The sequence below is a fragment of the Vigna umbellata genome, chromosome 1 (assembly GCF_029865625.1).
Source record: "Vigna umbellata cultivar VRB3 chromosome 1, Vumbellata_1.0, whole genome shotgun sequence".
Taxonomy (NCBI): domain Eukaryota; kingdom Viridiplantae; phylum Streptophyta; class Magnoliopsida; order Fabales; family Fabaceae; genus Vigna; species Vigna umbellata.
The window spans coordinates 3,212,295-3,284,383 of NC_142165.1; the positions used below are offsets into that span (position 1 = coordinate 3,212,295).

The window sequence follows — 72,089 nt, forward strand, 5'->3', positions numbered from 1 at the left end:
CAAGAAATTGGGTGGAATGTATAAGAAATTGATTAGGTTGGGTGGTGTGAACTGTGAAGAGGGGAATGATGGTCACAGTTGGACACATGATGGAAATGATATGGGAGATCTGAACTGAGATGGGGATTTCAGATGTTAAATTCAAAATGAAAACCAAGAAAAGGTTAAGCTAAGCAAAATACAATTAGCTCATTAGATGATCATATAATCAGACCATTGATTAAGTGTGCAAATCAGACTAAATTTCATAAATTAATTCTTTTAAAACATGCCAAGAGAGACCTTGCACTACCAAGTACAATCTTTCAAAATCTTATTCACTTTTTACTTTTCTTTTTTTTCAAGCTCAAAATCTTATCCACTTTAAAATTATTTTTAAATAATGATTAGATAAAATTTAATTATTAAAACTTAAAATACCAATAGTTGATGTTTTAGTAAAAATATTAAAAACAAGAAGTTAAGAGAAACATGGTCTGCAGATAGAATAATCCAATTCTTTAAAATATTTTCTAAGGATTTATTAGTTGGATTACCTAGACTGATTGAATAAAATGTTGTTTTTGGTGAAGTTTATGTAAGTATAAACATAATTATATGTGAAGCTCTGTAGAGAGAAAAAATGTAGGATCTCTTTGTGAACTTTTGGAGTTTGTAATTGAGGATAATGTATTTTTAAGGATGCCCTCTACATGTCCAAGAACTTTTCTTCTAAATTCAATGAGCTATATCAGATTTTGTCAATGCTTGGTCCAATGACTTATAAGATTGATTTACCTCTTCATTTAGTCAAGATAGGGTGTTTTACGTCTCTCTCAGCTTAGAAATATATGTTTGATTATACAATGTGTTTCTCTTATTATTGAGCTAGGTCAATTATGATAAATGACTACCAAATCAAGCAACTCATAGGAAAAACATTTAGTCTTATGAGAGTGTTGTGGGATGTTAGTACATGTGATGTGCTGTGGGATGTTAGAACATGTGATTCTACGTGGAAGTTAGAAGAAAATATGAAGAAATCATATATTTATTACTTTTCTGATAAGTAAATTTTTGACGACAAAGTTTGTTTTATGTTAGAAAGAATACAAGAACCTTGAAAATAGTTAAAAGTAATGGTGATTTTTTTAAAGATGACACTTAATTATTTTATTATTTAAACATTGGACTATAAAAAAAATTGTAAAAAATCTACAAGGGTTAAAATTATTTTATTTTATTTGTGGATGATATGTATGGATATGGTCATTTATAAGGAGATTTGTCATAACTTATGTTTTAGTATAGGTTTAATACCCTATTTTGTCTTCACTTTTTCTCGATTATGTCAATTAGGTGCCTGGTTTAAAAAAGTGTCTAGTTGCTCTTCACTTTTTATTATTATTATTATTTTCCACTATTTTTCTTCTTCTTCTTCTTCCTCGTGTCTTAGTGTCAAAGGATCTAAACTGAAACTACTAAGAACATACGATCCTACGTGTCACTTTTTCCTTCTTCCCAATCTTCCCAGATATTCGTGGACCCATTCACAAGCCAAATGGCAAGGTTATACAATTCTAGTACCTACTTCAAACCCCTTCGAAAATAATCTATGAATCCATGTTTGAATTGAATCCCTAGTTTCCCTTTCAAATTGTTTCGGTCGGATCTGGTTTGACCCTGTTAAAACACTCAAGAGTTTGCCGAAGACCGGGCGGACGTTGCTGAATCCCACGAACTAAAGCAGACCGAGCGGCTCTGTCTCTAGGGAGCACTAGAAGCTGGCGAAAACCGGACGGTTACCTCTTTGTTGAGGGCTGGACACGCTGGGAAGGGCCGAACGGGCTCTCTCGTCTTCAAGTCCTGGTTGTAGTATTTGTTCTCTCTCCTCGTTCTCCAAGCCGGGCGATTGGATACCTGTTAAAGGCACTCCGACGCTTAAGTCAGTAATATGACCGAGCGGTCTGTAATGCATGTATATATTGCATCGTAAGCAATCTATCCCGAAATCATACCTGGGACCTCTATTTATACTGGTTGTTATGGGCTTTTACCTGTTTTGGGCTTGATGATGGCCCAATCATATGTTAATCTCCATTAGTGGCTTTAATGAGTCATTAGTGCTTAACCATACCGTCGACCTAATGATGGTCAGTAGGGTGGTCGGCCAAGGTTGTTGGCTGGATGGGCAGCCTTGGGAAGACTGTTCGGTTTATGAATGGTCGATTCTAGGACGACCTTAAAGGAGTCTGCCGTGAGGAACCGGTCTTGGGGGAGCCACCCGGTCAACCTTGGAAGAGTCGGCCTTATTGAACCGCTCGGTCGACCTTGGGAGAGTCGCTTTTGGGAGCCGTTCATCGTTCAGTCGGTCTCTGGGAGTGACGCTCGGTTTATGGGTCGGGAGGACCGTACGATACAATAAATTTTTCTCTCTTAGAGGTATTAACCATTAAACCACTTGTAATGAAACCCCTCAACAAATTGTCATTGTTGAGCGAAACCATCAAGATTTGTTAAATGTCACTCGCTCCCTCCTATTTCAAGCTAATTTACTTACTATTTTCTGGTGCTTTGCTGCTGAATATGCTACCCTATTAATAAACTGCATGCCTACTCCTTTACTTCACAATGATACTCCATATGAAAAATTGAATGGTAAACTTTATCATATATCTGTTTTACGTGTGTTTGGTTGTCTTTGCTATGCTTCCACCTTAACTGCTCACAAGAAGAAACCGGATGCAAGGGTTGTTCCTGGTGTTTTTCTTAGCTTCAAACAACACACAAAAGGTTATCAGTTTCTTAATTTACAAAATCATAAGATAGATATCTCTCGTAATGTGATGTTTCATGAAGATTGTTTTCCATATACTTCCTCTTACAATAATACTCATGATTTTAACTCTCTTTCACTACCTATTCCTCATAATTATCATCATGATTATGATAATGATGATTTACCTAATAATCGTATTCCTATACCAACTCCTAATGATCCCATCACCAACACTGATGAGGACACCACATACATCCAACATACTGCTGATCCCGACCTTACTAATGCCTTCAGTGATGATATATCCAATGTCCATGAACACAATGACATCATCCGACATTCAACTCGGTCCAAATGTCCTCCTGCATACCTCACGGATTTCCAAACTAACAACATTACTAAATATCTTATTACTGATTTTATTTCTTACAACAAACTCTCTTCTGATTTCAGGCACACCATTCTATCTATTTCCTCCACAACTGAACCTCGCACCTACAAGGAAACGTCTAAAATACCTAAGTGGACCCAAGCCATGCATGATGAACTCAAAGCTTTAGAAGACAATAAAACGTGGATCATTACTGACCTTCCTCCAGGAGAAACCGCTATTGGATGCTGCTGGATATACAAAATAAAACATAAGTCTGATGGGACAATTGATAGATTCAAAGCCCGCCTTGTTGCTAAAGGCTACACTCAGCTTGAAGGTCTTGACTACTTTGAAACTTTTGCACCGGTTGCCAAATTAACTACCTTACGTCTTCTCCTTGCCATTGTTGCCTCTAACCAATGGATCTTAAAACAACTTGATGTCAACAATGCGTTTTTTCATGGAGACTTACATGAAGAAGTTTACATGCAACCTCCTCTTAGCCTTCCTACTCACAAGCCAAATCAAGTTTCCAAACTTCAAAGATCTTTGTACGGGATGAAACAAGCTGGTCGACAATGGTATGACAAACTTTCTAGTTTTCTCTTATCAAATAATTACATACGTTCTAATGTTGATCACTCTCTTTTTCTGAAACATGATACCTGTTATACTACTGCCATCTTAATCTACGTGGATAACATTGTTCTTTTGGGAAACAACCCTACCGAGATACAACACATCACCACTTCTCTTGATAATCTCTTCCACATCAAAAACTTGGGTGATCTCACTTACTTTCTCAGTTTGAAAGTTGCCCGGAATAGTTCAGGCATTCATCTCTGTTAAAGGAAGAAATCTCAACTAGATCTAGTGGTATTGTCCCACTTATAATATGCATCGTATCAAAGATATATATATATATATATATATATATATATATATATATATATATATATATATATATATATATATATATATATATATATATATATGAAGATGTGGGAACAGTGGAAGGGCATAGAGGTACTCAAGGCCTTCTTTTTTATCATGTTTATGGTAAAGCCTTTCTTAATTTGTCAGAATATACAAAGAAATCACAAAAATATATTGTTTTGTATCAGGAACTCTGTATCAAAGAGCCAAGGGATATAATTTTAAGTTAGTTATAGTTAAGAAGACTTCAAAAACATTAAAAAAAAGTATGTTATTTTTCTAACTTGTGATAAAGTAAGGATGATGTGAGTGAAAATGCCTTGTAGCTTTTAAACTTTTGCAGAGTATTCAGAAAGTTATGGTTTCATGTTAAGAATATTTCCTCATTTCTTTTATTAATTACATTTAATAGTTGACTAATTGAACAATCACATTTGGCAAATTCTTTTAATGTTACAAATTTTGGAACTACTTATTTGTATCATGTAACTTAAAAGTCAAAATTTAGATTATTTTGCAGTTAGTCATTTAATTGAGTTTTTTCACCAGGAATGATATTGCCTTTTGTTACATTAAATTATATACTCTATAAAAAAATGGTATTATTGTTTAAGCTTAATTCTTGCTTTACACTTATGGTCAGCCATTCATAATATATTTATTAAGTGTTATTTTTGTGTGTAATTTTAATCAGGCTCTTTATATTTTAGGAAGGAGACATTGAATTGATGTTTAAAGAATTAATCAGTAAAGAAAGTGTAGATGAACATAATTCTTTACTGATTCAATTTCACATTAGATTCAATTTCATTCGTCTTGCCTTTGGTACTCCCTTCAACTCAACATTCAAAGATGGAGAACGGGAAAATCTTGTCATCAAGTATTTTATTAATTATATTTTTTATTTTTTTTCTTTTGTGATTTCCAATTTTTCATTTTTTGCATGTTGCAATGTCTGCTCTAGGATTTAAATTAGGTTCGATCCGTTCTTCCACTTGGTATAGTATCACTCTTCCATTTTGTTTGTAAGACTAGTCACAAATTTAGAAATTGACATTTTATCAGCATGTACTTCTGAACTAGTGGAAGAAGATTTTTAAGAAGAAGCTGAAGTCATTTTTAAAGAAACCAGTTGTCTTGTCTTTGCTACTCCCTTCAACTTTAGTATATAGAAGAAGAAAGGTAGGAGACAAAACCTCTATGCAATTTCTAGGGTTTTTTTATTGCCAACGGTATTCAGCTTTTCAATATATATACCATCTTTTCTTTCATTGAAAACTGTATGTTTTCTGAACCAGTGAAAGAACAACCAATTTACTGCTGTGTTTGTACGTTTATAATAAAAAATTGAATGTGCAGATTCATATTACTTCCTTCTATAAAGTAACATGATTCTCGTAAATGTAAAATTGGAAGAAGATCAACAATTTATTATCATCTCATCAATGAGCGAAAAAGAAAATGATGAACAAGTAAGGTAAATGACTAACGTACCTTTAATCTATTATGCCATAAATAAGAAATATTTTTCACCAAAGTTTTATGGTGATAAATTATTATAAAATTAATATGAAAATTAAATATTATACATATAAATATTTTTTCTGTTTTTCATATTCATGTATTATAGTATTAAACTATTAAAGAATTATTATATAATTAATAAAATAAAATCATCGACAAAACAAAGAAAATAAAAGTTTTTATCATGGTTATACAAAAATAATTATAAATAAAATAAGTTTGTGGTTTCATTATAAAACGCTGATAGAAAAATTCATTTTTCTACTTGCTAACTTAATTTAATTTTTGTATTGATACTATTTCTTTATTACACGCATAATAGCTTAATTAAATTAATATACTAGAGTTTAATTTAAAATAATTTTATTCAATTTTATATGCGTATATGTATTCACTTTTAAACAATTGATGTAAGCACATATGTCTAACCAATTAATACGTGAAGGATATAATAATATTTTTGAGTCACTTTATAGAAAATCATTATTTGGTAGGATACATATTGCATATACGTATGAACTGTGTGTAAATCTCATAAAAAGAGCCTTTGAACAGAAGAAGAAACAGTGCCTTGATCACTACAAAAAAGAAGGGCATTACCGAAGGCTAGAAGCCCTCGGAAACAACTCGAAACCGTCGGTAAAAACTAATTACAGACGACTTATCGACGGCCAAAGAGCCCTTGGTAAATCTCTTGTCGCTAACATTTACCGAGGGCTTCCGCCCTTCGGTAATTACCGAGGACCAAAAGCCTTCGATAATTACCGAGGGCCAAAAGCCTTCGGTAATTACCAAAAGGCGTTCTGAACCTTGTCCTGTCATGCACCACTAGACTTTGCATTTGGAAACATAAACCTGCACATGCCAACCTAGAATCGAAAATTTGAGCATCAAACAATTTTTTATCATCATTTTAAAGATATTTAAACACTGAAACAGTTTGAAAACAGATTGCAATGTGAATTCACTGGTTCACTTCCATTTTAAAGCCAATTTTGATGGTTTAAGACATGATTCTACATATAGGCATAAAAATGATCATTTCAACAGTGCACACAACTTTAAAATGGCAAAATAAACTTGTTCAAAGGTTGTATATGCACAAACACAACAAGATTCAATAAATCATACTTACTATAGCCAAATATGTATGAAAATGTCACCAAAACTGCATCAAAATTTTGTTGTCTTAGGCCATTTAACATCTCCTAGCTAAGATTTTGTACCTAGATATGGTGAATTAGGACTTTTTTTAGCTTTGTTTATGCTGTACAGTTTGATTCCAGTGTGTGTTTTCAATTCTAGTGCTAATTTTGGTTTAAAAATGCTGCATAATTGGCTATAGCAGGTGTGATTTGAAGCATCTGGTTGTTTCTATCCATTGTGAATGTTTGAACAAGTTTATTTTACCATTTCAAACCTGTGTGCACTGTTCATTTCGTCAAATTTGAGCCTACATGCAAAATCACTTCCTAAACCATCAATTTTGCTTAAATTTGAAAGTGAGTTAGTGATTTTTGAGTGTAGTGTGATTCCTTGTTGTTTCAGTGTTTAAACACCTTTAAATTGATGATATAAAGTTTCTTGAATTATCACTTGAGCTTTAGAAACACTGCCACTCATTTTTGGGTTTGAAAGCACACTTTTAAAGCCATTTTTCTGGTGCAGTTTTCATTTTTAGTGTTGTTTGATTTTGTACATTCTTTAAATTTCAATTCTGGGTTGGCAAGAGCTGGTTACATGTTTGAAAATGGAATTATATAATCAAAAAACTATAATCCAATCATAAAAATCATTTGAAAACCAAGCAATCCAGTTTTGAACCCCAAAAATTGAAAATCACAAAATCTGCACTTCTTTGGAGACTTTCATCAAACAGTTGCATTTTTATCAAACACCTTACTTCACTACTTTTGGCTCTTCGTTTTTTATTTTTCTTGCGTGCTTAATCTGATCTAGTGCCTCTCCTAGGTTCCTTTTGTGTCCCTCTATTGATTGAAGGCTTAAAATCATTTGAAATCCACTTGTTTGGCCTCTAAATTGTGCTACAAAGTCTATTACCTGAAATTAAAATCTGGTGCAGTGCAAATTTTTACTGTGACTGGTTTAGTGTGTGGTAGGGTGTTGTGACGTTTTGGTGAGGCTTCCAAGGTCCAAAATTCTTGCTCCAAGGGGGTAGCATACTAGGTAATGGAAGGGTTGCTGAATTGGACAGAGAAGTAGCTCTAAAAGTAGCAATTTGGCTTGATTATCAGTAGCATTTCACCAACTTGGAACCACTTTTTTAGGTTCTAACAACTCAAACTTTGAGTTTTACCTAATTCTTTGCTTTTGACTAGTTTCCTAGGTTCATTTCACTACTTTAGACTTGTTAGGAAGTTGACATTACTTAAAATGAGTCTATATTAGGTGAATTGACAATTTCTCACCTTATAAGTACACTTTTTATAATCTAAATATTCAAACTTTGAGTTTTAGGTTATTCTTTGTTTTTCACCACTTCAAAAACTTTGTTTGGTGAATTGAAACTTGTTAAAACTCAAATTGAACTCAAAACCAAACTGCTACTCAAAATCACCTTTCTACTTCCCAAAATTGACTCAAAATTGGTGGTTTTGGAAGTGATTTTGTGCCTAAGCCATTCTGACACTTTGCTAATCTTTTTAACAGTTTTAAGTCATCAAAATACACTTATTTGAACTCTAATTAGGCATAAAACAGAACTGCAACTCAGATTCACTTTGCAAGTTCCAAAAATGGCTCAAATATGATGGTTTGACATACTAAATTGCATATAGGTCCTTCTAACTCCATATCAATGGTTCTAACAGCTTTAATACATCAATTTGTACTTTTTTAAACTTCCAAACATCACAGAATCAAAGCAGAACGAAATTTGACCTGTAATGACTCAATTAGGTACTTTTTACTACATTTTTTAAGATTTTAAGTAGTGTCATTTTGAGTTTTAGGGAATTTTTTGCTTATGACCACTTTCCTACCATCATTTCACTACTTTAGACTTGTTAGGATGTTAACATTACTTAAAATTACTCTACTTTAGGTGAATTGGCAATTTGTCACCTTTTAAGTGAACTTTTTAGGTTGAAACTACTCAAACTTTGAGTTTTAGGTACTTGTTTGCTTTTGAGTAGTTTCCTACCTTCACTTGACTAATTTAGACTTATTAGGATATTAACATTAGTTAAAATTAGTCTACTTTAGGTGAATTGCAAATTTCTCACCTTTTTAGTAGACTTTTTTAGGTTCTAACTAATCAAAATTTCAGTTTTAGGTACTTGTTTGCTTTTGAGTAGTTTCCTAGTGTCATTTCATTACTTTAGACTTGTTAGAATATTAACATTAGTTATTCTTAGTCTACTTTAGGTGAATTGCCACTTTCTCACCCTTTTAGTACACTTTTTTAGGTTCTAACTACTCAAACTTTGAGTTTTAGGTAGTTTATTGCTTTTGAGTAGTTTCCTAGCTTCATTTCATAACTTTAGACTTGTTAGGATGTGTAGAATACACATTCTTAGGTTACTATAGGTGAATTCCTAATTTCTCACCTATTTAGTACACTTTTTTAGGTTTTAAGTACCCAAATTTTGATATTTAGCTACTTCATACAATTTGACATCTTTCTTAGCTTCATTTAAGTTCTTTAAACTTGTTAGGCTAAGAACATTACACATTGTTAGGTTAGTTTAGGTCAATTTCGAAATTGTCACCTATTTACAACACTTTTTAGGTTTTAAGTACTTTAATTTTGAGATTTGTGTACTACTTTGAAATTGACATGTTTCTTAGTTTCATTTAAGTACTTTAAAGTTGTTAGGATATGAAGATTGTACATTCTTAGGTTACTTTAGGTGAATTCCCATTTTCTCACCTATTTAGTACACTTTTTAGGTTTTAAGTAGCCAAATTTTGGTATTTAGCTACTTGATACAATTTGACATCTTTCTTAGCTTCATTTAACTACTTTACTCTTGTTAGGATAAGAACATTTTACATTCTTAGGTTACTTTAGTGCAATTTGCAACTTTTGACCTTTCTAGTGCATCTTTCCGGTTTTCATAAGCAGATTTTTATTTCTTTCCTATTTTCATTAGTTACCATAGTTTTCAATAGTCTTGTACCATTTAAAACATGTTTAGATAGTTACATTACAGTTTCATCCGTTAGTTTAGAGAATTTTTCATGATTTGAGAGTTCTAGCATAGTTTTAGGTTCTCAATAGTCAATTTTTGAGTTTTTGTAGAGAGGTAGGTTTTAGGTTGTTTCTTAACTTGCTTTTAACATTTAAAACTTGTTTACAAAGCTGCAGTGCATTTTACTACACTGCAATTAGTGTAGTCCTCATTTCTATACTAGTTTGAGCTTACTTTTAGGCTTTCATTAGTGAGTTTTAGAATCTCTTAGAATTAGTGACTTTTGAAGTGTTCTTAGTTTTCTTTAGACATTTAAGACTTTATTAGGAAGTTTCTTTATAAGTTTCTTTCTGTTTTAGTTTAGTTCTTACTTTTACCTTGTTTAGCCTAGTTTTAGAGTGCTTTGGTAGGTTTTGAGTGTTGAAATTTTGAGTTTCTTAAAGATTTTAATTTTTAAGTTGATTTATAGCTTTCTTTAGTCATTCAAAATTTGTTTAAATGGATTTTACCTCTGTTTTTGAATGATTTTTATAGATTTGTTTTTGAATTGATCTTAATAGCAATTAAGTATCTCAAAATAAACTTTCATTCTCTTATTAAATAGTCCAAACAAATTAACAAATAGCTTTAACCCCATTACCCAAATATGATACATTCATGCATCAGTATTTAACATTCCTACATATTAACTTAGTCCCCAAAACCACATGCTCATGACCATATTACAAAAACTTCTCTGCATCTTTATTTCCTAAATATCCCTTGGAACTACAACATTTGCACTACTTGGTTACATTCAATCTTATCAGCACAATAACTAAGAGTATAACTAAATTCAATAATCACCAGCCATCATACAATATTCTAAACTCAAAAGATACAAATTTTATTTTTAGTTTCGTCCAACTCAAACCAGATTTCATCCATTACGTTTAATCCAAACAAGGAATTAATAGCTCCCCATACCTGGAAAATGTGTTCGCCCTCTCCGCAAAATGTTTCCTCCAAACTCCGTAACCTCACCCGTCTCGCACTCAACCCGAAATGCTTCCTAGCTTGCACTCGCTCCTTTCTTTACTCTTTAGTTTCTACAATCACTTGCATTAGTCTATTTCTAACCCTCTCTTCATGATTGAACTCCAATAGAGCCTCCCAACCCACCACGTTGCGATATACAGCCCAAAACCACACTAGCAGCTGGGACAAGGATGACTGCAAATCACGCCTCAAAGGTTTCGTGCTTAGGATTGATGCAAAGGACAAGGGTTTTGTGGGCGAAGGGTTTCGAGCAAAGGGGGAAGGGGGTTTTCATGGCCAACTTCGAGAGGAGACGAAGATTACTACTTTGGTGCGAAATGAATTCGAGAACGGGAATATCCTATTTTTGGTCCTAATTAATCGAACACATTACCGGCGGCTCACAAGCTTTCGGAAAACGTTATTTACCGACGACATAAAGGCCTTCGGTAATAATCCTTTAGTAATTAACGCATTTCTTGTAGTGAATATATTTCGCACCCAATTGCATTTGGTGAAAAGGAGTGTTGCTCCCTCCACCACCACAACAGTTATCCTTTCACCTTCCCATTTCTCTTTTTATCCTTCTGTAAATTTTTAAATTTTATTTTTACTTTCACCAACATTCAACCATTTTATTAAATTTGCATCCCTCACACCACCACTTACGGAAATCAAATTGCTTTTCATTTTCTTCTCCCCAACATGATTCTTCTTTGTTGTGATGTATGTACGTTCCACGAGCCTCCTTGACTCTCTCTCTCTCCCTCTCTTTCACTTTAGTATTCTCTCACTCACCGTCCATGGCTCCTGCTATTGCATACTGGTCTGTATAGTCTAACCCCTTATCACTCTCTTTTACTACATGGAAATGAAAAGCTTGAGCCAGTAATCACTATTCTTCTATCGTTTCAATTACTGGGTATCTTTCAAACCTCACTTTAGTCCTCAATCTTACAGGGCCGCCAATGTCACTTCTGAAATTTCCCTTCCACACCTTGAGTTTTCGCTTGGTTTTTCAGCTCCTGTGAAAATTTTGATTTTCGAATAGGTGGATGGTTGTGCGTGAAGAAAATAAAGTAAGTAAGATGAAAAGAAGAATGAGGGGCAGTGGAAGAACATATGGGAGCCAAAGGATGAGGAACTGTTAGCGTACATATGTGTGTGGTCAGCGAAACAAAGAGTTAGAATGAGAGGAGTACTGGAAGAGTGGATTTTTCTTCTAGTTGGTAGTGAAAAAACGGATGTGGAGAGAAAGAGAGAAAGTGAGAGTGGGGAATGGGGTGGGGCTGCGGTTGTTCTGTGAATGAAAATGAAGTGCAGGGGTTTTGACATAAAAGTAAAAAAAAATGTTAAAAGTTAAAAGGATAATTTTGAAATTAAAAAAAAGTGAGGAAATAAAAAAAAAAAGTGAAGAAGTAAATATTACCTGGTGGTGGAGGGAGCACGTGGAAAGATATACAATTTCTTATGTTATTGTTTCTTTTCTTTCATACGATTTATAAATTTATGAATGGCTGACTAATGTTTTTCAACAGATAGATGAATTAGAAAGTACTATAAATATATTTTAATAAATTATGAAATAGTTAGATTCTAAAGTAATTAAAAGAATATAATCTATCAGACAATTTTTTCTTAATTTTTTAAAACACTTGAGAAAATACGAAACTTATCACTTGAAGGAAATGTAACTTTGTTTTTAATCATAATATATTTAAATACAAGGTGAAATAAATAACACTAGACAGAATTTGTTTTAAAACAAAATAATTTATTTTGTATCTATTTTTTTTGTTCCCTTCAACTAAACATATTGATATTATCTATTTATTATATCCTTGGAAACTTAAAACGAAATAAAGACCTGTATTCAAGAAGATAAATTTTATTTAAGGAAAAAAACAAAACACAGAAGAAGAAAAATCAGCTAACGTTACTGCAATATTTATGCTATGTTCACATCAGCTGAAAATACTGTTAAGGAAAAATTGTGAGATTTACGAAATTTTTTTGTTCGTTTGTGTGGATTTGCGAAGATGAAAATGCGGTGATTTGCGATGATTTGTGAGAGATAAGGTTAATTTACTTATCTCACTATGTTGTGAAGATCTGCGAAGATATATATACAAATGTCATATCTATCCTCAATTATATCTAAAATACCAGACACCACTATTATTTTGTTGCTGATCAAACTCCAATTGTTGAGAAGCGAACATGAAGATTCCGGTGACGGCTTTGTTCGTGGAACTTAGCGAGAGAGAGTTCTTGAAGCTTCCGCAGATTTTCACAAGTTCGTTCCGGGTTTCGATCAAAACTTGTGAGGAAGAGGAGGAGGGATCAGCGGAGGAAGAAGAAGAAGCAGAAGAAGAGGACGGTGGCGAAACAAGGAAGTTGGTCACACGTAGAAAATATGCGATATGTCTTCCTTGACGCCGTGGCGATCGGCGACGGGAAACGATGGAGAAGAGGATTAGATAAAGGTGCAGTCATTGAGCTGAGAAGATTCCGGATGAGGGTGGTTGGACTTGAAGAACCAAGACACTTTTTTTAACTTTTGGATTTGGTAGGATGCATTCTTTCTAGATAATTTGTTTTGGATTCAAAAGAAATAATTGAGTTCAAAATATTTATCTATAAAAAAGCATTAGAGTAGAAATGCTTAAATATATAAATTATATTATTAAAAATCACAATAAATTAATTAATTACTAATATTTAAGTTATCTAATATCCTAGATAAATATTTTAATGTGTAAATATTTTAATGTGTAAATTATATTTTTATTTATCATCAGTAGTTAATATTGTCATCTAATTCTTTTAAATTTTTACATGTAAAAATAATATATTTTAAAATATTATTGTTGAAAAAATAACACTGAAAATATTTAAAAAATCTTTAAAGAATAACCTGTGCAATTTTTAAAAAATTTTGAAATAACTTTTTTACATTTAAAAATTTTAATAATTAATTTTAGGGTTAAATATGTTTTTAGTCCCTAAACTATTGGTCGTTTCTGGTTTTCGTCCCTTTTTCAAAGTAAGGTACAATTTGGTCCTCATTCTTTTCGAAAACCGTTTTAGTCCTCGAAAACTAACACCGTTTAAAAATTTGGTCCTCATTTAGCAACAAAATGAGGACTAAAACCAAAATTCCGAGGACTAAAACGAACGTTTAGAAAAGAATAAGGACCAAATTGTACCTTACTTTGAAAGAGGGACGAAAACCAGAAATGGCCAATAGTTTAGGGACTAAAAACATATTTAACCCTTAATTTTAATTTTTTATTTTTTATAAATATTTTTACAATTAAATATAAAGTTAACAATTATCATTTTATATTACTTTAATAACTAGGGGTATTTTGGTAATCTTTACTTTATACCAATTAAATAATTTTTTTAAATCTATCACATTAATCCAATCATATACTAATTTTCATAAACTTTACTTCCAAATCCAGTCTCACTTTCCTCCAAATTCACTCAAATAAACAACAAAAAAATTTACCTTGAAATCTCCTCAAATCCATTTAATCACTATCCCCAAATCATCTCCTCTAAATACCTTCAAGTAAACAGAGCCTTAAGGTGGGCTTATCCGACGCAGCAGTTTTAGCTTTTTAATCAATCTTGTTTTTATTGAAAACTGTGTTTTTTTACTTTTATGATACAATGAGCTGAATTGGGACCATAGATTTTTTCTTGCTTTTACATATTTGGATAGAAATTTTTTCAATGACTGAACTAGAACCATGAAAACTTTCACGTTTTATAGTTGTATATTTTTTCATTTAACAAGTTAGATATAGACATGGTTGAAAACTCTTCGCTATTATCATCTATAATTTGACTTAATTATCTAAAATACTAATAAGATACGTTTATAGAATATTTTGTAACCATACAACTAATAAGGAGATCATCAAATACTCTACAATGATGGACTATCTACCGATACCAAAAACTTTAACCTAAGCGTCGCTGCACACACATTGATATGTCTATGTGAAACTGTTGTGTAATTCATTGGATGATGTGGTCTCTACAAATAGTTGCAAAAAGTAATAAATTACATAAGAATAAAAACAACTGATGTGAGGAAAAACTAGAAGAAACCAAAAATATCTAGACCATGCTCTACAAAATAAAAACCAACCACTAGCTGCGAGGTTTGTAAATTTGTGAATATATCAACTATTTGTTGTTTGTTTCTTACGAGTTCCACTTCCATGCTTTCTTCCTTAACCTTTTCTTATATAAAATGAAAACAAACATCAATATACTTGATTCTCTTATGATTTAGTGTACTCTTTGTCAACTTAATTGTTGATGTATTGTCTACTCGGATCTGTCGCAACCGGAATCGCGACGGGACGACGATCCAAAAAGAAACGGGTTTCGAAAAGAGATTTGGAGTCGCCACCATAGTTTATTCTGGAAAACTACGGAAAAACCATAAAATGATAAGGCATGGTCTAGGAAAAACCAGATTTTGGGTTCGGGAGTCGGTTACGTGTAGGGAAGGTATTAGCACCCTACAACGCCTGCCCTAAGGCAGTACCTTTAACTAAATACGCGAATATGATGTGGTTTTCAAAATGTTTAACTATCCCCTAAAATAAAACTCTAAAGAAACAAAATATATTTTTTAGTTTTTTGGGCCCGACAAGGATTGACCTTGCTCCTACGTATTCTCATTCAGAATGAGAAATCATGGTTACATAGTTCTTTTGGAAACTGTGTTAAAAATTTCGTTTAGGAAATTGTTTGAGAATTTTGTTTGGAAATGATTTTGGATTTTTGGGAAGTGAACCTGACAAGGACTAGCCTTGCTCCTACGTATCTCCACTTTTGATGGAGAATCAAGGATCACGTAGTTCTGGCTGAGAAATTGTTTGTTTGAAGATGTGAATGTTTTATATTTTGGTATTTTTATGTGAGAAGGAGAAAAGTTTTTAGCACAAGAACGATGCGAACGATCACACATGTGTCTAAACCTTAAAAATATATTTTTGTATTTTTTTATAAAAGAAAGAGAAAAGGTCTTTTAGCACAAGAACGATGCGAGCGATCACACATGTGCTTGACCTTTAAAATGTATTTTTGTATTTTTATAAAAGAAAGAGAAAAGGTTTCTAGCACAAGGACGATGCGAGCGATCAACATGTTCTTGACCTTTAAAACGTATTTTTTGTAATTTTTTAGAACAGAAGAAAAAAATGTTTTAGCACAAGGACAATGCGTGCGATCACACATGTGCCTGAACCTTTAAAACATTTTATTATTATTTTTTTTAGAAAAGAAGAAGAAAAGGTTTTTAGCACAAGGACGATGCGAGCGATCACACATGTGCTTAACCCTTTAAGACATATTTTTATAATTTATTTGAGAAAGAGAAAAGGTTTTTAGCACAAGGACGATACGAGCGATCACACATGTGCTTAACCTTAAAAATATATTTTTATAATTTATTTGAGAAAGAGAAAAGGTTTTTAGCACAAGGACGATGCGAGCGATCACACATGTGCTTAACCTTAAAAATATTTTTTTTGGGATAATTTTTGATGTAATATTTAGATTTTTGCGTAACGAGCACTAGGCTGATGCGTACGATCGCACGAGCGCTCACAATATTAAAATAATATTTTCCTGCATATTTAAAATAAAATCTAAAAATAATAATTACTTAATTATTTACGTAACACAAAATGATACTTAGCTATTTAAAATAAAAAAACATTAAAATTATTTACACAAGTGTTTTTAAGAATGTCGAAATAAATAAAAATAAAAATAAACCATATTTACTAAATGTTAAAAACACACTAAAACTATTTCTTAATTTTAATCTTATATATTTTAGAAAACAATTGCTTAAAGAAATAACGTTACTATTAAAAGCTCTAAAACCATTTTATAATGTTGCAATTTTATATATTTATTTCTTTTGTACCTTTTTTCATTTTTTTGTCATTTAGGTTGTTTTTTTTTTATGGTTGCGTCGTTTTCTATTAACAAATAAAATTGAAGTTTAAAATAAACAAATCCAATTAATAAACAGACAAATGTTAAAAGAGTAAAGAAAATAAAATAAAAAAACGGAGGGTTAAATATGTTTTTAGTCCCTAAACTATTGGCCGTTTCTGGTTTTCGTCCCTCTTTCAAAGTAAGGTACAATTTGGTCCTCATTCTTTTCGAAACGTTCGTTTTAGTCCTCAAAAACTAAACACTGTTTAAAATTTTGGTCCTCATTTAGCAACAAATGAGGACTAAAACCAAAATTTCGAGGACTAAAACGAACGTTTCGAAAAAAATAGGACCAAATTGTACCTTACTTTGAAAGAGGGACGAAAACCAGAAACGGCCAATAGTTTAGGGACTAAAAACATATTTAACCCAAAAACGAAACAACCAATACGGAACCAAACAAATACTAAGAGCATAAAAAACACAATTAAATAAGGATAGGGGTGTAGATGTAAAAAAACCTTCCCTGGTAGCCGCTGGCCCAAGCCCCAAACCCTTTTAGGGTTTACTTTTTCTTCTAAGCACATGTAAGAGAAAGGAGGCAGCCTTCCTTTCCTCTAAACCGACAAGCTGCAACTGGCCGGCGCTTCCATCATTTCCTCTGACCATATTTGCAATCAGTTCAAAACCTTTAATATGATCTTCTGCAAAATACCATTCACTCCAAGAACAATCATCATCCCACTGCATCCTATCGGACATTTCAACAGTAACATTTTCTTCAAATTTTCTAACTCTGGAAGCTTTCATATTGTCGTCATCATAAGAAATGCTTGCCGTTGAGAGAGGTGCTGACGGACTTCATAAGCGAGTCGCGGTCTGAGAGCTCCACAGGGACAGCCATGGCGGAGACCCTAGCGTTGCAGCTTCTTCTGGTGAGAACGACACCAGTGGATTGATGGCAAGAACCAGGGAAAGGGAAGGAGGAGAACTTTTGTGAGTTTTTTAGGAGGTCTCTGAGGGTGAGAGTGGGTTAAGGTGGTGGTTGGTCGGTAAAGTGGAACCGGATGTTGACTCGGGCTTCTCTGTTCTTTTTTGAATGCAGGGGAAACAGGAGAGAAGTATGATAAGAAGGATGAGAACGAATATTTGATTGAGATGAAGATGGTGGAAGGGTGTTGGTAGTAGCTATAAATGTCAAGATGGCTATGGCGATGTGTGAATATGGATGATGGTTGATGATTGAGTGAGGGGAGTCAAGGTTTAGTGGAGAATCCAAGCGGTTGATGATGGTTTGCGAGTAAAGCCAGGGTTGGAGTGGACAGAGGCTAGAAAAATGAGTAAATGAGGATGAAGGTTGGGGGAATGGTGGATTCTTGTGATGTGCTTCATGGATCAAAATTGGTTTCTCCAAAGGTCTCTATGTTGAGTGAGTAGAGAGTGAATCCCCTGGTGTCTGCGTGAGGGGAGTCAAGGTCATGGGTTCTCTCTAGGGCGTAGTCAGTGAGCCCCTCTCATGACCCTCTTGCTGGATTCCAATGAAGCCCTCTCCTTTTTTGACTTTTTTCCTTTTCCGTGTATCTTCCCTGATTAAAGCCATCCTTGATTAAAGTCATCATGTTCAGACATCCTTTCACCTATAGGAGCGTTTTAGCTTGTACACTATGAGCGTTACTATGCATGTCCTTCCAGGAAGGACGAGGCCCTATGTTAAGTCTGTTGTGATAGCTTGCAGGTGAAAAGCTCAATTCGTGCTTGTGACTGAGAATGGGAAGAAAGCAAAGCACCAGTCTCCCAGACTACTACCTTTTTCTTCTTATTATTTTTTCTTATTTTTTATTTTTTCTAAATAAAGACTAAATCAAATAAAGTGAAATAACTAATATATAAAAAAGTAAAATTAAAACATAACCTAAAAATAAAAATGAAAGAAAATAACATAAAATAAAATAAGACAAAAATAAAATAAAATAAACCTATTACAGTCAATCCGGACGAAATTGGGTGTTGACAGGATCCAAACATTTTCTTCTTGCATCATCTCCAAATTTTGTAGTAGGTTTCAAAGCTAGATTGCATGTTAGACACTCTATGATACTGCCACAAATTCAGCTTCACACGTTGATAGTGTCACAATAAGTTATTTCTTTGAGAGTCAAGTAAATGTTGTATCTCTGATGAAGAAAACATAACTAGTTGTGATCTTTTGATCATCCACATCTCCATACCAGTCAATGTCCGAGTGCCCACTAAGTCGATATATGTCCAACTTAGTATACATTAATCCAAAAGATAAAGTTCTCTTCACATACCTAAGTATTCGCTTTAGTGTTTTCCAATGAGAATATTTTGGCTTCTCCATAAAACGACTTGTAACTCTCATGCTCAACATAAGGTTAGGCCTTGCGTTTGTCAAGTACTCGAGACTCCCAATTAAGCTTCGATATCTACTTACATCAACACGATCCTTTGTTTTGATAACTTTGTTCCAAGTTCCATTGGAGTGGAAATTGGTTTGCACTTCATCATTTTTGCCTATGCGGTATATCCTCAGCATACATTCTTTGAGACACAAAGATCCCTACCAAACTTTGGTCTACCTTCAAACCTAAGTATCTCATAACGTCCAAATCAGTCATTTCAAACTTCTTCAACTATCTTGGCTTTGCTTCCCATAAAAGTCAAATCATCTATATACAAGGGAACAAATAACATACTTGTCACATGCTTATTTAGATATAGAGTGTGTTCATATGTACGTCGCTCATAAGCATTTTTCTTGAAATAAGTGTTTATTCGTTCATTCCAAGCTCACAAAGCTTGCTTTAAACCTTACAACACTTTCTTTGTAAATACTATTATATTTGTAATAAGAAGTGTTAAATTTATATTATAAATACAAAACTTTAGTCTTATTTTATTGTATTATATATATAAAGATTATTTTTCTTTAAGAAGTGTATGAACATTATATATAACATCTTGACCTAAAAACTGAAAACACAGTAGTGCAAAAAGGACTTTAGACGTCTGTTATTTTGGACTTTTAACGTCTGATCTCTGTCCGACGTCTATATGGGTGACGTTAATGAGACGTCAGACCCTTTAGGTCGGACGTCTCTATAGACGTCCGACCTATGTAGGTCCGACGTCTATATAGACGTCCGATCCATACAGGTTAGACGTCTCTGAGGTTGCTCCTAACTCATGGTGATTCGAGTTTACGACTTTATATTTTAGTTGAAGAGAATGTATTGTACATTTTTTTATTGGATGGTTTTAGAAACGTAGTGGAGGGAATTGGAAGAGTACAAAACACAAGAAATCGCCGCCATATAACACCGCCTAAAGACACGAGAATAACTGCACCAAAACCCAACGAAAACGCATTTTAATCGGTTCAAATGAAAGATAATGCATCAAAGGGTGATGTAATCGGAGTAAAATTAATTTAAAACGGTGCAAAAGTGAGAAAACGAACCTGAAAAGCGTAACCTGTAGAGAGAAAACGCGACGAAGATGATGAACAATGAGTGCACGTAACGGCTGTCTCGCGTTCATGGTATTTTAATGCCAAAATTTAGACGTCGGTTCCCCCAATTAACAGACGTCTAAAGTGCTTCAGAAGTCGGAGTGTCAGAATCAGACGTCTAAATGGAGTCAAAAAGTGACTTTTTAAATTTCTGGATTTAGGGTTTAGACGTCGGTTCCCCAATTAACAGACGTCTAAAGTGCTTTAGAAGTCGGAGTGGCGGGATCAGACATCTAAATGGAGTCAAAAAGTGACTTTTTAAATTTCTGGGTTTAGGGTTTAGACGTCGGTTGCCCCAATTAACAGACGTCTAAAGAGCTTCAGAAGTCGGAGTGGCGGGATCAGACGTCTAAATGGAGTCAAAAAGTGACTTTTTAAATTTCTGGGTACAAACGTCTAAAGTGCTTCAGAAGTCGGTTCCCTCCATAACAGACGTCTAAATAGAATAACAAATTATTTTTTTTAACTTTTTCGTTTAGTTTTGGCGTCTATTCGGTGAAGCCGACATATATGAGTATTTAGACGTTGGACCCTTCCGTAACCGACGTCTAAATAGTTGTTTTATTTACGAAAAATGCCACCGGTCATTTTTTAGTTGGATATTCGAGGGTCAGACGTCTAAAGGATGACGTTAAAGGTCTTCTTTTGCACCAGTGACAACTTATTTTTCACATTGTTAATAAAGACTCTCGCACATCTCAACATCAAATAGAAGATAAGTTAGGTGTTTCAATTTTTTTTCTTCTTGTAACTATCTCTTTTCCTTTTTTTTTTATTCAATTTAGCTACTCCTTATAATTACTACCAGTAACATAATCTACATTGAGGTGGGATTTCACGTTTCTATTATATGTCATCATAACTTTCAGAATTATATTGAACTGTAATTAAAAATAATATATTTTTCTACAACGTTTTTTTTTTATGAATTCTTATAAAATTTCTAACCTTATATAGTTTATATGTTCTCTTCACGTTTCTCATATAGTTTGTCCTTAACCCACAAGAGACACGAGAAAAATTCACATAATCAAAAAATTTTCAATAAACATGGTTATTTGGTTATATAAAAAAATTACATAGTAAGGTAGGATGCTGAGATTCTTGACTTGTTTGTTTACACAGCAACATGGGACATTAAAATCTTTACTAATTTAACATAAATAAAACATTAATATGTTAAATATTCCATTGATATTTGTATTGAAGGTATTCTTTATATATAGTAATAACAACATACACTAGTAAAACAACCGCTTTCTAACGCGCCCTATAGACATCGGTTTTACGAAAACCGAAACAGATGAAAACGCGGTGGCATTTTTGTAATTTCAGCGACCTTATATACCTCGGTTCAAGAGGAGCCAAGGCATAAAGTGTATATTGGCATCGGTTGCCCTTGGACCCCAGGCAGTAGGGCCTTTGTAAGTTTGAACGAAGCTTTTATGCTTCGGTTTTGTGTGCACCCGAGGCGTATAATTCATGTTTAGGCATCGGGTCAGTGAATAACGGAGCAATATTGTTTCATTACTTCGGTTAAAATGAGAACCGAAACAATTGCTTTTATATTTTTCCCAATTAACCCTAAGCGCTCTTCGTTCTTCTTTTATCTCCGCAGCATCCAAACGTCCAACTTTCTTCTTCCTTTGCACCTCCACCATTGTTGCCACTGCTTGCCGCTCCTCCCCGCCGCTGCTGGTCGCGCCTCCCCTGCCGCTACTCGCCGCGCCTCCGTGGCGGCGCTCCCCCTGCCTCTGTCGCGTTCTCCACCACTGCTCGCGTTCTCCACCACTGCTCCCCTCCCTTGCTGCGCTTCCACCACCACTCATTCATTCATTTCTCGCCACACCTCCACTACCCTTGCTGTCGTGCCACCATCGCCCACCGCCCTTTGCCTACCCTTCCTTTCGGCCCCCTTCTTTTCGACCCCCTTCTCTTAAAGCTCTAGGGTTTTCTGAATTTGATTCGGAGTTTGTATTTGGGCGGGTTTGGCTTGAATTTGAGTTGGATCTGGTTGGGTTCTATGATCTGGTTGGCTTGAACATGGCTTCTCTCCCATTCCTTTCTCAAATTTCCCACTCGCTTTCCTTTCCGCAACATGGCCACTGCTTCCATCGGCACTTCCCCACCGCTCTCGCTGCTTCCTACCAATCTAGAGCCTCTTCTGGTGCATTTTCTGGACACTCTATTTCTCGGTGCTCCTCTTGACGAGTTCATGCCGCTGCAGACCATCGTCGCTGCACTGCCCTCTTGGAACGACGCAGACCATCGTCTCCGAACAACACTGTTTCGAGCGTGAGCGGAAAGCGAAGCGAGCGAGAACCCAACGACGAAGAACACAACATGAACAGAGCCTGTTACCGCGTAATCAGCGACGAAGAAGATGGTGAAACCTCAAGGAAAAAACTCAGACTCTCCAAAGACCAATCAGCTATTCTAGAAGAAAGTTTCAAAGAGCACAGTACCCTCAACCCGGTAAATGAAAGTTTTCTTGATCATTTTCTTGATCTTTCATCCATTTCTCCTTTACTTTCCACTATAAATGAAAGTTCTTTATTTGTTTGAAATGAACAGAAATGCGGAAATACTGACATTGAGGGTGTTGATTCAACTAATGCATGCTACGGGAGAACTGCCGCCCTATTTAACTGTGTCAATTGGGTGGAGAACAACTAATCCAATGAGTGTTTTACTCCCTTTGACTTTTGGGATCATATGCTTTGAAGATCATATGCTTTGAAGAACAACTTGCAATTATTTTCCAAACGGCTAAAATTATCCTTGCAAGTTGCTCTTTATTTTTGTTTTGATATGACATGAAGGATAGCATTTTTATTGTACGTGTCCAGTTTACTTTCATCCATAACCCACTGATGTTTCAGAACGCCAACTGCTATATATTCACATGTTCTTTTGCTGTAGGTTATTGATGGAAAACTTTTACAAACTTGTTACCTCGTGGCTCTTGGTGCAGGCCTCAAGAAGAAGAAAAAAAAGGACCTTATTGCCTCGGTTCAAGCTCTAACCGAGGCAGTAGAGGGGAGAAAAGGCCTCGGTTCATAAGGAACCGAGACATAATCCTACCATTTTATGTCTCAATCCTCAACCGAGACATAAAATCTACCACTTTTTGCCTCGCCTGAATATGCCTCGGTTCAGAAACCGATGCCTATCAGCAAAAATAACTGCTGTCAATTCCCTTGACTGCACTAGTGATAAGAGTTTTTAAATATAAAATTAATTTTTAAGATACTATAATAATATATTTAAAATATACAAGTTAAAACAAGTATATTGGAATATATATATATATATATATATATATATATATATATATATATATATATATATATATATATATATATATTTTGATATGTTACATTGTTGATGTAATGAATTAAACATTATAATGAAAAAATGTTAATCTTTATATTAATTATACTAAAAGTATGTGTTTTCTTCTTATTGACTGTTAACTTACAACACCACCATTAAATTTTACATATTATACTAATATATGTACATTTAATTTTCAATTAGTTAAGTTTTTATTTAACTTAAAATAGTTATGAGTAATGAAAGAAAGTAATAAAAAATTGCTTAAGTTACTACGAAGGAGTTAGCCCGATCCAAATTCTATCCCAATCCCCTTCACATGGGACTTTTGGGGCTACGGTTTTAAAAAAATTCTACAATGAGAAAAAAACATAAGCTCTACATTTACAGATGTCACGTCAGAGTCAACTCATGGATCAAAAACCTAAATGACACCTCTAATCCTCTAGATATGAAATTCACATTCAATAGTTTCTCTATGTTTCCAATGAGCATTTAAAAGTATCTAAACATTAAATATGAAAATAGGCTACTTCTTTAAATAAAAAACGGGCATATTTATCAGTGAAAAGTAAAATATATATGTCAACATCAAATACAAAAGTAAATTAGGCGTTAACAATTTCTTTTTCATATAACTATCTATTACAATTACTTTTAATAACATAATAGGACTTAATGAATAAAACGTAAACACTAAATGAATTTTGTTAACAAAATACTATAAAACAACAATGCATATATTGCTTGTTAGAAGGTTATTTGATGTTTTAAGGTTGCATTAAAAAACTATAACTATTGATTAAAACAAGAAAAAAAAATACTTAGATATTTTGAAGTGATGGTTCAAAAGCAATTAAAAAAGTCATTTTCTACATTGTTTTGACATTCCTCAACAGTGTATACAAACAAATACCAATGAACAAATTTATGATGAGATCTCTTATCCATATTTAAATTCAAGCTTCTGTGGTGATAATAGTTGAGAATGGAAATTAACATCACATCAAGAGAAACCATTAAACCATCACTGCCAACTTCTGTAGAATGCAAAACCCTAAAATTATGCTTGTTTGATGTCTTTCAACTCAACACCTATTTTCCATTGATCCTCTTTTACAAAAACACCACCAACCTTGAAGGATTTTCAGAATGCTCAACTCAGTTGAAGAAATCACTATCTGAGGCACTAACCATTTTCTACCCTCTTGCTGGGAGAAGATGTGATTTCTTTTCCATTGATTGCAATGATGAAGGTGTAATTTTCATGGAAGCTTCGGTGAACACCAGCATGGAAGTGTTCTTAAAACCACCCAAATTAGAACTGCTAAACCAGTTACTTCCATGTGAGCCTAATAAGTGCCATCCTCATGAAGAAGTGTTGCCCCAGTTACTTGTTCAACTAAACAAATTCCAATGTGGAGGAATAGCCATTGGCTTGTGCAACCTCCACATTCTCTTGGATGCATATTCTTGCAGTGCCTTCTTGAAAACCTGGTTTGCCATTTGCAAAGGGTCAAAGGAAGAAATCTCATGGCCAGATTTCTCTTCTGCTGCTTCTTCATTCCCTCCAAGAAACATCAGTGGTGTACGTGCTGGCATGTTGAATATAAACAAAGACTCAAACATAGAAGAAAACTGCACCACAAGAAGATTCTTGTTTGATCACAAAGCCATCAATGAGCTAAAATCCATGTCAACATGTGATGAAACAAAACCTACACGATATCAGGTAGTATCTTCATTCATAAGCAAACATATGATTGTAGCAATCAAAGAGGACAAAACAAGACCAATGGTTTCATTGCATGTTGTGGACATGAGAAAAAGAATGGGGGAGCCTTTCTCAAAAGGTGTTGTTGGAAATTTGTTGTGGCCTGCATTGTTTGTTCTTGAGGGTGTAAACAAGAACACTGAGATCATAGATTTGGTTGACATTCTAAAAGAAGGACTTGGAAAACTAACTAAGGATTTGTTTCTGAAAGTGCAGAATGATCCTTATTTTTTGTGGAGTGATGAGTGTGCAGAACTAATGCTTGAAGGTATAGCAGAAAATAAACCAATCTCATTAGTGTTCACAAGTTGGGGTAATATGGGATTCAATGAAGTGGATTTTGGTTGTGGAAAACCCTTTTGGCTAGCTCAAAGAGGAGGTAACAAAGAAAGTATCCCAAACACAGTGATATTGATGGAAACAAGAGAGGGAATAGAAGCATGGATCACAATGCCAGAGAAACATATAAGTATCTTGGAACATGATGTGGACTTCCTCCAATTTGCATTGCTTAATCCTACTATTTTAATCTAAATTAAACTGATGAAAGTTAATTAAAATGTAATGAGACTTTCTTGTGGTTTTTTTTTTCTTAACATCAATGTCGAACTAAATTAAACTGTTTTATCTTCCTAATAAGAAGAAAGAAAGGTGTGGTTAGAGTTGCTATCTACCTTAAAAGATTGAATATTTTTTTGGTAAATTTTTAATGTTGATAGTACTTCCACAACTCACGAATTTGATGAGGACTATTGCTTTTTGCACTTCGATAATTACTAATTGCATTTCCGAGAAAGATTAAATTTTTTGTTATCACTGCATCTATGCTGCAATCATTCTGTTACTGTAAAGTAAAGGAAGGAAAAGAGAGGGAAAATGCCGAGGAAGCGAAAAAGAAAACTATTTAAGAAAAACTGTTTCCAAAACACATTTCATTTGTGTTGTTAGGAAGGAGAAGAACTAGATATTTCACTATAGAATGGTTCACATTTGGAGATTCAAAGACTGTGTTACATATTCAAATTTGGTGCTCTCACTAGTAAAAAAAAGCTTTTTTAACACGTTATATATGCCTCGGTTCTACTGAAACCGAAGCGTATAAAAATGCGGTGGCATTTCAGTAATTATTGAGTGGTTATAGGCATCGGTTCATATATAACCGAGACATATAGATGCTACTGCCTCGAGTAGAAGGCCAACCGAGGCATATTCACACCCCGGTTTGGGGTTTAGGCACCGGTTTTAAATATAATCGAGGTAGTATCCTTAGGTTAAAAACTGATTAGAAGTGGATTCTTTCATTTGGGAAGAATCCTAGTTGAGGACGAGCGTCTGCATTTCGAAATACCGTGCTTGAGCGTTCGGCCAAACATAATTGTGTCTTTCTATTTTGTTATGAACTTAAGTATATATATATATATATATATATATATATATATATATATGTAATTGTATATTGTAGACTTTCTTAAACACTATCCCAATAGTATCTAAGTATAATTTTCAAGCCTCTTTTCTTTAAGTTTAGTAGCACATGGTCTTATACCAAGTATTCGTCCTAAGCAAGTATTTGGTCTTACACCAGGCCCTCGTTCTATGTCCTTAAGTTAAACTTCATAATAAGAGTGTTCGTTCAAGCCCTCTAGGGTTCACTCACTATAGTGTTCAGTCTTTGACTGTCATTCGGATTTTTATATACTAAACCAAAATAAGCTAAGTTTTCATAATCGTTCGGTTTCTTCAAGGAAATTATCCTAAGTCTTCTTCTTGGAAAGTCTCGAAGTGTCTATATTCATTGGTTACAGCATAGAGCCATAGTACTGGCATGGTCATTTCGATGTTCGGTTGAAGTTCTCAAAAGTCAGTTCATCTAATTGACTCACTTTTAAATAACGCTCGTTCCATTCGTTTATTTTGATAATTGATTTTACTCGGTTTCTTTGTCAACCCGATAGTACCCTTTTAGTCTAAATCCCTTCTGGGATTAAAGATCTTTTAGTCTCGCTCCAGGTGTTCGCTCTCGTTCTAAATTAGTGTTGAACGTTTGGTATTAAGTACCCTTACGGATCGTTGTGAAAAATGTTTAAGTGAGAGGAATAATAATGTAAGATATGAGAATATGAGATCGATGAAATGTTGTGAATTTTGAACGAGCGTTCCGAGGAGGAACAACTCATGAATGAATATTGGAATTTGTAAAGTATGACTGTGGGCATGCTAAGCTGGTTGTTCATCCTGATGTTCCGTGAGTACTTGTCTTCACGTAGAAGAGGGTAGGTCATGTGTGGGAACGGCAGGAGGTCCTAGTCCTTAGGGGTACTTTGGACAGATAGGACTAACCTCGGGTGGCAGCTGTTGAGGGCATCCCAGTTACTACATCACCCGAGTGCACGAACGCCTGTAACTACACAGATTTCATACAGTCCGGACAGTCGGTCTTGTGTGTTGGATTGTTTCAAAATGTATGTTTATGCATGAATTAAATTACATAAGCTTACCCTGTGTTTTTCCTGTGTTGTCGGGTTTTGTACATTCGTCCTTGTCATTGCAATGATCATCCATGTGGATGTGAGCAGTAAGAGACGAGCTGTTGGAAGAGGTGCTGGAAGAAGAAAATTTGGTAGAGGTAGAAGTGAAGACCGAACAATAGGACGTTCGGTCAGTAGTTTAGTTTGATTGTAAGGTGGTCGTTTGATCACCTTCTCTTTTGATTATATTTGACCGTTCGGTAGTTCCTTTTGTAAACCATTCGGTCAGGTTTGCTTATTCTGTACAGTTTTAGTTGTAACCTTTCTGTAAGGCCGTTCGGCCATAACCGTACGTTTTCTTTAGTATAAGACTGATCTGTATTATTATTTAATGTGATTATTCTATTATATAGTTTTAGACTGTATTTTTGGGATGTTACAATTTTGTTGTAGGTCTTCTTCATCTTTATCTATTAAAAATGGAAGTAATTCATCGTTGAAACATTTAAAGAATTTGATTATACAATCATATAACTTACTAAATGGCTTCAAGAAGGCATCATTCCATATTATAAAGATTTGAATAAGAAGTTTAAAATTGATTATTCTTCTTTATATTTTGTCATTGAACATGGTGAATTTTTAATCTCCTATTTTAGATGTTACAATTTGATACATTATGTTTATAGACTTGGACTACGGCTATTCAATTATATGTTTCTTTTACCTTGGTTTCAAGACTTAAAAACTTAAAAGCTTTCTCAAATAACATAACGCTCGCCAAAACACTCATTCATTTTTATTTAATACAAGTTCTTATTTTCCTTAACAATATAATCCATTAATATATAGGATTATTTATAAAAGGTGTTCATAATAAATAGTTTTATTATGTCACGAATTATTTATAAGTTTCAAAGGTGATTTGAATATCTATATTAATATTATGGCTTTATTTATTTTAATGTTTTTATACAAATTTTAATTTATTGTTGAAATGTGTTTAAATAATATATATTTATTTTAATGTTTAAATAGTAATATATATAATGTTATGATTATTCATTTTTCTTTACTTTTCTACACACCATTAAAAGAAATTACTGAATACACGAATACTCATGCATAGGTAAAAACACTACATTAAAAGATTTAATTTATAAGGTACTGTTGAAAAAAAAAATCTGAAAAGGTAAATGATATACATATATTAAGACACAAAAGTTATGTAATTTTTTTAACTAAATGATAAAAAATAATTGTTAGAGCCTTTAAAAGTTTATAATAGTATGCAGTTTCAAAAGAAAGTTTGAGTGGTAGCCTTTGTTTTCTTATAACAAGTTTAAATTAAATTTTGTTTACTTAGTTAGTGTATAAGATATAGTGTATATCGAACGGTTAACATCATAGGTCATTTGGTCACCACCACAACAATGGTCAATCAGGCTATCATCAACCGCATCAACTAAAGTCAACCGCGTTAAATAAAATTGGACCATAATTGGATCAGCACTTAAGTACTATTGGGCCAGTAGTCCAGCAAAAGATAAAATAATCAAAGGAGAATAAAATAATAAAAATATATGATTGAAGATCTGAAGATGTTGATAAGCAGTTAAAATATTGATAAAGCCATTTATGAGTAACTAACCGGATCTCCAGGTAAGGTTGTTTTTATTTGATCAATGAACACTTATAAATACAATGACAGGGTCAAAGACCAAATACGTTCAACTCACACTCTACGAGACTCAAATATTCAACTGTGATAAACAGTTCATAAAATCACTCCTAACTTGAGCATTTTGCAGGTACCTCTCCTCATCAAGAACACAAACGACATCTGGAGTCCAAGCGAGCGGAGAACTCGATTCCAGCGTCTGAAAGCAGCAAAGCCACGTCAGAAAGGTTAGTGTCTCGGTCCCACAAAATCCCAACCGAAACATTTTGGCGTCCACCATGGGGCCGAGCGGCATTCTGCTGAAACCGCAAGAAACCAAGACGAGCGCTTGGTCTCGACATTGCCACTTCAGATCGACACCAGGAACTTTCAGCAAAGCGAAAGCTACACTACATGGCATCTCTACGTGAAACTTCATCAATAAGATAAGTATTTTTAAAATATGAATATGAAAATAAAATAATAAAAAAACTGCCCTTATACTATTTTACAACAGTGTTTGCATTCTATGATAAACCACGGTAAAATCCAAATATCTAATTAATAGTATATATATATATATATATATATATATATATATATATATATATATATATTATATATATATATGATTAATAATATAATATATAATGCTCTCATAATAAAAACATTAGTTACAAGAAATTATTTTTACATAAATGGTGGCAAGCAGCATCTTTATTTTCTGGGACCACTAGATAAAAATATATGACGTCATTATCATTCTATTTAAAGTCTAAGACTTAGAATAATGTCTTCTAATACTATTGGTTAACGTTTATTAACTCGAACACTTGTCTCTTACTTATTTATTATCGAAATCCACCTTCATTATTCTATTACGGATCATGGTATATCTTAATTCCATCAAAAGTGAGTGGCGAATAGAAAGCCACTTCTTCCATGACATGCCTAGAGGCAACAAGAGGCCTTGCATCATCGTCCAATTTATTGGAAGAACGACCATAAATACAAAACTCATGGAACGCTCTTCGACAACCCTTGGTCCTAAACCGAGCGGTGAGGAATGTTCTCCGTGAACTCTCACTCTCGTCCACAAAACCCAAGGACGTTATCCAAAAAACTCCTGGTCCAAATCGAGCGGTGATAAAAGTTCTCAATGAACTGTCACTCTTGTAAACAAACCCAGGGACTTTATCCGAAAAACTCTGGTCCAAACTGAGCGGTGATAAAAGATCTCAACGAACTGTCATTCTCGTAAACAACACATGCCTTTGAGATAAATGAATGTGTTTCCCCCGAATCAAAAAGTACACAGCTGGAATTACCATGCAGCAAACAAGTACTAATTATAAGATTACCTGAATTTGTTGCCTCGACTCCTGTTAATGCGTAGACTCGTCCATCAGCCTACGCCCTTCCACTAACACGTCCACCTCTTGATTGGAACCTGCCTGCTTAATGTGGCTGTCCACTAGCCTTACTTCCTAACAGACAATCCCTCTCATAGTGTCCTTCGTTTTGGCACCTGTTACACCTTTTGAAACCAGCCCCTTCAGGACACACAACTTGATAGTGAGGACCTCCACAGATAAAACGCCTCACTGCCCCAAAACTTGGCTGACCGAGCGGTACTGGAGGCCTTGGAGACTGACCTCTAGATCCTGAAGAAGGAGGCCGAGCATAAGGAGTCTTCCTAGAACCGAGACTAATTTGGGACGAAGTCGACCCTCCAATATTCTGCCGTTGCTTCTACTGTCTTTCTACTTCCAATGTATTTTTCTCTAATACCTTGACTCTTTCTACCAAAGAAGGAAACGACTTGATGCACAAACTAGAGATCAACAATTTAAGATCCCCTTTCAATCCATTTTCAAATAAGAGATAAAAGAGACTTGTTGGGTCCACTCCCAGGAAAGAGAGGTGCGTCACAATGGACAACTTAAGTACCAAGTCTTTCTTAGCCAGAGTGTATTCAAACTAGCCTAAGTATTTCTCAAGAGAAATTCTTAATTAAAACAAGAACAAAGATTTTTGCTAAAACAAGAATGACTAAAGACTACAAAATAACTCAAATTAAATTAAATGTATGTGCGTTAAAAAAATAAAGATAAAAAAATAAAAATAAAAATAAAAAATAAAAATAAGAATCAAAATATTCAAAATACTAACCATATTCCCTACAATGGCGCAAAATTTGATACGCTGTTGTTGAAGCTATCAAATTAATACTACTTTTCAAGGCAATTTCAGTATTGCCAAGTAATATTCAAGAAAGTAGATAGGGTTAAAGTAACCCTAAGTCGTCTCCCAACGAATACAGAATTTCCTTTTAATATTTGAATCTTATGAATGCAATGCAATGTTCAAGAATAAAAATAATGTTTGGAGAATGTTTAAAGAACAAATAAGAAACAATTACGATGAAATAGGCTAATTCCACTACTTTTCAAAGATAGATTCATCATCGGTTATTTACAGATAATTGTTCAATTGATTATAATTTAAGTTTCAAATTAAAGAAAGTACATTCTTAATTAATTGGAGGGCGATCATGGAATTAACCAAAGTAAATTCTCAATCAAATGAAAAACCTTTCTAGGTTATTCACAATAAATTCAACCAAAGTACATTCTCAATCAAATTCTATTGTGTTTAATCATGTTTATTCTTAAATCTCCTAACCAAGTTAAAAGCTAATAAATCAAAGTAAATTCTCAATTGATTATAGTTGAAATTATTACTACCAATCAAAGTACATTCTCAATTGATAGTAAAAACCATTTAATCATATGAAAGTTCCTAAATTAAATCAAAGTAGATTCTCAATTAAACCTAGAAATCCTAGAACTCATATAATCAATATGCATGTAGATTCAAATACATTATGATGCAAAAATATTTGCTTTTAATTTGATAGAGAGATAAAAGACAGAAAGAGAGAACGACTTAAATCAATAATCAAAATAAACAATTGCATTACCTCAATTCAATCTCAGAATCCATAATGAAATTACAGCAGAATAACCCTAGATGCTTAGCTCTCCATGAATGAAGTTGAATACAAGATGTAAGAAAAGAGAGAAGTGGTGAATGAATGAAGTGAAGTCAAGTCACTTTTTCTGCCTCCCCTGGGTCTCTTTATATAGGGCTTGATTGGGCTTGGACTCTGAATATTCAGTTGACAAAATCTTTATCTTATATCTTCCAAATAACTAAAAGATTTAGATAATTATAATATTATTTGGAAGATATTTTCTGTTGATATTCTCAAATTAAATTATTTCAACAACTGAATTTTATCTTTTAGCTGTTCTAAATTTTCCAAAATTACACATAAGTCGCAAAATTTCTTTTATTTGCACTTTAGCCCTTTCAGAATTCACCAAAATTGCACAAAGGTCCTTGTTTGACCAACTTTGACCAAAGGAAACTTGTTGACTAGCTTTGACTGAGGGGGAGACGCGGCCAATGAGGTGCTTCCACATGTGTGCTCCCTTTCCACCCAAAATTAGGGTTCTACAGATTGGGGGAAAGGAGCTTTCTTTGTGCCGCGTCACGAAGTAGCTTGTGCCGCGTCACGAAGTAGCGTCTGCGAATTGGAAAACACCTTGCTGCTTCTCCCGTGCGTAGTGGGCAAGAACTCGAGAGCAGATTGCTCTCTGATGGAGCCGCGACTTGCTTCTGAATTGGTTCATCCACAGTTCTTGTTTCCTGATGTAGGTGGAATGAAGATGATGCCACGACTTCACGAAACTCGCGAGGAAGAAGAAAGTGATTCGCAATTGGGACTTTTCTGGGTTTGTTGTTTGCAGGTGCGTGTTGATGGTAGGGAGCGGTGGTTTCATGGTTTCAGATCCAGTGATGGTGGCGCGATTGGGTTTCATTTTTAGCTTCTTATGATTTCAAATTGCAGGTGGCTTTTCACGGCGACGATGCGAAAATGATGGATGGTGGTCTGGAGACGATGGAGGAGATGAATGGAGGTTCGAGACTGGACGAACTCACAATCTGGTTGAGGCCCTCGCGAGAAGCGTGGTGTCGCGACGGTCATGGTGGTGATGGACGATGAAGGTGACGCGGATGCTGTTCGTGGTGGTGCTGTGGTGAAGATGATAGATGGTGGCGGCCATGGAAGAACGATGATGTTGCTCGTGGTGGAGGTTGGTGGCGCTAGGGGAGCTTGCGAGAAAGAAGAAGTTGGCCTGCGGTAAGGATGCGCGGCAGCAACGTACGACCCTATAGGTGGCTAGGGTTTGGATTGGGAATTAGGGTTTCTGGGGAGAAGATTATGATGTGGCAGAGGGGGGTGATGTGGCAGCATGTGGTTGGTCTATTTGGTGTGTAGAGGATTAATGATGTGGCAGCTTCTTAATGGTTAGATCTGTATGGAGGATTTGGATACGTGGCAGAATCTGGTGGAGTTTAGCTTAGGAGGGGTAGGAGTAGGAAACTTAGGGAGGTGTAGTAGAAAAAGCTTAGTGTTTGGGCTTGGTTGTTGGCCTGTTTCAGAAATAGGAGTGTATGTAGGGATTTTAGGAGGTGCAAGGGTAAAGTCTGTCTATTTGGCCCATATGTACATTATTTTCCAAATAAAACCTGATTTTGGGCCTTGAATTGCCATTTGGACCAATAGAACTTATAATTTCAGCTACACAAATAAACGTAAGAATTTCCAAGAATAATTTATGCAATTAAAATCACTTTTTAAGTCCCTTTTAATTCCAAACACAATATATCAAATCATCACAAATCCTCTTTAAATCAACCATTCAAGCACAAGAATTTCATAAAAAAAATTAATTTTAAAGCATAAATGTGGGCATAAATATGCACGCATCAGTTAGATAGAGAATTCAACAGTAAGCTTGGCGCTCAGTGGTGAAATGGCACTGAGCGGTGGCTACGATTCTTCTTTTGTGCAATTTTCCTTCCTTTACTGAGTGCAACTCCTTACTACTTCAACTTCTTCATCCAATTCATCTTCATTCAACTCTCTTATTTCAACAACTTAAGCAAAACCATGATTTCAAGGTAGTTTCTAAGTCATAAAGGGTGTTTTTAATGTCAAAATTAAGTATAAAAATAACGATTTTTCAACCGTTATCACAACCCCAAACTTAGAACTTTGCTTGTTCTCAAGCAAACAAGATGTAACTCAGTGTTCCACCAATCAATACAATGATTCAACACATTCAAAAACTCTTTCTTTCAAGACAAGTAATTACTCAAATCAGCTCATCAAACAGAATTCAGTCAAGTTGCACACATGCCTTGATTCAAAACAACTCATTAGGGTGTTCACATATCACATAATATCCAACAGATGCTATTCTCATGAATGATCAATTAACTAAGCATAGATGTAATCATGTGCTCATGGAATCATTCCTCACCAGATAAAGTGTTTCACTCAATCACACACGTGTATATAGAGGTCACTCATTCACTCTACTATCACAATGTCACATGAGTAAACTTTGCCTTTCATTTAACCACAATTAAACACACTCACAAGCAAGCATCATCACAAGGACTTTTCTATGGCTTATAATATGGCTTGGCTAAGAAGAAAATTAGTTTTTCTGCATCACAAAATCTTTGAGTTAAGAGAGTCATTCATACTTTCCTCACAACCATTCTTACTTATTCCTAACTTTCCTTGCATTGAGCTTTTCTTTTTCTTTCTTTTCTTTCCTTTTTCTTTGCTTTTCATTTGCTCAACACTTAGCTCAATGAATTTCATTTTCCCTTTTCAGACTTCCCAACAACCCCAAACTTGAACCTTTATCAATACCACACAATTATTCTCAACTTAACTCAAGGTAAAGATTTTCAAAAAAGGTTTTCATATGTTCAAGGTTAAAGGTACAAAGTATAGAACACATTATGCTCTCTTTTATTGGGCTAAAATCATGCATTGGCTAAAAAGGGATAACAACAGATGACCTTGATCATATGACACATGCAAGCAATTGATTCAATCATAGAAACCTGGGCAAAGTCATTTATGCTTTCAAAGTAATAACATTTATTGGGCAAAGTCATTTATGCTTTCAAAGTCATTCAAAGTCATTTAACATTCCATATATTCCAGATACACATCCTTCTTAGCATCACAATCACAATCACAACATCATGCATCTATTCACATAGCTTGTGAACAACCACCTGTATATCAGCATATGGTGCACAATCTCAACATCAATCAATATCCAAGCATCACCAAGCAATACTCATCATGCATAAGTCAATATCAAACCATCACATCAGATAAAGTTTCAAACTGAGTACATCACAACCTATTCTAAAAACATAATCAAATAAGTTCAATAATACAAAACAAAAGATAAGAAAAGTCCTGCTCTAGTGCTGATAGCATCCATCAACCCATGCTATCGTCAGAATCTTCCTCCTCTCCTTCTTCAGCATCTTCAAAATCATCATCATCATCCTCATCATCTTCCTCCATAGCTGGAGCTTCAGTTGCTCTAGCTCCATTGGCCTGTGCCTGCTCCTTTGGCCATGCCACCACAGTGTGGATTTCATCCATAGTCCACCGTCATCCAGGGGGTGTATCATACATCTTGATGATCATCTCTGTAGTGGCCACTTGCCCTCTGTGAATAGAATGTAACCTAGCCTCCATTATAGACATATAGATGTCCCTCATCTGAAAAGGCTCTGCATCATGAGGCGATGCATGTGCCTGTGGTGGTCCTCTCCTTCTAGGAGGATGTTGTAGTGGTACTGGTTGAGCTACCTCATCTTCCCCAATATAATGTCTATAGTAGGCCTCATCAATCACCTTCCTAGGCTGCTCCAACGGCAGTGTAGAAGTGTTAACTCCAGCTAACTCACAGAGGTGTGTGATCAGAGATGGATGTCCCAAGGGTGCCTTATTGTTCATAGTACTGGCACAAGTCTGAATCTCATTTGCTATGACCTGTCCAATATTAATGTTCATTCCTCTAAGCACACAATACAGAAAAAGGCCCCTGTTGACAGTAATATCAGAGACGTGTGAACAAGGCTGGATATTGGCATGAGAAAATGTCATCCATTATTTTTCCATCGGAGTCAGATCAGCTCTCCTAATATGCACGACTGCACCATTCCTATTACTCTGATAATGACCTCCAGGAACACACAATACACTCTCCATATCATCAAACTCTGCTCCCTCTTCCATGTTCAGAGCAAACTGACATTGTACACCAGTCCATTTAGTATGCAGAAACCTGTTAATAGAGTCAAGGTTATATCGAATGATTTTTCCTCTGATATAGCTCACGTAGTCCTCTGTGTGAGAGTCACCCAATGGCCTTGCATTGGTGTAGAATTTCTTGACCACTGCTATGTTGGCTGGTGTAGTGTAAGTGACTATTCTCTCCCAATTTCTGCTCTCCAGTTCCTCTCCAAATTGTGGAGCCAAGTCTAGTATCCACCCGCCTTTCGCTCCATCAAAAGCCTTCTATCTTAGACAGTGAGGAAGTGTTGCTCATGTCTACGGGAAAGGAACTTGTTGGAATAGGGGCGCTCTGGTTCCTTCTTATTTCCCACGGTCTTGATTCTCTTCCCTGATGAGGAGGCCATCCCTGCATCAAATACAATACACAAAAACCCCAAGAAACATTGTCAAGCATTAATAAATCACAAAATAACCTCCAACATGCTTCCCTGACATCATTAGGGCAAAACAGGAGCCCTCGGCGTCACCTGCAAGCATAAACATCTAGACAACACACAAATCCAATTTCTGAAGAAATCGCGCTCAACGATAACCGGAGCTGAGCGACAATTAGTGTTTTTCTGCATAATGGCCTTAACTAGCCTTTAATCTACACCCACATGCATTTTTCCTAATTCCAGACCTTAAGCAAGCAATTTAATCGGTCCAAATAGTGATTATTTCAATCAATCATGCAAAAACATCAAAATCCCTCAAGAATCATGCTTTAGACAACCATATTCATTCAAAATCATGCTTTCAAAACCCTAAAATGTAAAATGTATGTACTTACTTGGGCTAAGATGCTTAATGTGTGAATAATGCTCTATGAATGTGAGGGAATCAACCCCTTACAGCAGTGGTCTCACAAAACCCCAAACTTGGATGGAAGCTTGATGTAAAAATGGGCGAAGAAAGGGTTTTTGTGAAAAGGGATGAAGGGAAAAGTGGAGAGAATCCTTTGGAGAGTGCTTAAGAAGAATGAAGGCTGAAAGTGGCGGCCTAGACGCGTCCTAGGGTTAGAAAAAAGCCTAATGGGCCAACCCCCGCTGAGCCCAACTTTTTAAAACCCAAAAAGAAAATTTGTCGCGTTCGCGCTCAGTAGTAGTTGGCGTTGGGCGACATGCGCGATATCCCATCTCCTTCTTTCTAACTTGCCCTAAGCGTCCATCACCAATGCTTCTCAACTTCAACTCTCAATTTTTCCAATCTCATATATTTTCCACTCACTCCATATACTCTCACTTAATCAATGCACTAAGTCTCTCACACAACTCAAACATTCAACAATCAATCCCTATAATGTAAGTAGAACAAAACCACAACAAACACACAGACAATTTCAATCAACTCAGTTGCCTCCTAGGTAACGCTTGTTTAACGTCACGAGCCTGATCCATGGTCCTCCAGCATCCTTCAGTAGATATTCTTCCACCTAGCATCCATCAGTAGATGCTATACCTTGAAGTCTCATAACAAAATAAATCAATGTTCCAAAGTTTTTAAATTACATCACCAAAATAAAAAAATTAAAGAAATTAATGTTCTCAAATCACTGGGGTGCCTCCTAGTAAGCGCTCTTTTAACGTCATTAGCTTGACCCAATAAAGCTCAAATTCCATCTTTAGTGTTGGTGTTCTTCTTGCTTTCATCACACCAAATCATCAATTGCTTCCGGTCCACTTTCTTGACTCTTCTTGAATATGGAGCTTCAATTTCTATCACTCCATTCTCTTTGAAATCTTTCACAACCCACAACTTGTTCTTGAATCTTATCGGTGTGCCAAGTTTGAATTGTGCATCCATCAAGTCATCATGAACCATCCTTCCTTTATCATCTTTTTCTTCTTCCCTAACCTGTGACAAGAAACAATTTTTACCTTTGATGACTGGCTTGGCAGCTAGGGCTAATCACTAGTGCATCCTCACATGCAGCTTTATGAGTAGCCTCCTTCTCTTGAATCCGCTGCTCAACTTTGAAGACATTAAAGCTCACCTTTTCCTCTTGGTCTTTAAGCACTATCATCCCATCATCTACATTGATGATTACTTTTGCTGTTTTCATAAACGACCTTCCAAGAATAATTGGGATCTTCGCATCTTCCTCCATCTCCATCACCACAAACTCCACTAGGAATTTAAGTTTGTCTATACAAACCACAACATCTTCCGCTACACCATAGGGTTTCTTTGAAGACCCATCCGCCATAAGCAAAGTCACCTTTGTTGGCTTGACTTCAAGATCACCGATCCTTTCGAGCATAGATAAGGGCATCAAATTAATGCTTGACCCTAAATCAATAAAAGTTTTCCTTATATTCTCCTTCCCAATGATGCAAGGAATAGTAAAACTTCCGGGATCTTTCACTTTTGGAGGAAGTGGTTTCTTCACAATAACACTGCAATCTCCGTTTTCATCCATAGTCTCCTCATCTAAATATCTTTTTTTCGTGAGGAATTTCTTCATGTGCTTTGCATAAGCAGGAAAGTACTACAATGCTTCGGCCAAACGTATAGTAATCTCCAATTGCCTGAAGATATCTTTAAATCGCTCATGTTGTCTCTCTTTCTCTATTTTATCACTCTCCTTAGGATAAGGAAGAACTTTTTCAATTTTCTCAAAATTTTTATCTCCCCTCTTCTTTTCTTTCTCTTTTCTCTCAATCTCACCTTTTCTCTCTTCTTTTTCTTCTCTCTTATCTAACTCAACTCTCTTTTTTTTCTCGTCCACCCTCTCATCATGTATACTCACAATAGCTTTACACTCTTCCTTAGGGTTAACCTCAGTATTAGCCCCAAAACTCTTGTCAGGCATATTCTCCAACTTCTTAGCCAATTGGCCAACCTGTATCTCTAAATTTCTAATTGCAGCTTCAGTGCTTTTATGGTTGGAGATAGTCACCTGCATAAATTGTTGAAGAATGTCTTCTAGCTTTGTTGATCTCTCATTTAATGCAGATACTTGTTGCCATAGTGATGGTTGGTGTTGTGGTCTATTAACTTGTCATGCTTGTCCAACTTGTCCATTTTGACCTTGACCCATGCTTGGGTGAGGTTTCCACCCTTGGTTGAAGTTCCCTTGGCGGTATTGGAATTGATTTTGAAATTGATTGCCTATAAAATTGACATCTTCTAGGGCCTCCACTGGAAAATAACATTGACCATTGATATGGTCACCACCACACAATTCACAGAGTTGTTGATGAACCTGTGAAACGTTCTTCAGCTCCTTTGGAAACTGAGCGAGTGTCTTTGTCAAATTCTCCAACTGTTGAGTTATGATTTTATTTTTTGCAAGCAAGGCATCTTGAGATTGCAATTGTAAGACTCCCTTCTGTTGAGGTGGAGCTCCTCTTTCGCTATGCATCTCGTTGTATTAGTAGCTATGGTATCAATCAATTCAAAAGCTTCCTCTGGAGTTTTACACTTGATATTACCTCCAGCTGAGGCATCTACTATCAGCTTGGTTTGTGAACCAAGACCTCTAAGGAAAAGAATGACTAATGTTGCTTCATCAAAGCCATGTGTGGGCGTTTTTCTCAACAAGCTCTTGTATCTGTCCCATGCTTGACCGAGTGTTTCCTCCATACCTTGCCTGAAAGAAGAAATTTCTTGCTTCCCTTTGTTGATTTTTGATTGTGGGAAGTACTTGTTTAGAAACTTTGAAACCACAGCTTCCCACTCAGTAAAGCTATCCTCCGGGAAAGAATTCAACCATAACTTAGCATTGCCTCCCGATGAGAAAGGAAACAAACTAAGCTTTATAGCGTCATCCAACACATCATTGATTTTTACTGTGTTGCAAATCTCGTTGAATGTGGTTAGATGCTCATATGGACTTTCATGTGACAGTCCATTAAATTGGTTGCTCTTCACCAATTGTATCAATGCCGGTTTCACCTCCATATTTACAGCATTGACCATCGGCCTAGCAATGTTGTTAAAGTGATGAGGGCCAACAATTGTGGAGTAATCCGTTAGAGTATGTCTACCATTATTTTCTCCAGCCATCTCTTTAGTACTCTAGTAAGATCTTTGTGGTGAGGGTTGTAAAGGTATCTCCGGAGAAGGACATAATTCTCTAGATGTTCGAATTCTCCTCCTCCTTCTACTCTCGTCCAATCCTTCAAGAAGAGGTTCCGAAATTTTCTTGCGCCTAGTACGAATTGTATCCTGCATACACAAGAAAACAAAACCCTAGAAACAATTGTTAGCACAAAAAGATAAAAAAGATAAAAATCAAGTCAAAACTAATCAATAATCAAACAAATAGAATAGTTAAACCACGAGTCCCCGGCAACGGCGCCAAAAACTTGTTAACACTTCGGCAAGTGTACCGAATCGTATCAAGTAATAATAAATGGTAGGACCAAGTATCGTTTCCCAAGAGACTCATGACCTAAATAATTATGTGATTTCTTGATTAAATAAGACTTGTAAACGAAATCATTGTGTTTATATTGCGGAAAATAAACATGAATGCAAGTGTTGATCAATTAGATTGAAAGAGGCAAAAGTGATTGATGTAAAATATGGAATGATTATGTTGTTGGGGTTTCCGACTTATCCTATCCACTCTCATGTATTTATGAATTCATCTTCTTCATTAATGTTAATGCCACTTTCTAATTTACCTTAAACCCGATGTCTTGGTGAAGAAAGCCTAATCCTAATTACTAGTTCACAATGTCTTGTCTCCCTAGCTATTAATCATGCATTACATTCACACAGAAGCTCAAAGGCAACTGATCCTCCTATTCCTATGTCTAGGTAATATTGCTTCCAGGGGAATTTCCTCAGTTCTAGATTTACCTATATGTGTCCATATTGATAACATCAATGATCATGCAATTGAATGAGTTAAACAAAGCATGCATAGAGCGTAGAGGAAAAACCCTAACAATTAATGAAGTAAAAGCATATATAACAAGAATCAATTCAATACATGAGAGTTTCAAAGGATTACATTGTTTCCCCAACAACAATGGAGATTTAGTTCACCATAGACATGGTGAAACTAGATGAAAAGAATGAAAAGAATGAAAGATAGAACCATAAAAGTTGAAGATCGGAGCTTCTGCATCCAAAATCCGTCTCCGAGGGGTGAAAGGAGTGTAATTTCGCATCTTTCTGTCCAAAGATATGAACCCTGGGTCAACTAAACTCTTATATAGTTTATTAAAAATACAGAAATTTGGCCCAGGCCTAAGTAGACAGCGCTCAGCGGTAGGAATTGCGCTTAGCGGTAAGTGCGGCACTCAGAATGACACTCTACGATGGCGCCCAAGCGTGAAACAGTGAACTTAACAGCAGACTCTGGCGCTCAGCGGTAGAATTGCCGCTCAGCGGTGACTGCGATACTTGGATTAGCCCTCAACAATGGCGCTTAAGCTTTAGATAGAGAACTCAACAACAAGCTGGGCGCTCAGCGGTGAAATGGCATTGAGCGGTGGTTGCGATTCTTTTTTATATGCAATTTTCCTTCCTTTCTTGAGTCCAACTCCTTACTACTTCACTTCTTCATCCAATTCATCTTAATTCCTGTCAAAACAAGGAAAAATAAGCATAAAACCCATCCAACTCTCTTATTTCCACAACTTAAGCAAAAACATGATTTCAAGCTAGTTTATAAGTCATAAAGGGTGTTTTTAATGTCAAAATTAAGTATAAAAATAACAGTTTTTCAACCGTTATCAGAGACTAAACACTACCATGAACGAGCGCTAGTACGAGACCGAGCACTACCAAGAACGAGTGCTAGTACAAGACCAAGCACTACCAAGAACGATCGCTAGTAAGAGACCGAGCACTACCAAGAACGAGCGCTAGTACGAGACCGAGCACTACCCAGAACGAGTGCTAGTACGAGAAATCATCCACACACCTAAGTTCGAACGGTCATGAACGGGTAAGACTAAAGAGACCAAACCCAGTTAATGACTGAGCACGGAATACAACCGAATGATTAACTTCTACAAAATTCTGAATAACACTCCCGAGACCAAAACTAAATATTTTTCTTAACTTCTAAACCTCAAAACTTGATTCATAAGTTATTTTAAACCTATCCTACTGAACCTATTTCACACTGACCCCCAACTCACAATTTCATATACTCTCTTTTCCAAAACCATACAAGACCGAACGCTCTACTGTAGAAAACTCCAACCCAATTCACAGGTCTCGACAAAACACAGAATTTAAATACAATTCAATCAATCATACAATTATTCATACATGCAAACGTTCAAACAGAAATTCCAAACACAGAAAAACATAATTAAATTACTAGTTTTCCTTACCTTTTTAACCGAATAGCAACTCAGCCAACAACAGAATTCGTTCCCCAAAACCAAAATCTTTCTAGAATACCTATAACCCACCGATCAAGAAAGAATAATCAACCAACAGACCAAAACATGATCAAAATTTGTGAAGATGAAACAGATGAACACATGCAACCAGAAATTTGACTTGCTGGTGTCCGAAAACAGTTTTCTTAGGAAGAGAATGAAGTTACCGGCTCCAAACTTAATTTGATAGGTAAAGATGGAAGATTTTGACACTTTGATTACTCAACACTATCTGATTGATGATCATAAGGAGGAGAAAGTGAGAATTTGTAGAGAGAAGGAGAAGAATTGTAGAGAGAAGGAGGAGAAAAGATCTTCAGGAAATTTGGAGAGAAGAGGTGCATGCAGAAAGTGGCTCGAAGTTTTGAAAATTTTACTTATATACTACCGTTAAAAAACCACTCGGTCCAACCAACTGCATACACCTAGATTCCACTTTTCTCTCAATTTAATGGTCCTCACACTATTCATCTTTATCTACTAAGAAGAATGAAAGTAATTCATGGTTAAAATATTTGGAGGATTTGATTACGCCATATTCCCTACTAAATTATTTCTTCCTAGATTGACTTCAAGAAAACATCACTTAATCCTATAAATTGGATTTGTCCTGTAAATTGGATTTGTCCTTTAAATTGGATTTGTCCTTATCATATGACTCTTCGTTGATCAAGTCCACAAACTTGCTCAATATGTCAAGGAAACTTAGTAGCAATTCAGGATGAAAATTCAAAACAAAAGAAGTGAAAGAAGATTGCTGCAGCTAAGGAAGATATAATGGAAAACAAGGTGTTATGAGCTCTTTGTATATGGAATACGCTTGCTGTTACAGTGTGTTCCTAATAATTCTGTGTGCATGATATGTACATATGTTGTTTTTTCTTATCTTTAAATTTTGGTTAAAATATACGTTTAAAAGTACATTATTAATCGAATTAAAATTACCCGAAGTATATAATATCTTAATCTCGAAGACTAGCACTGTCTTAACAGAACAGAGTTGAAAACTGAGTTGAACTCGTCTATATTTACAATTTCTGGTCAGTATTAACAGCTAACAGTGAGTGCTTCCCTATGCAGCTACCTGTTTACCACTAAGCAATCAACAATTCAATGAACAGAAGACGAACTTAGAAAGATGGTCCTAAAAACCATTACCTCTCTGTTCCAAAACTTCTAATGAAGCTTCTTCTCAAAGCTCAGGGTACATTGAATATCAATTTTACACCTCTACCCAACTACAACCAGGAATTTTCTCCAACCCTTTCTGTTTCATGGCTAACCTAATGTTATTGGCATCCTTCCAGGAAGCAAATGTAGAAAAAACATTTGCAGTGAGCACATAGTTAGCTCCCAATTCGGACTCCAGTTTAGACAGAAGATCAGTATCCAAACTAGGAATCCACCCGTGATTCCTGCAAGCCGCCAGAAAACTTCTCAATATAACACCATTCGGCTCCATAGGCATGCCCTTGATAATATCATATGCCTCTTCAATCAAGCCAGATCTTCCTAGCAAGTCAACCATGCATCCATAGTGTTCAACACTCGGTTTTATGCCATACATTCTCACCATCCGATCAAAATACCTTCTTCCCTCACAAACGAGTCCAGCGTGGCTGCAGGCCGAGAGAATCACAGCAAAAGCCAAACTATCTGGTTGCAGTCCCATATCCTCCATATGGTTAAACAAAGAGATAACATCTTTATGTCTCCCATGATCAGCAAGAACGGACATCATGACAGTGAAGGACTGCAAATTCTTGCCATCCATTGAATTGAAAACGACAACGGCCTCATTAATTTTTCCACATTTAGCATACATGTCAAACAAAGCTGTTCCCAATGCAACATCCATGTCCATGTGACTCATTATAAGGTAGGAATGAATGGACTGACCAGCACGGACATCAAGCATTTTAGTACAAGCAGAAAGCAAGCTAACCAATGTGACAGAGTTTGGCTTTTCATTCGTTTGCCCCATCTGATGAAAGACACGAAAAGCATCCAAAGGGGAGTTGGAGGCCACGTAAGCGGCAATCATGGAGCTCCAGGTCACAACATCTTTAACAGTCATTTCTTCAAACACCTTGCGCGCTGACCTTACAGAATGGCAATCAGCATACATGTTTAAAAGGGCATTACCCACATAGGGATCGGAGCAGAATCCGGTCTTGAAGGTGAGAGAATGGAGGGTCCGACCGAGGGGGAGGCAGGAAGAGCGAGCGCAGGCTTTGAGGAGAAAAGGGTAAGTGAAGCAGTCCGGGTTAAGGGTTGAGGTTTGGAGGAGGCGGAAGAGGGAGAATGAGTAGTGGGGGTTGGGGATGGAGGCGAAGGCTCTGATGAGGGTGTTCCAGGCGAAGAGGGGTGGAAGGGTGGGGAGGGAGTGGAAGAATGTGGTGGCAAAGGGGAGGGAGATGGCGGAGGCTGATAAGAGGAGTTGGGAGATGAAAAAAGGGTGGTGGTCCAGGGAGGTTTTGAGGAAGAGCGAGTGAAGTTGGAGGAGATGAGTAAGGGTTTTGGAACGCTTGATGAGGGTGATGGCGTTTTCCCATACCCACCCTCCCATCAATTTCACGTTACAAGTTTTACTCTTTATCTATTTGTATTTATTTTTATCATTTAATTTATAAATTAGAGAATTAACACTATAATTATATTATAAGGTATCTATTACATGAAAACATTAGAAAGAATTAAATTCAATTTAACATGCAGATATCTAACCCTAGATATCTAACCCTAAATAAAAAGGAACCTCGTCAGAACGAGAGAATTGTTTACCGTGTTTTCTATACTCTTACCCCATTAATTAGTTTTGACATGAGCATATTTTTTTTCTTCTTTTTTTATTAGAGAAAATTGAAGAAAGTAATGGTAAGGTGAGAGCTCTAGTACAATATTTGCTATTAAACTCGCACAATATACCACCTCATTTTACACCAAACGGCTACCTATCAAAACGCGGTGACATATTTGTAATTAAGGCGACCTTATAGGCCTCGGTTGCATGCACAACCGAAGCATAATGGAGCTACCACCTCGGCTGCATGTAGAACCGGTGCTAAAACCACCTACCCGCCAGACTTTTGGGTTGACAACTTTATGAAAAGGTGATACTACCTCGGTTTCATGAAGAACCGAGGCATAAAACCTCTGCCACACCTGCAACTCACTGAACCTGCCAAACTTTTGGGTTGACAACTTTATGAAAAGGTCATACTACATCGGTTCCCCTCAGAACCGAGGCATAAAGCCTCTGCCACCTCTGCACCGTATGACTTTTTGAAGCTTCTATTCGTTTTCTCCAGGAGCTACGACCTCAGTTTCTTTAGAGCCGGTGTCAAAAGTTAATTCGACTTCGGTTCCATTTCTGACTGAGGCATCTATTGCTTCGGGTGTTTTACACAACCGAGGTAGTATCGTTTATTAAGTTCAAAATTTTCAGCTCATTTCATTTCTTCTCGTGTTGTTGCTTCTGCTTCTTCTTCTTCTTTCTCTTCGCATGATATAAGCTTCATTGCTTCTTCGTTGCTTCTTCGCGCTGCTGCTTCGTCTTTGCCGCCACCACTGTTGTTCTCCCCAAGGGCTGCCTCCACCAGCGTCGCCAAGGTGAGTCCTTTGTTTTATTTGTGCCGCCTCCATCATCGCCGCTTCGCTGTGATTTGTTTAGTTTTTGGTGTTGCATTCGTCCCTGTCGTTCTCACCTTCGTAGTTGTTGCTGTCGTAGCCCCCACTGTCATCATTGTTGGTGCTGCCCATCACGGTAAGTTTTTCAAATGTCTTTGATATTTGAGTTTGTATATTGGTTGAAACTATTCCAGTGTCTCTGTTCTCTGCGTTTTGCTTCATATTTTGTTTTGTGTATGATTGTAAAGTCTTGAAGCTGGGTTCCTGTTTCTGAACTTAAGGAGTTGATAGTGGCGTGTGTTCTAATACTAGAAAAGGTTCAAAATTTTGTGCGTTTCTTTTTGCAGTGAACATTGTTTGAATGATGAATGGGGCGATTTATGTTATGGAACCAGAAAGCTATAAGTGTTATCGATTGTTGTGTTTGTTATTATGGATTGGATGGAAGATAGTAGGACGCAAGGTTTGCAAATAATAAGGAATTAATCATGAATCAATTTTTAAAATTAGTATGGAAACATAAGCAGGTCAATTTTCTTGTAAATTATGTAAATGTACTTATTCAAAGGAATTCTGGAATAATATGGAAAGTCATACTCAAAAGAAATGACCTTCTGGCAGATGAAGTTTTGGTCCAAAGTTATTTTGTATGAATCCAACCTAACATTACCTAAACCCTTTGCTCACACCGTAGGAAGACTTTTATCCGTTCAGTAGGAAGAGATGACAACATTGTCAGATATAGGGTATTCCGTTAGTTGGATAAATTAATCAAGTTGTTAATAGTATGTAATTGGCAAAATCAATCCTCCACAATTTAACTTTTGAACAAATTTAAGATGAGATAAGCAAGGCACTAAAATTACTTTTCAACAATATAACCCTTTATTTAATCTAAATTAAATTACTATATATGTTGTGTGTCTAATAATAAATGCATTAAAGAAAAAAGATTGGTGAACATCTTATTTGTTCTAAACATTTAGAGAGAATTAGAAAGGAATGAAGAAAAAAAAAGATAATTCATAAACATGACTAACAAATAATGAAATGATAAAAGAAAAATCAAGTATGTTAATAAGTTCTTATAACTATCAGTGTATTATTCTCATTTGTTGTTTGCTTCAATATATTGTTTGTTTGAATATATTGCAAGTTGTATATGTAATTATTTGTTTGCTTGAATATATATTGTTGTTGACAATTAGCCTTAATTTCTCGTTTGAGATTCAATACAAAAATTATTTACTATCTCCAGATTTTTTGAACAAACGTACCTTTTACAAATGAATAGAGGAGATGGCAATAACAATTTACAAGTTTTGAATCTTAAACTGTCCAGTTGGACAATTTAAGAAGAGTAATAACCTTTTCATAGTTTATTATAACATATCAATTTTAATATACATGTCTTAAATTTCATGAAAATTTGTCGTTGTATTTTGTATTGATCTTCGGGTGCATATTTGATTGTGATTTATAATCACTTTCATTTCGTGTAACCTGAAGACCAATTTGAAATGCTGGCAAAATTTCGTGAAATTTAAGATAGATTGTTTAAAATTGATATGTTTAATAAACTAAAAAAAGTGAATCTTCTTGAATGGGATAGGGTCACACCTTGAATACAAACATGATCAATGTGATCATTCAAGATTATTGAAATTGTGTAAACAATTTCAGTAAACATGTGTACGGATCGAGGGTGGATTACTTTACCATGCATCAACATTGAGTACGAGAGAGGGGTAGAAGAATTTATAGAGTTTGCGCAACGTAATGCGAGTACAAGTAGTGATGATGAAGTCAAGTTCAGATGTCCCTGTGTGAACTATTTGAATGGGAGGAAGTTGAACGCAACTGATATGAGAGAACATATTATCTGTGATGGTTTCATACGAAGTTATACAACATGGATATGGCGCGACGAATTAATAGACTTTCCAACTGTCTCTCCAACTGAAAATGTATATGATTCCACCATGGATATGGAATATCGATCAGAAGAAGACAACTTAGAGGACATGATCCGCGATGTTGGCGCAGAAGCTTTTGCCCAAGCGGATGTGTATGAAACGATGTCCACTGATGCGAAGACTCCTTTGTGTACCGGTTCAACTAAGTTCACACGATTCTCAGCGGTGTTAAGGCTCATGAATTTAAAGGCGACCAATTAATGGACTGATAAGAGTTTTACAGAATTGTTGTCGTCGTTGAATGAAATGTTGCGAGATGGAAATACGTTACCCACTCGTAATTATGATGCAAAAAAAATTCTTTGTCCGATGAGTATGGAGACGGATACATGCATGTCCGAATGATTGCATATTCTATAGGAATGAGAATGGAGTTTTAATAAAGTGTCCAAAATGTGGGTTATCACGATACAAGTCAAGAAACAACAGTGAAGATAGTGGTCACATAGAAAAGAATGGTACTGCTTTGAAAGTAGTTTGGTACCTTCCACTCATGGCTAGACTTAAGCCTTTGTTTGTGAATCCCAAAGACGCTAAAAACCTAAGATGTCAAGCAGATGAGAGAACAACTAATGGGCTGCTTCGTCATCCAACTGATTCAAAGCAATGGAAAAATATTGATCAAGAATTCCCTCAATTTTGTCAAGAATGTAGAAATCTTATGTTTGGCTTAGCTACTAATGAATGAACCCATTTGGTAATTTAAGTACCAATCACAACTGTTGGCCCGTTATACTGATAATTTAAGATTTATTTCCTGGATTGTGCATGAAAAGAAAGTACATGATGTTGTCAATGTTGATATCTGGTCCAAAGTAGCTTGGAAATGACATAAATGTTTATCTCAGGCCACTAGTTGAAGACTTGAAGTTGTTGTGGGTTGATGGGGTTGAAATATTTGATGCCTTTGCTTCAGAAACTTTCATGATGCATGCCATGTTATTTTGCACCATTAATGACTTCCTAACTTACGATAATTTGTCAGGGTACAGTGTGAAGGGTTATAAAGCATATCCTATATGTGAAGAAAACACTGCATCTCATCAATTAAAACACTACAGCTCATCAATTAAAACACGGAAGGAAGACAGTGTATATGCGTCATCGGTAATTTTTACAATCTAATCATCCATACCAAAGGTTAAAGAAAGCATTCAATGGAGAACAAGAGAAAGACAATGGACCCATTCCACTTACTGGACTTGAAGTTCTTGAAAAGGTTAATAGAGTACATTATCTATTTGGGAAAACGTCCAAGAAGTCTTCTGTAACTACCCCTTGGAAGAAGAAATCAATATTCTTTGATCTTCCATATTGGTCAAAGTTAGATGTTAGACATTGCATAGATGTCATGCATGTAGAAAAGAATGTTTGTGATAGCTTGATTGGTATACTACTAAACATCCAAGGAAAAACAAAAGATGGAGTGAATGCGCATTTGGATTTGGTTGACATGAAGATCAAACAAGAGTTGGCACCAAGAGAGATTGGTAAACGTACTTATTTTCCCCCTGCATGTTACACAATGTCCAGACAAGAGAAGATAAGTTTTTGTCTTTGTTTAAAGAGTATCAAGGTACCACAAGGATACTCTTCAAATATCAAGAGCTTAGTGTCAATGCAGGACTTAAAGCTTGTTGGACTCAAGCTCACGATTGCCACGTCTTAATGCAACAATTGTTACTGGTGGCAATTCGTGGAATTTTGCCCGAAAAAGTTAGGCAGACCATAACTCGATTATGCTTATTTTTCTCGTCAATTTGTAGTAAAGTCATCGATCCTACAAAGTTATATGAACTTCAAAGCGAAATTATCATCATCTTGTGTCAGCTAGAAATGTTTTTCCCTCCATCCTTTTTTGACATCATGGTGCATTTACTTGTTCATTTGGTCAAAGAAATAAAGTTGTGTGGACTAGTATACTTAAGATGGATGTACCTTATTGAGCGTTATATGAAGATTTTGAAAGGGTACGTCAAAAATCAATATCGTCTAGAAGGTTCAATGATTGAAAGATATATTGCTGAAGAAAGTATCGAGTTTGGCTCTAATTATATGACTAAAGCATTATTGGGAATGGAGATGTGCCTCTCATTCTTGGGAGACCATTTATGAAGACTGCTAGAGTTTTAATTTATGTGGAGAATGGTAAGCTTAAAGTGAGAGTTCAAGATAAAGAGGTGAATTTTGATGTATTTAAAGCCATGACACATCCTAAAGATGATAAAGCATGTTTTCAACTTGATATACTTGATGAAGTTTGTATGGTGTAAGAAAGGATGGTACGTTATTCTTCTCCATTAGAGAAAACTCTTATTGATGCTTGTGAAGACTTGAATGAAGAAGAAGAGAAATTAATTGATGAATGTATGACGGATTTGGAGACATTGAAGGAGATTCCAGTGAAGGATGCTATGTTTGAGACGATTGATACCAAAGAAAAAGTCAAAGAAAAGAAGTTAGAATTAAATATGTTACCATCACATTTGAAGTATGTTTTCTTAGAAGAAGATGGAACAAAGTCAGTCATCATTAGTAATTCTTTGTTTCTTGAAGAAGAAGAAAAGTTGATAGAAATATTGAAAGCCAACAAAGAAGCTATTGGGTGGTCAATCTCAGATCTCAAAGGTATAAGTCCAACTTATTGCATGCACAAGATCTTTATGGAAGATGACTATAGGCCGAGTGCTCAACCACAGAGAAGGCTAAATTCAGTGATGAAGGAGGTGGTTAGAAAAGAAGTATTGAAGCTCTTGGAAGATGACATTATTTATCCAATCTCTAACAGTAAATGGGTGAGTCCAGTACAGGTAGTTCCAAAGAAAGGTGTGATGAGAGTGATTTATAATGAGAATAATGAGCTTATTCCTACTCGGACTGTTACTGGATGGCGAATGTGCATTGATTACAGGAAGTTGAATAAAGCCACTAGGAAGGATCATTTTCCCCTTCCTTTCATGGATCAGATGCTGGAGAGATTGGTAGGTCAGGCTTTTTATTGCTTTTGGATGGATACTCTGGATATAACCAAATTGTGGTAGATCCAAAAGACCAAGAGAAGACGACATTCACATGTCCTTTTGGTGTCTTTGCCTACAGAAAGATGCCATTTGGGTTATGTAATGCTCCAGCCACGTTTCAAAGGTGTATGCAAGCAATTTTCGCAGATCTCATAGAGAAGTGTATTGAAGTCTTCATGGACAATTTTTCAGGTTTTGGAAATTCTTTCCAAAGATGTTTGGTGAATATGGATATTGGTGAATCTCATACACTTGTGTGTTTGAGTGAAACACTTTATCTAGTGAGGAAAGATTCCATGAACACATAAGTACATCTATGCTTAGTTGATTGATCATTCATGAGAATAACATTGGTTGGATATTATGTGATTATGTGAACACTAAAGCATGTGTGCATCTTGACTGAATTCTTTGTGTTGAGCTAATTTGAGTAATTACTTGTCTTGAAAGAAGGAGTTGTGAATGTGGTGAACCGTTGTATGGATTGGTGGAATATTGAGTTACATCTTGTTTTCTTGAGGACAAGCTAAGTTCTAAGTTTGGGGTTGTGATAACATTTGAAAAACTGTTATTTTTATACTTAATTTTGACCTTAAAGACAACCTTTATGACTTATAAATTAGCTTGGAATCATGTTTTTTATTAAGTTTTGAAATAAGAGAGTTGGATAGGTTTTATGCTTGATTTTCCTTGTTTTTGAAGGTTTTAAGATGAATTGAATGAAAGAAGTGAAGTAGCCAGGAGTTGGATTCAGAAAAGGAAGAAAAAATGCATAAAAGAAGAGCCGCAAGTACCGCTCAATGCCACTTTTACCGCTGAGCGGCACTCTGAAGTCCCGCAGTCACCGCTGAGGGGCAAAACTACAACTGAGCGTCAAATAGAAAAACCGCACTTACCGCTCAGCGGTAATTACCACTAAGCGTCATTTTATTGGGCCTTGGGACACTTTTCTGTAATTTTTAGAAAGCTATATAAGGTTTTAGCCGAATTAGGGTTAGTATCTTTGGATAGAACGAAGCAAAATCACACTTTCTTCACCCCTTGAAGGAGGATTTTGGATACTCAAGATCTATTCTTCAACTTTTAGGGTTCTATCTTTCATTCTTTCATTATTTTTCATCTAGTTTCACCATGTCTATGGTGAACTAAACTTTCATTGTTGTTGGGGAACCGATGTAATCCTTTGAAACTCTTATGTATTGAATTGGTTATTTAATCTATATGCTTTCTTTCATTAATTGTTAGGGTTTTTCTTCTATACTCTATGCATGCTTTGTTTAACTCATTCAATTGCATGATCATTGATGTTATTTGTATGGACACATATGAGTAAATATTGCCTAGACATAGGGATAGGAGGATTGGTTGCCTTTAAGCTTATGTGCGAATGTAATGCATGAATAATTGCTAGGGAGACAAGACATTGTAAACTAGTGACTAGAAGTAGGCTTTCTTCATCGAGACATCGGGTTTAAGGTAAATTAGAAAGTGACATTAACATTAATGAAGAAAGATGAATTCTTGAATACATGAGAGTGGATAGGATGAATCAGAAACCCCAACAACATCATCATTCCATACTTTACATCAATCACTTTTGCTTCTTTGGATCCAATTGATCAACACATGCATTCATATTTAATTTTCAGTATTTGCATTTAAACCTACAAGAATTCGTTCACAAGTCTAATTTAATCAACAAATCACATAATTATTTAGGCCGTGAGTTCTTTGGGAAACGATACTTGGTCTTACCATTTTATTATTACTTGATACGATTCGGTTACACTTGTCGAGGGTTAACAATCATGATAACCCACATTTTGGACACTTTTTCAAAAGTACAAACATGTATCCTTTTATACTCCATACCCATCGGACAAAGAATTTTCTTTGCATCATAATTACGATTGGGTAGTATATTTCCATCTGGAAACATTTCATTCAACAACGTCAACAATTCTGTGAAACTCTTATCAGTCCATCTATTGGTTGCCTTCAAATTCACGAGTCTGAACTCCGCTGACAAACGTGTGAACTTAGCTTAACCGACATACAAATGTGTTTCCGCATCTGTCGACTTTGTCTCATACACATGAGCTTTGGAAAAATTTTCTGCGCCAACATCGCGAATCATGTCCTATAATTTGTCTTCATCTGGTCGATCTTCTTCCATGGTGGAATCAATAACATTCTCAGTTTAGGAGACCGTCGAAAAATGTATTTCTTCGTCGTGCCATATCCATTTTGAATAGCATCACAGGAAACCATCACAGATAAGATGTCCCCTAATTTGGTTTGCGTTTAACTTTCTCCCATTTAAACAGTTCACACAAGGACATCTAAACTTCACTTCATCATCACTTCTACCGTCATTACGTTGCGCAAATTGTATAAATTCCTCTACCTCTCTCTCGTACTCAACTCTAATGCATGGTAAATTAATCCAATTTCAATCCATATACGTAAATATTCTACAAAATTACAATCATACAATCATGCAATCATACAATCATACAATTATTATACAATATATTCAACATATAATCAATTCAATCATACAATTAATAAGCATTCATATGATCAATTCAAACATTCAATCATACATAATTATTTATAGGTTTAAACCCTCTCCCTTGGTCCTCAATTTTGTATGGAAATCTCAGTTCGGTCCTCGTTTTTTCATCTGTCTCAAATGGGTCATATTTTTTGAAAAAATGAACACATTTTACCCTAACCGTTAAGTGGTGTGAGACGGCGTTAAATTAAGACCACATGGTGCACAGAGAATGTGGTGATGTGTGTTGATGACTTACATGGAGTGTTTTGATTAAATAAATAGTGCTGATGTGGCATTATTTAGTAGCCTTTATTTAGTTTAAGGAAATCCGAATTAGGGATTTGAAATTGGAATTGTAGATTTCATCTCCTTGTTGCGAGACGAAGCGGAAGACGATCACCAACTGCAATCTTGGAGAAGATGAAGAGAATCCAGCCGATAGTTGACACGAACTAAGATAAGGTATTTCGTTTCGTCTTTGGTTTTCTGTTTGAACGCATAAATGTCTTTTTGATTTTACGAACATGTGCGTCTTCGACAATTGGATTTTTGTTTTGGTCTGTAACAATTTTTATAATGATTTGTGGTCCCCATTTTCATGTTGAATTGTTACATTGTAGTTTAGACATTGTGGTCCCAAATTTTGTTTGTTGAATTGTTTATCAACTGTAGTGGTCCCTTGTGTGTGAGTGTTTCGTTAGTACGGATGTTACTTTGTTCCCTGTCCCCCTGTCTGTGTTGGTGTGAGTGTTTAGTTAGTGAGTGAGTGTTCCCGTAGTTAGTGAGTGAGTGTTTAATATTCCAAAGATTGGTTAACCCCCATAATATACAGGTTATAAAAGCAACTTGTTCATATGGATGAGGAACGTATTAAGGTGGTGGTCCACCATTGTGGACATTTTGTCAGTGATGATAATGGGCAGTTAAAATTTGAAGGAGAGAGAGCAGAATGGTCTTGTGATCCAGACTTGTGGAGCTATTTTGGCATAGTAGCCTCAATAAAAGAATTAGGTCATATGGACATCAAAGAATATGGTACGGTTTAGGAGGTCAGTCTGTGGACCCAGATAGGTTAGAATTATTAACTGATGACAGGGGTGCCATCATATGCTGAACATTGTTAGGTTAAATGTTGAAGTTCATCTGTATGTGGTTCATAAAATGATGGAACCGGAAATAATAGAAATGATTGATTGGGTTGGTGATGGTCAACTTGGAACAGAAATGGTGGAGGGTGAGGGGGACGCCCATGAGGGTGATGGTGAGGTCCATACTGAAGTTGCAACAGAAATGGTGGAGGGTGAGGGGGATGCCCATGAGGGTGATGGTGAGGATCATACTGAAGTTGGAACAAAAATGGTTGAGGGTGAGGGTGATGCCCATGAGGGTGATGCCTATGAGGGTGATGGTGAGGATCATACTGTTGTTGGAACAAAAATGGTTGAGGGTGAGGGTGATGCCCATGAGGGTGAGGGTGATGCCTATGAGGGTGATGGTGAGGATCATACTGATGTTGGAACAAAAATGGTTGAGGGTGAGGGTGGTGCTCATGAGGGTGATGGTCAGGATGTTGAGATCCATGAGGTTGAGGATGGTGAGGTCCATCATGTAGAGGAAGCTGAGGTACATGATGTACATGATTTTGAGCTAGAGGATTTAGGAGAGGATGATGATGTAGAGGACAGTGAGGGTGATGATGTACACGAGGCAGAAACTAAGGACGAAGATGTAGATGTGAGTGAAGAAAGTCTAGTTGATGCCAGCGTGCATTGTGACATTGGGACTTCTAAAGGAAATGTGAGAGAAGAAGCTTCTAGTGCATTACTTGAGTCTTCACGGTCAACAGATAATGATTGTATTGATGATGTCCGTGGGTTGTCTGACAATGAGTGGCTATCAGAGGATTTGATTAGTGGTTCAGATAGCGAGGACAATGATGGGTCCACTAAGATAAGGTTTCCCACTTTTAGTATGCCTAAAACTTTGGAAGGTTATAAATGGGAAGTAGGAACCTATTTTTCTAAGAAAAATGAATTCACAGATGCCATAAGGACTTATGCACTAAGTAATGGTAGAAATTTAAAATTTATTAAGAATGACAAGAAAAGGATTTCTGTGAAGTGCTTGGGTGGAAGAGGAAATTGTAAATGGTATGCCTATTGTTCCTTTAGGAGTGATGTCAATGCATGGCAACTAAGAAAAGTGTTTGATGTTCACAGCTGTAGTAGAGATGTCAATGTAAAGTTGATGACTTCAAAGTGGTTGAGTCAAAGGATGGAGAAAACTGTGAGAGAAAACCCTACAATGAAGGTCATGGACATTTGGGACAAAGTCACTAGGAAATGGAATGTAGGAATTTCAAGAAATATGGCTTTTAGGGCAAGAGCCATGGCAAAAGATAAGGTTGAAGGGTCATTCAAAGATCAATTTAGAAGACTTCATGATTATGGTCATGAGCTGCTGCAAACAAATTCAGGTACAACAATACAAATTAAAATTGATAATAGTAATGGTGAGGTCATATTCCAAAGATTTTATGCATGCTTGAAGGCATGCAAGGATAACTTCATTTGTTGTAGACCTATTATTGGTTTGGATGGATGCTTTTTGAAAGGCAAGTATGGAGGGGAGTTACTAACAACAGTGGGAAGAGATGGAAACGACCAAATGTTGCCCATAGCATATGCTGTTGTGGAGGTAGAAAACAAAGACTCCTGGACTTGGTTCTTGGAGCACCTTATTGAGGACCTTGGTGGGGCAGCTGTATGTGTAGGATGCACATTTATTTCAGACCAATAGAAGGTCAGTCAATGTTCAATATCTTGTACATATAACTGAATATCTTCATTAAATAAATGTTAATTAAAATATCTTGAATATGTCAGGGTCTTTTGCCAGCTATCCAAGATCTTCTGCCTGGTGTAGAACAAAGATTTTGTGTTAGGCATTTATATTAAAACTTCAGAAAAAAATTTCCTGGAAAAAACCTTAAACGTCTCATGTGGAGGCAGCAACAACCACACATCCAGAATAATGGGAGGCTGAAATGAGGAATATTAAAGACATCAATTTAGACGCAAAACTAAAGAGGAGAGCTTCCGCATCCACTTCTGCCTCTAGAGAGTTGAAGAAAATCTGAGTTTGTTTCAATTCTGTAAAAAGATACTCTCTCTAGGTCGAGCAAATCCTTAAATAGGGCTTAATTGGATCATAGATCATGCATCATGGGTCTACTTAGGGCGCCTAGGCGAGCTTGCGAGAGAATGGCGCTCAGCGCCCTAGGAAGGGCGCTGAAGCGTGACACGTTACAGGAAGATTGGCGCTCAGCGCCCCAAAAAGGGCGCTCAGGCGTGAATGCGAGACTCCTGCGCTGAGGGCCCCAAAAAAGGGCGCCCAAGTGTCCTACGAGCTTTAGAAGCCTTCTCTTCTGGTGCTCTTTTTATCCTTTATAAGTTCCAACTTCTTGACATTTAACTCTTCTTCTAATTCATCCCACTTTCCTACAAAATCAAGGGAATTTAGTGATAAAATCCTCAAGTATAACCTCGACTCTCTTATTCACCAAAATAAGCTAAGAACAAGAGAACAAGCAAGCTTCTAAGTCAAAAAGGGTTCATTGGTTATCAAAACTTACTCTCAAATAACGGTTAAACCAATCATTATCATGTGCGCATTTAAAGATCTTATAAAGTTCCTGTTAGAAGCTCGTTTTTCAAATCTTTTTCGCAAAAATACTCGTTTTTCAAATCTTTTTCGCAAAAGGAATGAATATGTATGCAATGTAACAATATGCGTATTCGAATGATGACAATATGTAATCGATTAATGCAGAGAGATAGGGAGAAGAAAAATCAAACTCTGAGTTTTATACTGGTTCTCGGCCTCAATGCCTACATCCAGTGTCCTTTCAATCAACTTGAGATTGAAAGCCAATTTGCACTATAGAGATATGAGTTTTTACAATAAGGGCTTTACAGTGACCACACTGTCAAAATGTAAATCACTTATCTAACTCACTAATCTAATATAGCCAAATACAACAACCCTACAGCAAGAACAATCCTCTCCTGCAATCAACCCTTTGAGAACCCTCTCAAAGTACAAGAACTCCTCGTTCTTCTTCCTGGCGACACGTAGAGGGTACAGTAACACAAAGATTTCAAAACTTCTCCTGATCACACAGCGAGCACCTCAGTTGTGCCGAAAGATCAGTCTCTTCAAATTCGTAAAGTTTGTATCACAAGAAATCTTCAAGATTAGTCCACCACGTCAATTTCTTGTTTCTTGAGCGTTTGATCACCTCTGTAAAACCTTTCAACTCAATCTGGATTAGATATGAAAATGTTAATCTTGATTGTCTTACATAAATCAAATCAATGCGTCTATGTATAGTTTTAGTCATTTTAGACGCAATATAATCGATTACTATTTTAATTTAATCGGTTACATTAAACAATTGTAACAGATTTATAACTAACTCAACTCATTAATTGAATACGCAATTAATGCAATCAATTTCCATTTAATTCTTGGTCAACATATTTAAAAATATGACCGTTGAAACAGTATGACAAGCATGAAACAGTTTTCAAATCAATAACAGACTTAATTGAATACAAAATCCATGTAATGAATTAAGCTTCAGCACTTAGCATATTTTTGACAACTAATTTTTCTAATTCACATCATAGCACACTTGAAAAAGATATGTGCAAACACATATGTTTTAATCGATTCACCAACTAATATAATTGATTTAAAACAAGTTCTTTTGCCTTAGTTTAAAAACACAAGTTGTCTGATGACCTGAATTGATTATCACACTACTGTAATCATTTTAGTCATTCAGATATGCTTTTGTGCATGTGATTTCCATAAAATCAGAACATATAGTATGCATACACCAATATAATCACTTTACTAAACAGTATGCATCATTCAACACATTTTATGTTCAACACATGTGATAATCATAATATGTGCATATTTCACAGTAAGCATAAGCACATACAACATATGACATATAAGACAATACATATTCATGTATTTTATTATCAATGTGTTGTCATGATCAAAAACCAAAGTCATAGGGACTGGGTTCAGCTATCACAATGCTCCCCCTATCAATAGTTCCTAAAAAGATTCAACAAGAAATTGTTTTTATTGTATACCAATTCACCTCCCCTGCTCCCTCTTGGTAAGAGAAACAAGCCATATCTTTTCTTACACTTTACAACGTGTGTGCATATCTTTTCATACACTTTACAATGTGTGTGGAATAGGTTTTCTCGTTGAGATTGTTCAAGCTCAACATGGTTTGTTTCAAGGAGTCGTCTGGCCATAAGCAAATCTCCATCAGAAGGTGGAGTCTCATGTTCCGCGTTAGACATGGATGACTCAAAGGCAATTGAGGAAGACTCCTCACTATCTTTACCATGCTCAAGCATGTAGGTTGACCTCTTTGTGTGACACTCAGAAGAATAGTGTCCCATTTCCCCACACTTAAAACAATGGGTCTCTCTACTCTTATTATCTCGTGAAAGCTCTTTTCCTCTCTTTTTCTCTCTCTTTCTCTCTTCTTATTTCCTTGTCTTTTCCTCTCACTCTCTCTTTTTCTTTTTCTCGAGGTTCCTCATATCTCGATTGACTACCCTCCCTCTTAGGATATTTCCTATACATGGAGGTTGTAGGGTAAGTCCTCTTAGTGGAAGTTTTTCTTCTAATTTCCTCTTCCAGTGTCACACATAGCTAGACAAAGTCATTGAGATCTAGATAAGGTAAAAGTTCTACCTTATCACGGATCTCATAGTTTAACCCACTTTGGAACCTCGCTACTGTGAATCTATCTTCCCCTTGAATTCCAGCTCGTAACATGAGTAGTTCCATCTTTTGTCGATGCTCCTCAACACTCATATTTCTTTGTTGGAGTCTATGGAGCTTGTTCATGATCTCCCTTTCGTAATATGTCTTCTATGCAAGGCCGCTTTAAGCTCATTCCAATATTAAATGGTATATTCTTGTCGCATCCTTTGTTCTCGAATCAAAGATGTCCACCAATATAAAGCAGTGCCTTGAAAAGTCAAAGTTGTCAATGTAACTTTTCTTGCATCATCAGTGTGGTAACACTCAAAGATTTGTTCTACCTTCATCTCCCACTTAAAATATTCTTCTACATTATCTCAACCATAGGAAGGGGGAGGGTCAAGTTTTGGTTCCACATGATGATCTCTATGATTGTGGTGTTCACCATAAACATTTTGGTCACTATGATAGGAATGATGTTCACCATGCTCATTTTTATTCCTATGGGAAGACTCAGCATGAGCCTCACCTTTTTGGCTAACCTTGATTTCAGCAACCATTTGCCTAAGCTCACTAATCTCTTGTCATGCTTGGTGAAACTGGGCTTGAGTTATATTAATTAAGCTCAGCATGAGTTCTATTAAGTTTGGCTTGAGTTCTATGAAGCTCTTCACTTATGTGCACATTATCAGAATCATTTCTAATGCTCCTAACTTTGAGGCACTTCGGTTTCAAGATAGAGAGAGAAAGAGTGGTAAGAGTCTGAGGCTTTTCTAGCGGACACGCATATGTGAACCTATGATCTTATTGACTTTTCTTTTCACTTTTATTCATCAACGTTGGTGTGTTGTCTGTGATTTTCCATTTCCAATCCTTTCTTCCTCATTTGTTTATTATTTTGATTACCCTTTTTGTTCAACTCCAACATTTTCTTTGTTTTCACCGTTTCGATCCTCCTACTCCTCCTTGAACAACCTCAACCTACTCCAATGCAAATTGTTCAACCGATTCCACTGTTAACCATGGAAAACAATACAGTGTTATGCAAAGATAAATTGCGCTCTAGTCTTTTAGAATTTTAAAACCACGTTCAAAACAAAACCGCTATATCGAGAAACTGAAAGTTTCGGATCAAATGCGCAATCAATTTCGGCGGTTTCTAAATATAAATATGAATTCTTATGAGTGAAACCCGCGAAAGAAGTAGGTCACCAGTGAGGGAGGGAGACAACGCCAGTGAAGGAGGGAGAAAAACTGGAAAGATTGATTCTATGTCAGAAAAAAAATGATGTGGCACTTCACTGTTTGCCAGCTCAGTTCTTTTTAACATCGTTGATTTGGAGGACGAAAAATTAAGGTTTCCTTAAGGAGAAGGACCAAAATGTAGCTTAGTTTGAAAGAGTGACTAAAAACAAATTCGCTTGATAGTTTAAGGACTAAAACATATTTAACCATTTTTTTTAATATGGTAAAATCATTAATACTTTTATTACCATATTCTAAAATAATTTAAATAAAATAGATAATTAACTTATTGGCATAAACTAATGAAAACTATGTCATAGTTTTTTTTCGGTTTTATACATGTGACATGTAACAGGTCATAAAAGATAATAAAATATGTTATATTCTTATGCAGTTTTTAATGGTCAAAAATATGATAAAATGTTATATTATTAGAGGAATTTTTGTAATGGTTTTTATCCATCAGTGACATTATAGTTTTTTCATATAATAACTAATTTTACAGACAAAATTAATTTGTTACTATAATGACTAATTTAAAAACTAATTTACAAATTAAAATTTATTGGTATATTAATTTAGACACTAAATCATTTTAGACAATAAGTTTTTTGATAACCAAAATATTGATAGTTAATGTTATAATACTAATTTAATATCTAATGTTCAAACAAATTATAGTTTTTTATTCACAAGCTACTTTAAATACTATTAATTTTTAATTTATAAATTAGTTTCTAAATTAGTAATTATAGTAATTAATTATTCTGGATCTCTAAAATTAGTTGTTATTTATCGATGGTTTTATAGTGTAAACTATTTTCTTTTCTAACAATAATACCAACATTTTAAATTTTGTTTTTACAAATTATTTTTATATATCTAATTTTAATGGTTATTTTAATTATCATAAATTTTATTTGTAACAATTTTTTATCGTTAAAATATATAATTTTAACCATCTTATATGTAGTTTTTTAGTTGGTAGTAAGAACCAAGAAAATAGAGTACTAGAGTTGATAAGTGTTTTAAAATAATGAGATCAAGTTTTTTAAAATTAAAATAATTCAATAAAATAAATAAAATTTCTTAAACTCGTCTCGTTACTTAAAACACAAACCATCTCTCTAAAACTTTTCTCCTAGTTCTCTCTTACTTCTCTCTAAGATATTTGACTCCTCGGTCATCTGTTTGACAATTAGGAAGTTCCTAGGAGATTAGGACTGAGTAATCTCCATTTTTACGTTATTAGTTTCTGGTATAGAACAAGTAAGTTTCAATTCCTTTTTCCTTCCATTCTTAGTTTGAGATCATGCTTAGTGATCTCTTGACGCATGTGTTTCTTGATCTCTATTCCTAGTTCTTTGTTGGTTAGAGGTTTGTGATCACAATTTTGTGTCTTGTTGGTGTTTTTAGAGTTCCTTGAACTCTAACTCAGAGTTTCAATGTTAATAGAGCTTAGTAGCTTTGATTTAATGTAAGGGAAGCTAGTATTATATTTTGATAATTTAGTGTTTGGAATGTTGATTTTTTATTGAATTATGCTGGTATGCATTGCTAGTTAAGTTTGGAAATGATTCTGGTTTTGAATGTTGTTGTTGAGATGTTGAACGATGTCAACTCTGTTATAGTATTGATGAGAAGTGGTTGGATTAATTTATAAGTAATTTCTAGACATAAAATGGAGTGTTGATAGGTGAAAATTTGAAGTATAGGTTGTATGAGTAAAATTCGCTTTTTGGTGTTGTTATAAGGTCATTTTAGACTGGTTGAGACCTTGAGATTGGAGAAATCTGATGTAGAACTTATTGGTAGTTGATAGGATGAGTTTTGTATGACTTTTATTCATTTTTTGGGGTTTTGACTAGTGAAATTCTGTATAGGGTCTGTGATGAAAATGAGGGTTTGAGGTCTATAATTGGGTTCATTGTGACTTGTTTAGACCTTTAGATTACAAAATTCTGAATTAGAGGTGTGAATTTGAGTTTAAGCACTTTTGTGTTAGTTTTGTGCATCTAATTTTTGTCCAAATGAGCAATGTAATACTCTATTTTCATCTATAAACATGTCTTTGTATTAATCTTTGTGTTACATATCCTAAATTGATTATTTGGATATGTCTACGATGCACCAAAACTAGAAAAATCAGGTTATTGTAAAAAATTGACAAGAATAATCGATTGTCTCACTTGATAATCGATTATTCTAGCCAGAAGGTAATTATTTCTTCAAAGCTCTCAAAAATAATCAATTATCACATACGATAATCGATTATTGCAGTTCAAAAATCATTTTTACATGATTTCTGTCGAGAATAATCGATTATCAGGTGTGATAATAGATTATCTTTAAAAAAAACTTAAAATTTTAATTTTGTTGGGGCATCTTGTATGTAGGTTGGTTTCTTTTGTTCTATACTTTTTTTTGTTTCTTATGGATAAAAATGAAATGGTAATGCAAGCCTTGTTTAGTAATATCAATTGAATTTTGTAAGGTTTTATGCATAAAGTTGTGTATGTTTTCAAGTATGTGTTAAAAGAGTTTCTAAGGTGAAATTCTTAAAATGGTTTATTCAAGTATTGTATGTATGAATGTAGGGAGCTTAGTCTTGGGGTTATCTTGACACTCTAATGATCACTTATTCTCAAGTAGAGAGGGGTGAGGCATGTGGTGAAAGTAGTAGGAGGTCCTAGTCTAGGGGCTTTACCTTGGCCTAAGGCGTTGTTTAACGGACTAACCTTGTGTGGTAGCTTGGAGTAGGCTAGTTGTTTCACCATTACAAGTGCATTACCCGCCATAGCTTGACATTCATACTTTATATAGATTGTGCAGCTTTCACTAGTGCAGCGAAGGAAAACGATAGCCGTTGTTTTTGACAATACACTTCGGTTTTCAAACCAAGGCCTATACTGGCTAGGTAAAAAGGTGGGGGACTTTTAGTCTCGGTTCCAACCGAGGTAATATCCCAATGAATATTGTTTCAGTTCTTCTACACCTCAAGTAGTAAGGAAGAAAAAAAAAGGGGGAGGGGAGGGGTTATTACCTCGGTTCAATCGAGATAATAATGTGGGCCTATGACAACGGTTTAAGCTAGAACATGTGCACCCTAGAGTACCGGTTGTGGTTGAAACGAGGCCATCGACAGGCTTTCTACCTCGGTTTTGGCCACAATCGACGCCTATTTTCTTGGAATTTTTTTAATAGCCAGTCTGGTTTTATGATATCCACTATCACAAAAACAAACTTGCATATAAAACACAATATATATAACACAGAATCAACACATAATTTTTAAAGGATAATGTACAAAATCTAATAACTATAAATCAACATGTGCTAATGTATTCTAAATCCTAATAACTATGAACTATTATATAATCTAATTAAATGTTTTGCATGTGCCTTCCTTAGGAATGTAATGGCTTCTCAGGAAGTGGAGTAGGAGTCTTCAATCTCTGCACAAGACATGAGATATTAATTAGTGTATATGAATTCCAAATGATGGATAAAATCAAAATTCATTAAATTTATATATTACTGTTTCCTTGCCACTTCTAATATGGGCACGAATAGTGTGTGTCATCTAATACATTACGCAGTATCCACACTCATATGCCCACTTTGTTTGTGACACTACAATATATATTCACAATTGTAAAAAGTTAGTGAAAATCATTAAAACAAAACAACTATAAGAAAGTATGGCTTTAGTATATGTCAAACCTTGAGAGTCAACCATGCAAGCTTTTTACCATTAGCATTTGATCTCTGAGACAAAATCATACATGTTGCAATGGAACTATTAAAAGCAAAAGGCTTTAGCATTCATTTATATAACAAAGAAAGTTCAAACATAGAGGTTGTTAACAATCAACTACTTGTCTGAGATGTTTAGGAGGACACTTATGCAATGAGCAGAACCACACAGCATAGCTCTCCGGTATGGAAACAATAAGTATCTGTCAATGGGCGTGTTAGTATCCCCTTTTTTCTACTAGTGCTTGGTCTTTGGCATGATTATGATGTTTGATTTACTTTGTGTGAAATATGATGCATGATGAATCTTAATATTCTATGTCTGATTTGTTTCTTCATTAGCCTACCCTTTTTGTGTGTTTTGTGTTTGGTTATTGTGTATGTTTGGTTCTTGTTACAATGATCATCTGGTGGGTGTAAGCAAAGGGTGAAAATGTCTCGGTTGAGCAAGCTTTGGATGGTGATGTAACAAAAGTTTAGTTTCACTAGTGTAGTCAAGGAAATGGTAACGGTTATTTTCGCCTATAGGTAGCGGTTCCACAACCGAGGCATATAAAGGTGAGGCAAAAAGGGGTAGGCCTTTTGCCTTGGTTGTGAACCAAGGCAAAAAGGGGTAGGATTTTGGCTCGGTTCACAAATCAGAGAGAAACAATTATCTGACATCGAACTATAAAAATCAGTAAGTTTACTAGGTACAAAACTGTGTTCCTAATGATGTTGAACTGAAGAGATTGATCCTTGAAGAAGGACATTAGAGTCATTTTAGTATGCATCTTAGCATGACTAAGATGTATCAGGATCTTAAGGAATCTTTTTGGTGGTTTTGGATGAAAAGAGATGTAGTACAATTTGTTTTTGCTTGTTTGACTTGTCAAAGAGCAAAGGTGGAGCATCAACGATTGGGTAGTTTGTTACAGGAATTGGAGATTCCTAAGTGGAAGTGGGATAGCATAGTCATGGACTTTGTTACCCATTTACCACGGACGGTTAGAGGTCATGATGTTATTTGGGTTATAGTTGACAGGTTAACTAAGAGTGCTCATTTCTTGGCAGTGAACCTGAGGATGTCTATGATAAAGCTTGCTCAGTTATATATAAGAGAGTTTGCGAAGTGAGATGAGAAGCAGATTGCAGATGAGTTTGCGTATCATCCCTAGACAGATGGTCAGTCTGAGAGAACGATCCAATCACTTGAAGATTTGTTGCCGACGTATGTTTTGGATCATTTGGGAGTCTGTGATGAGGTGTTGTCGTTGGTGGAGTTCACCTACAAGAAAAGTTATCAGTCCAGCATTGGTATGACACCATTTGAAGCACTGTATGGTAGACGTTGTCGGACGCCTCTTTGTTGGTTTCAAGAGGGAGAGTCAGTATTAGTTGGATCGAAGTTGATTAAGCAGACCACTGACAAAGTGAAGCTTATACAAGAAAGGATGAAGGCTTCTCAGAGTAGGCAAAAATCCTATGTTGATTGGTCCGTATCAGATTCTAAGGTGAGTAGGACCAGTGGTATAAGCAGAGTCATTCATTCTAGGAAGTTGTCTACAAGGTTCATTGGTCCGTATCAGATTCTAAGGTGAGTAGGACCAGTGGCCAATGAGATAGCTATACCTTCTCAATTTACAAATCTACATCTAGTGTTTCATGTCTCATAACTTAGGAAATATGTGTCAGATCCTTCTCATGTGTTAGAGGTGGACGATGTGCATGTCATAGATGATCTCTCAATGGATGGTCAACCCATAGGGATTGTGAAGAGCCAGATAAAACAACTTAGAGGAAAGACCATCAGTCTAGTCAAAGTTGTCTAGGATAGAAGAACAGGTGACTCTAATACAATACTAATAATAACAATAATATTAGGATTTTCAGTGTGGCAATGATAATAACAATAATACTAATTTTAAAACATTACTAGTAATATTCTATAGAAATTACAATTTAAAAAAATTATAATACAGTTTAGCATTTGTTTTTTATAAGACGACGTTAATATATGTTATTAGTATTTCTTTTAGTAACTAATATAGAAAACAAAAAACTCAAAATCACTATATATAAAAATAATGTTTACTATTTTTATAAAATTCAATTTCTATTTTTATTTCAATGTTTTCAAACAAATGCAAACTAATTGTTTTTTCTAAATTCTTTTAAATAAATAATAGTGTTTTTCAAATAATTGCAATATATATATATATATATATATATATATATATATAGATATTTGCGCGCGTGTATGTATTATTATACAATCATTCTGACGAATAATTTAAAAACAAGATTTTTTAAATTTAATTTAGATGCGAGGATCTTTTTATAAATTTCATTTTTAGTTTTGAAAGAAACAATCTGTTATATTTGTAACGAAGCTCTCTATTTCCGTACTATTATATATTTTATGGTGTGGCCCATTTAATAAACTTTTAATTCATTATTAAACTATTTGACAATATATAGTTGACATTTGAAAAGCGGGACAAACTAATCAACAAGAAACGAAAGAAGAGTAAGTATAACTTTGGCTGTTTGCTACTTGCTTCGGTACGAAAAGATGACAAAATATAAATAAGAGTTAATAAAGTTGTCATAACAACTTCACTAAGTTCCTTAGGTAAAATCCCTTATGATGACATCTCTTAATTTCTTGCTCTATATATGTTAGCTTCAATCATAATACATTTGCATCACCCTGTCTCGTGTATCCTTAGAGCATAAACTAAGCTTCCGCTGTTCTCACTAAAGCCAAAAATGTCAACCACCATCGATATCCCAGAATCAAGTAAAGTTGTGGTTGCGGCACCACTAAGGCCAGGAGGATGGAAAAAAGGGTTAGCCATAATGGATTTCATTCTAAGGTTAGGTGCCATAGCAGCTGCTCTTGGTGCTGCTGCCACTATGGGAACAAGTGATCAGACACTCCCTTTCTTCACTCAGTTCTTTCAGTTTGAGGCTAGTTATGATAGCTTCACTACTTTCCAGTATGTCATGATCTTCAAAACTCTATTATTTTCTCAACCTTTTCGCACCATCTATGTTAATTAATTCACTGAAATGATAAATTTTAACCAATGCGTAACACAAATGCAGGTTTTTTGTTATTACTATGGCTTTAGTGGGTGGCTACCTCGTGCTATCTCTTCCTTTCTCCGTTGTTGCAATTATTCGTCCCCATGCTGTTGGACCAAGGCTTTTCCTCATTATCTTGGACACTGTAATCTTTAAAATATTCATAAATTCAGTTCTATTTTAATAATCTTCTCACCATTATTTGCTTATAAATACCCAACAAAAAAGCACATTTATTTTCCAAATGATCCCTTCTGTGGCAAAATATAAGTCTATTTTACTTATGATATTTTTTCCTGGGTATTATAATTTCATTTAGCGAATAATTTCCTAGTTTTGGACTTGCTGATCCAGCAGTAAGTTTTATTAACATTAGCATGATATTTTGTTATAGACTTTTATATGAAATGCAGGTGTTTCTCACTCTAGCCACTGCCGGTGCTGCTTCAGCTGCTGCCGTAGTTTACTTAGCACACAACGGTGATCAGGACACGAACTGGTTAGCCATATGCAACCAATTTGGAGACTTTTGTGCGCAGACCAGTGCAGCTGTGGTGTCATCGTTCGTTGCCGTTGTTGTCTTAGTATTGGTTATTGTGATGTCTGCTTTAGCAATTGGCAAGCCTTGAAAATTAACGTATTGGGGCTTTTAAGTTAAATGAACTATTGCAGTTATATATAAATATTTTGCATGTTCTATTTGTTTCCGAAGTATGATGTGCTAATTATAATTAATACCTCGGCTTGTTTTAATTTCCTTCAAGTATGATGTGCTAATTCATTACTTGTATACATCTGGTCATTCTAATATTATATGCACAGTTTCAATTTCAGCCAGTGTGTTTTACTTTGCACTAATTATTCTTTACTTAACTTTCTCTTGCGGTACTTTCCTCAATAAAAAGACCCTGTTCCATTATTTTTCTTCTTGTGATTAACATATTAGAAGAATACTAAGAGAATGAAAGATTTAATTATAGGTACTATATGTTATATATCAGACAGGGAAAATTGTAATTTTCACATCACACATCAAAAAAAATACACCACCTATAAAATTCCATTTGAATAGTATTAATACTATAAAGGAACTATCACATGATACATAGAACAGTTAACAAATAAAAATATAAAGTTTCATTACACTTATCAATACATACCTATAAAACCAACTTTATATACAAACTCCTAAGTCAAAACTATATACAAAACAATTATTCAAAAAGGAACCCTAGTAAAAAAAAGTTTTTTAACGCGCTATATACGCATCGGTTTTACTGAAACCGAAGCGAATAAAAGTGCGGTGGCATTTTCGTAGTTTTAGCGAAAGTATATGTCTCGGTTGTCAAGCAATCGATGCTTAAAGGAGGATAATGTCTCGGTTCTATGAACAACCGAGACAGAAAACCCTGCTACCCACATGCAAAGCGAAATTTTCACCTGCCAGACTTTTTGAAATAGGGTTATTGCCTCGGTTCTCTGACCAAGCGAGGCAAAAAACACTGTTAAATAGTACTTTTGACCTGACAGTCTTTCTAAAAAAGGGCTACTGTCTCGGTTGGTTAAAGAATCAAGGTAGTAGAGATTGACAAAAGGTATTTGAAACTTTCTATGCACTGACAACCCATGATTCAAGACGTTTTTTCGCAAGCTTTACGACTTCAGTTGCCCCCTAACCGAGGCAATATGTTGTTTATGCTTCGGTTTTGAAGCTAAACGAGGCTTATAGTTATTAACAATTTTATTTTTAAAATTGTCTAGGGGTTTACGCCTCAGTTGCAATTTTGACTGAGGTAGTAAGGGTGTTATTGCCTCAGTTTAGTGGAGAACCGAGGCAATAACCCATTTAAATTTCAGAAAACGTGAAACAGAAGCACTCTTTCGTTGTTCATCTTCTCCCCCGCGAAACAGAAACCTTTCTCCGCCGCGACCATTGCTACTCTTTCTCTTGTGCTTCCATCGGTGGTGATTGCAATTCTTCTTCCTCAAGCACACAACAACCATCGTTCTTCTTATTCCACCGCAGCATTTCCTTCTTCTTCTTCATCTTCCTCGCGCCTTGCCTATTCCGCCATAGTCGCTGCTGTCGCGAGACCATTGCCCCAAACTGGCATGCGTCCGCAATCGCCACCTATGCGCGACCATCCCCCAACCGTTGTTCGCCATTTCTGCCGAGCCTTGCGTCTAACGCCATTGCTGCCACGCTCCTAGGTTCATTACTCTTTCCATTTTTTGCGTTTTATTGTTTGATGATTATTGAGATTACTGTCTAAAGACAGTAATCGGCTCTTTTAGTTTAAAATTCCTGTTGTTCCCTTTTTCCCAAAGAACTCTATAAATAGAGTTCTCCCCCTTTTCATTTCAGTTGTAACAAATAACTCATAACCAGATATCATTACTGTAAATAAAAGCAAGAGTGTTTTCTTACCTCCGATGAAGCCTTTGTACTGATCAGATCTTCCCTTCCCGGATGTCCATGACTGCACTATTCTGGAGGGCGCCATTTTACTTCTCTCTCTAGCGCCTGGAAGAGCCTTAGGCTCTTTCTCTCTTCGCTGTCTGGGACGAAGGATGTTTCTTCGTCAGCGTGCCTTTCCAAGATAGACATTATGTCTTCTCACGGGCCTTTGTCACAATTGGGCCGCCCAATCCTCAGAAACATATTGGGCCATATTTTAATATGGTATCAAAGCAGGTTTTAAAACCTGCTTTGCTTCTGCTACCTCTGTTTCCAAGTCTAGCATCAATTCTTGGACTATTTCTTGTTTTCTTTTTGATTGATTTCTACTGATATGGAGCACATGGATCAATCTGCTAACCCTACCAGCCCTTTCTACTTGCATCCTGGGGAGAATCCAGGACTCACTCTCATCTCTCAAGTTCTAAATGACAACAATTACTCTTCCTGGAGCAGAAGCATGAGGAGGGCTCTCCTTTTCAAGAATAAAATCAAGTTTATTGCTGGGTCAATCAAGAAACCTCAAAGAAGTGAGGTTTTGTTCGATGCTTGGGAGAGATGTAATATGATGGTTCTTTCTTGGATGATAAAAACTCTTTCTCCAAAGATTGCAGAAAGCGTAATATACGTTGAAGAAGCCAAGGAACTATGGAAAGAGTTGAAAGAAAGATTCTCTAAAGGTGACTATTTCAAAATTTCTGATTTACTCCAAGATATCCACTCAATTAAATAGGGAAAGAGAGGTGTTAGCCAATTCTTCACAGATTTAAAAATTCTTTGGGAAGAATTAGAATCCCTTAGACCTATACTCACTTGTACCTGTGATATTCCTTGCAGCTGTGAGCTTTCAAAGATTTCTCTGAAGTATAGAGAAATAGAACATGTAATATGCTTCTTAAAGGGCTGAATGACACATATAATACTGTAAGAACCCAAATCTTTTTGATGGATCCTCTCCCCAACATCAATAGAGTTTTCTCCCTCATCATGCAACAAGAAAGACAAGAGAGACAAGATTTGGGCATTGTCAGCCAGAGCCAAACTGCTGAAACCAAAGTTCTGGCCAACACTGCTGAAAGAAACAATAACTGGAAAAGCCAAGGGCGTGGTAATGGACCATGTGGTCAAGGAAGGGGGAGAGGAAGGAACCCTAACTATGGAAAACAGTGCTCCTATTGCAATAAAATGAATCATACCTTTGATGAGTGCTACTCCAAACACGGTTACCCCCCTTGGTACAAGAAACCTGACAGCAATCCGGACAGGAAAGGAGACTGGAACTCTGCTAATGTTTGCCAAAACAGTTCTGGTCTAGAGGGTGTTCAATCTGCTCACCAGGTCAGCACCAATGCTGCCCTCAATTCTTTTACCCCTGAACAGATGCAGAAGCTCCTCAAAATGATAGAGAAGGTTGATGAACCCACTCACAAGATTAACCAGGTGCAGAGAGACAGCATAGAGGTTAAACAAGGTATTTCTTC

General features: G+C 35.7%; 5 protein-coding genes and 1 pseudogene across 5 annotated transcripts in view; 5 read left to right on the top strand and 1 right to left on the bottom strand.

Moving 5' to 3' along the window:
* LOC124823030 (mitogen-activated protein kinase kinase kinase 18-like) overlaps window positions 1–378 on the top strand; it is a 1,999-nt gene extending 1,621 nt beyond the window's left edge. Inside the window, exon 1 of the mRNA XM_047295155.2 lies at window positions 1–378. This exon is cut by the window's left edge and continues 1,621 nt beyond it. Coding sequence (XP_047151111.2) covers window positions 1–32 — 32 coding nt within the window. The 3' untranslated portion in view covers window positions 33–378.
* Window positions 379–24,594: 24,216 nt separating this feature from the next.
* Window positions 24,595–25,914, top strand: LOC148204417 (akuammiline synthase 2-like). The gene has a single exon (XM_088105260.1). It carries the CDS (start codon window positions 24,595–24,597, stop codon window positions 25,912–25,914), a length of 1,320 nt encoding a protein of 439 aa, XP_087961386.1.
* Window positions 25,915–44,314: 18,400 nt separating this feature from the next.
* On the bottom strand, window positions 44,315–45,661 carry LOC124821225 (pentatricopeptide repeat-containing protein At2g02980, chloroplastic pseudogene; annotated as a pseudogene).
* A 20,718-nt stretch (window positions 45,662–66,379) lies between these two features.
* On the top strand, window positions 66,380–66,892 carry LOC148204418 (uncharacterized). The gene is made up of 2 exons (XM_088105341.1): window positions 66,380–66,657; window positions 66,742–66,892. The coding sequence occupies exons 1-2, from the start codon at window positions 66,380–66,382 to the stop codon at window positions 66,890–66,892; spliced, it is 429 nt and encodes a 142-aa protein (XP_087961467.1).
* Window positions 66,893–67,781: 889 nt separating this feature from the next.
* Window positions 67,782–68,983, top strand: LOC124821229 (casparian strip membrane protein 2). The gene is made up of 3 exons (XM_047293089.2): window positions 67,782–68,062; window positions 68,172–68,295; window positions 68,564–68,983. The coding sequence occupies exons 1-3, from the start codon at window positions 67,833–67,835 to the stop codon at window positions 68,777–68,779; spliced, it is 570 nt and encodes a 189-aa protein (XP_047149045.1). The 5' UTR covers window positions 67,782–67,832; the 3' UTR covers window positions 68,780–68,983.
* Window positions 68,984–70,942: 1,959 nt separating this feature from the next.
* LOC124821228 (uncharacterized) overlaps window positions 70,943–72,089 on the top strand; it is a 4,318-nt gene continuing 3,171 nt past the window's right edge. Inside the window, exons 1-2 of the mRNA XM_088105367.1 lie at window positions 70,943–71,288; window positions 71,510–72,089. The exon at window positions 71,510–72,089 is cut by the window's right edge and continues 630 nt beyond it. Of these exons, the coding sequence (XP_087961493.1) occupies window positions 70,943–71,288; window positions 71,510–72,089 (926 nt within the window). The remainder of the gene's footprint in view (window positions 71,289–71,509) is intronic.

Bases quoted from the DNA above. Each gene is read 5' to 3' on its own strand.
- LOC148204417 (XM_088105260.1), top strand. From the start codon at position 24,595: ATGGAAATTAACATCACATCAAGAGAAACCATTAAACCATCACTGCCA.
- LOC148204418 (XM_088105341.1), top strand. From the start codon at position 66,380: ATGACACCATTTGAAGCACTGTATGGTAGACGTTGTCGGACGCCTCTT. The intron at 66,658-66,741 runs GTGAGTAGGACC...CTCATAACTTAG, and splicing joins GGTCCGTATCAGATTCTAAG to GAAATATGTGTCAGATCCTT.
- LOC124821229 (XM_047293089.2), top strand. From the start codon at position 67,833: ATGTCAACCACCATCGATATCCCAGAATCAAGTAAAGTTGTGGTTGCG. The intron at 68,063-68,171 runs GTATGTCATGAT...ACACAAATGCAG, and splicing joins GATAGCTTCACTACTTTCCA to GTTTTTTGTTATTACTATGG. The intron at 68,296-68,563 runs GTAATCTTTAAA...TATGAAATGCAG, and splicing joins TCCTCATTATCTTGGACACT to GTGTTTCTCACTCTAGCCAC.